At 42.9% G+C, this 69,624-nt stretch overlaps 5 protein-coding genes across 10 annotated transcripts in view; 4 read left to right on the forward strand and 1 right to left on the reverse strand.

Annotated features, from left to right (window-relative positions):
* The first annotated feature begins 298 nt into the window (after positions 1-298).
* On the forward strand, positions 299-780 carry LOC143693477 (mid1-interacting protein 1A-like). The gene has a single exon (XM_077174706.1). It carries the CDS (start codon positions 391-393, stop codon positions 778-780), a length of 390 nt encoding a protein of 129 aa, XP_077030821.1. The 5' UTR covers positions 299-390.
* A 5,634-nt stretch (positions 781-6,414) lies between these two features.
* KCTD14 (potassium channel tetramerization domain containing 14) lies at positions 6,415-10,087 on the forward strand. Of its 2 annotated transcripts, none has more exons than XM_054628358.2 (2): positions 6,415-6,483; positions 9,416-10,087. In XM_054628358.2, the coding sequence occupies exons 1-2, from the start codon at positions 6,415-6,417 to the stop codon at positions 10,085-10,087; spliced, it is 741 nt and encodes a 246-aa protein (XP_054484333.2). The 2 variants fall into 2 exon arrangements, with proteins under 2 accessions (XP_054484333.2, XP_054484334.2); XM_054628359.2 differs by having other exon boundaries at positions 6,415-6,474.
* A 3,284-nt stretch (positions 10,088-13,371) lies between these two features.
* On the forward strand, positions 13,372-46,127 carry INTS4 (integrator complex subunit 4). Of its 2 annotated transcripts, none has more exons than XM_054654838.2 (23): positions 13,372-13,515; positions 14,329-14,523; positions 16,472-16,589; positions 17,272-17,378; positions 17,584-17,769; positions 19,003-19,053; positions 19,689-19,777; positions 20,038-20,158; positions 20,675-20,746; positions 21,763-21,937; positions 24,010-24,215; positions 26,499-26,641; positions 27,583-27,698; positions 29,543-29,676; positions 30,448-30,605; positions 33,887-33,980; positions 36,208-36,288; positions 38,036-38,166; positions 39,070-39,129; positions 40,771-40,930; positions 41,249-41,392; positions 42,136-42,256; positions 44,569-46,127. In XM_054654838.2, the coding sequence occupies exons 1-23, from the start codon at positions 13,462-13,464 to the stop codon at positions 44,760-44,762; spliced, it is 2,910 nt and encodes a 969-aa protein (XP_054510813.1). In that variant the 5' UTR covers positions 13,372-13,461; the 3' UTR covers positions 44,763-46,127. The 2 variants fall into 2 exon arrangements, with proteins under 2 accessions (XP_054510813.1, XP_077030211.1); XM_077174096.1 differs by having other exon boundaries at positions 13,424-13,515; positions 14,332-14,523.
* Positions 46,128-51,673: 5,546 nt separating this feature from the next.
* AAMDC (adipogenesis associated Mth938 domain containing) lies at positions 51,674-61,050 on the reverse strand. Of its 3 annotated transcripts, none has more exons than XM_054654727.2 (4): positions 60,951-61,050; positions 57,311-57,461; positions 52,788-52,883; positions 51,674-52,025 (listed from the first exon to the last, which is right to left on the reverse strand). In XM_054654727.2, exons 2-4 carry the CDS (start codon positions 57,440-57,442, stop codon positions 52,005-52,007), a joined length of 249 nt encoding a protein of 82 aa, XP_054510702.1. In that variant the 5' UTR covers positions 57,443-57,461; positions 60,951-61,050; the 3' UTR covers positions 51,674-52,004. The 3 variants fall into 3 exon arrangements, with proteins under 3 accessions (XP_054510702.1, XP_054510701.1, XP_054510703.1); XM_054654726.2 differs by having other exon boundaries at positions 51,674-52,032; positions 60,951-61,049; XM_054654728.2 differs by having other exon boundaries at positions 51,674-52,032; positions 60,961-61,047.
* A 100-nt stretch (positions 61,051-61,150) lies between these two features.
* The window catches only part of RSF1 (remodeling and spacing factor 1), a 60,443-nt gene continuing 51,969 nt past the window's right edge, over positions 61,151-69,624 (forward strand). Inside the window, exon 1 of one of the 2 annotated variants that reach the window (XM_054654725.2) lies at positions 61,151-61,522. In XM_054654725.2, coding sequence (XP_054510700.2) covers positions 61,321-61,522 — 202 coding nt within the window. In that variant the 5' untranslated portion in view covers positions 61,151-61,320. The remainder of the gene's footprint in view (positions 61,523-69,624) is intronic. The other variant, XM_054654721.2, reaches the window with a different exon arrangement.

The following is a 69,624-nucleotide window of genomic DNA, read 5'->3' on the forward strand; positions in this document are numbered from 1 at the left end:
GAAGGGGGAAGGCACCACCCTGGGCCTCCAGCAGGGGTAAGGACAGTGGTGACAGGGCAGGATTGGAAAGTACCTGGCAGACCCCAGGCACCTCCTCACCACCACACTCAGAGCACAGGGATGCAGTGGGACCCCCAGCCAGCTCGGGTGAAGGCCACGGGGTGGCTCAGAAGAGATTGCACAGAGCCAGGGACATGGTGTAGCTAAGTCCCAGCTGGGCTGGAGCCAAGCGCAGCCCTGTGGCCATCCAGCCCAAGCAGGGCTAGCAGGGGAGGACAGCAGGGGAGGGACGTGCCCCAGCACTGCATAAAAAGCCCCCGCAGGGCCAGGGAGCAGTGAGCCTGTGAGAAGAGCCCAGAGCAGCAGTGCCAGAGCTGTAGGAGAAGGGCCATGGAGCAGTACTTCTCAGCCACGCAGAAGATGGAGCAGGAGGTGATGTTCCCCAGCCTGCTGCGAGGGGTCTTCCCGCAGGAGGAGGGGGCAGCCCCGGCTGCCGAGAGCCGCACGGACCTCTACGAGCGCTACCAGCTCCTCAAGGCCATCAAGCCCATGGTGGAGAAAGGCCTGGCCTCTGTGGGTGACCAGAGCGCCAGCGGTGCCGACACAGACCCAGCCTTAGATGAGGGTGCAGACAGCAATCTGGAAGAACGCCTGTCCCATCATGTCAATGGCTTGCAGCAAGTTCTGACAGACCTCACCAAAAACACCAAGGCCCTGACCCGCAGGTACAGCCAGATCCTGGAGCAGATCAACCTTAGTGAAGATCAGTCCAGCTCTTGAGCCTGCACTTCCTGTCTCTGAGGTAAGAGCTTGGGGACATGCAGTGCCAAGGAAGAGCTGGCTGAGGGGTAACATGCTTTGTCCTCATGCCCAAACAGCTGTGTGGTGTTGTAATGTTTGCATCACACCCCCAAATCCCAGGAGTTCTGAGTCTGCACTTCATTGCTCAAGAGAAACATCCTCCCGGATTCGTCTTTCTCAATTGCCATTGGTGCAAGCTGTGTCAGCAAACAAAGGCAACTGCATGAGCTCCATGCTGTCCCCAAGGCTCCTCAGTTTGCAGCACAGGCAATGTCTTTCTGCTGCTGGCCAGACACTAATGATCCCAGGGACAAAACAGATGGGTGGTTGAAATACTGTGACTGGACTCCAGGAGCTGCTAGACACTGGTGCTCCAGTTACTTATCTTTTGTCTCTGGTGGAAAATGCAACAGTCATTTTTAGGCAGGAGTTTGGCACTTTCAGGTTTCCAAATATCTAACTTTGGCACACCACCTGCAAACAGCTCAGACACTTCAGTCTTCCCCTAGCCTGAAAAGCAAAACCATTCTCCATGCTGGTGGGCCTTTCATCCCCTGAGACCCCTTGGGGAGACATCCTCATGATCCATTAAAGATGGGGCTCATGGCCAAGGTCATTGTAGTGAAATGGAGAGTGTAGAAAAATAATGACAACAACAGAGGGCATTAACAGGACTTTACCCTTATTTAGGAAGACAGCCAGACAGGAATGAGGACATCCTGACCATGTGTGTTATCCCCACAGGGTCTGTTCTCCAAGTCCAGTGGCACTTCTCCTGAGTCAAGTCCCACTGAGGAGCGTCCTTTGTGGGCAGCACAGAGCTTGGCTGTCTGCCTGCTGGGTGCTGTCTGTACCATCTGACTTGTCCCGTGGCCGATCCTGCTGGCAAACTTCCTGCTTCGTGTCTCTCCTGTCCTAGGGGGATTTCTGCGGGGCAGAAATGAGTGGTTTGTGTTCTTGCTATGTAGAAGGCATCTGTAACTTTGAAGGGATGCTTTTTTCTGTGTGTGCCTAAACCCCTCCAAACCATTCTCTTTGGAAATGTAAATAAAATGCAAAGCCTTGTGCAGATGTGTTCTGTGTTTCCTACAAGCTGTCACTTCTGTTGAACTACCGTCCCCCGGTACATGATGGTGAAGGACCTTGGCCACCAAGGCCATGCTTCAGTGCAGGGAGATGAGCTGGGTTTCTTTGGCAGGGTTTTGAGATGAATGCTCCCCCAGCTCTCTGTCTCTCCCACCTTACAAAACCTCAGTGTAATCCTGCCATCATTCTGTGCTTGGAGCCGAATCCCAACCTGCTCCCCAGCATCCTTCTTTCCCTCCCACAACATCCCCTTCTCTCCTGCATTCCCAGCACCGTGTCCTCTCCTGCGAACAACCTGTTGGAATCCTCAGAAGCTCCAGCAAAACAGGTGAGGCAGTTCTGCTCCTCCTTGCTTTGTCATGACATACTCCAGAGCTGAGGACAGAGGAGGAGGTGGGGATGCTCAGCTGGAGTAGGAAGGCAGGACCTTGCTCACTTCTGATCCCTGTGAACTGTGGGGAAACCAGGACAAAGCCCTCACTGAGTGGGTGGACAGGAGCTACAAGCTCTTCACAGGACAGGTTGGGTCCCACCTCCAAGTGACTCATTCCCTCCCAGACACACCACCCTTAGGAAATCCTGCTGAGCTGGGCAGTAAAGTGCCCCCTTGCCTGTTCAGGACATTTTAAAAAAATCTCAGCTGTTGAAATAGTGCTCCTTTGGCTGAACAGTGGTTCTCCATCAACTTTCCACTTTTGATTATAAAACTGGAGATCTCTGAGCATCTATGGTGAGAGGAGGATTGCCACCAAGCCCTGTGGTGCAGGCTCTGGTTGTATTGTTCGTGTTGCTACAGGTGCTCTCTGAATCTGCCGTATCACAAAAGTGAAATAACATCCTTCAGGCTGAAATCAGAGACTCATCAACTCCAAAAGCCTCCAGCTAAAATGAGCAGATATTCTGCAGATGGTATGCCTGTTTCCTCCCTCACCTCCAGGCAGCTCCATGCCTTGCTCATATATTCATGTTGACCCCTTTAGCGGGGTCCTGATTGCTCAGCAGCAAGTGAAGATCCACAGCACTCTAAAAGGAAGACAAGAGCAGGACCTTCCTGCCTTGCTTTTATTTTAGTGAATCTCTAATTACACAGAAAATAAAAGAGAAAAATTGTTGTGCTGTTTAACAGTGGAATGTACTGTGGCAGCTGAGATCTCAGATACAAGCCTTCAGCCGTGCATCCTGAGAAGGTGGGTGGAGCTGATAAATGGCTGGAAGGCACCAGTTAGGAATGCTGACAGTGTTTGCACAGCACATGGTGTTTGATTTAGGAGTGGTTCTTGAATCGCTGAGTCTCTTAAACAGAGGCTGACAATTCAACATATTAAAGAATAAAAACTTGATAAATACTTTTCTGGATAGTACTATTTTCCAAACTGATGCACAGTCACAGAATCACAGAGTGGTTTAGGTTGGAAGGGACCTTAAAGATCTCCCAGTTCCAAACCCCCCTGCCATGGGCAGGGATGTAACCTACTGGGTCAGTTTCATCAAGGCCCCATCCAACCTAACCTTGAACACTTCAAGGGGTGGGGCAGCCATAACTTCTCTGGGCAATCTGTGCCAGTGCCTCATCACTCTCTGAGTAAATGTATGTATCACCACAGAGATGTTCCAGCTCATGTTATATAAATATTTATACAATTTTCAAAAAGCACATATTTATTCCCCACAAAGTCACTGTCAAGTTATTTTTCTTTGGTAGAACCAAATTTCTAAGCACTAATATGATTATTTTTATGATTCATATTGTAGTTGCTCATCCAAGGTCCAGGCATAGGCTAATTCTTTCATGAAAATACAGGGAAAGGATGGTCCCTGCCTGAAAGAGCTTACAGGCTTGGAAATATCCCTTTTACATAAAATAAAAACTGTGGGCAGAGGAACCAGACCAGTATGTTCATCACACTGATGACAAGCCATGGTTGGTGTGGCAGTAGAAGAGAGTTGTGGACTCTCTGAGCTGGCAACTATTCCTTTTGCTAAAGTGGTAAGGATTTCTGTTGTGGAATTGAATGCCATTAGCCACCCTTGATTCTGATTTGGGGGAATCTCTCAGCTGGGCAAGGTAAACTCATCTACTGCCCTTCACCCTGCCTGAGTGAAAAGCTTGTGTGAGCAGAGAGGCGATGGTCCACCCATCTTTTCAGCTCTGCAGCTGCAGAAGGAAAGGTTACCACATCCAGCATTGAAGACATGGTGGATGTGAACTCTGTCAGCTATATCCAGGATATGATCTGAAACATCTACATAAGCCAGCCCAAAGAATGGGATTTGCAGCCCTTAGAGGTCTGGGACACACAGATCTTCCAGGTCTCCTTGTTTTTCAGTAAGCATTAATCTTTTAAAATTTATTGCAAGTCACAAAACCTGGGGTCCCAAGCAGACCTCACTGGTGCATCCAGCACTACCAGTTCTGCTGGTCTGGTAAAGGGAAAATTCAAGCATTTCTATTCAAAGCAGCAGAGATAACTCAGACAGAGGTTATCATTGAGGATCCCTGAGGACGCTTAAGAGAACCAAAAGCAAAATGTAAGATGAGTTCAATGATAGGTTTACCCAAATGCACAAAGCATTCAAGAGTCTGGGCCCAGCTTGAGGGAGCCTTTCATGGGAACAGGCTTCAAGGGAAGTGAATCAATCTAAATTCTAACTGGTTTTCCCTCTGTGCCTCAAGCTCCTGTTCAGATCAATGCTGTCTTCTGAGAGGATACAGATCCAGCAAAACTCCTGGGGTATTCAAAAGCAAGAAAGCTGGTGTCCATGAGCACAATGCAGATTTTGTGCAAATTATTTCCTTATATACCATACTGACAATTTTCATAATTAACATCTCCCCCAGGAAGATTTTTAGGAAGTGTTGTATTTGTCTGAGCTTTTTCTTTTGGTTGCTGGCAAAAGGAAGCATCTTGAAACAAAAGAGAGTGAGGCAATGTTGGTAGAGGGGATAACACCTTTTATTTAGACCAACAGAAACTGGAAAAAAAATGGGAAAAAAAAACCCCAGGCAAGCTGAAGCAGAATCTGACAGACATGGGAATGCCTCATGAGCCCTAAAACATGGATAGTTTTATCCATCTGTATCAGCTGATTTAGTAAAAGATATTGTCTCTCATTACAAACTTTATGTTACATCTCTGGACAATCATGCCCATGGCAATTTTGCCACCAGAATGAAATGAAGACACAGAAGTGATGAGTGCCCTGAAGACAAATTTGGAAGCAACAGTGCACTTAGAATGACCTGGAATGAAATAAAGGAGATCCTGAAGGGCTGTGATCTGGTTCTGGAGAGGTTATTTAGGCTAGCTCTGATGTAATACTCTGTGTTTAATAAATTAACACAGACAGAGAATCATCATAGAATCACAGAGTGGTTTGGATTGGGAAGGAACCTCAAAGACTATCTAGTTCCAACTCCAACCCCTCAGCCCCGACCCTGTCATAAGTAGGGACACCTTCCACTAGAACAGGTTGCTCAAACCCCCATTTAACCAGGCCTTCAACATTTCCAGGAATGGGGCATCTACAGCTTTCTCAACCTGTGCCATTGTCTCATCACTCTCACAGTAAAGAATGTCTTATATCTAATCTAAATATCTCCTCTTTTATCTTCAAGATGCTCCCCCTTGTGCTGTCATGATGTGCTCAGGCAAAAATTCACTCTCCTTTTTTTTATAAATCCCCCTTTAAGTACTTTCAAGTTCACCTTCACTACATCCTTGTGAGTGTTTTGATTTTGTGATAGTCTTACAACCACTAAATCTGTGGTGCTGCCCACATTCTATATTTGGTGGATACAGGATATTAGAAAACAATGTCATGCAAAGATAATAATCAAATATTTATGGTCAATTTAAGAGTTTATGTTCAAGCAGAGATTCAGGTTTGGTTTTATTTACCTTGCACAAATTACTCAGTGCCCAGAGATTGTATGGGTGAGGAAGAAAATGCCATCACCTTGGACAGATTGTAGACACCCTGTAGATCTGTCATCAGTGTGAGTGAAAAATGGGATCAGTGAAATTGTTTGGGATCAACTGTGCTTTAAAACAGCAGTGCACTTAGGCCAAAGAGCTGTGAAAATGTTTACTGGTTTTGATACAATCAGTTGTCAAGGCAGAGGTGGACGCACCTCATGGGGCTCATTGGAGGTGCCTCCCTTGGAAGGGATTATTCAGCCCTCAGTCACCACTCACATAGCAGCACACGAGGTGTGTGCTGGCAGCCAGCCTGAGTCCACCCTGCACCTTGCTGGTTGCCAGAAAACTAATGAGCAAATACTTCCGCTTTCAGGCTGTCCCCTCCCCTCTCCCTACACCTGCAGCTAGAACCAGGACTCCGCCTGGGACAAACTGGAACCTCCGTGGCAGCAGCTGGGCTGGGAGCAGGGAAAAAGCTGACCCAAGGAAGAAAGACCAAGTGAAAGAGGATTGGAGCACAGCTGGGAGCCATCCTGCGTGTGGGGTAGGACGCCAGCACCGAGCAGCAGGTTTTCCCAAACAGCTGAGTCCTCAGCTCCTGGGGAAGATGAGCATTTCGTCAGAGCACAAGCCCCTTGGGAAGCAGGTCACCAGCAGCCTGCATATGGTGAGTAAGGTATGTCCTCAAGGGCACAATTTCCTCATGCGGGATCAAAGCACCCCTGATGGGCGACATTCGAGTGGGTTTTTTCCCCCCATATGCTAATCTGAAGACACCAGGCCTTGCCAAATATATCCCTAAGAAGAAGATTCTAGTTAAAAAGCTGTGCCTGTGTGCACCTGTTGTGTTATGGGAGGGCCAGGTCTCTCACAGGCATGCAAGATCTGACAACAGCAAATTACCAGAGTGGTTCTTCTCCTTTGGCAAGAAATGGAATTCAATTAATATAAACTTTAATTGGTCAGTTCCCTAAATAAAAGCCTGTCGTAGGTTTTGGGGTTTTCAGCAAGTCTTATGAGTCTCCAGTGATGCCAAAGCTGCCCTGTGTTGTTGGCATGCAGGATCATCAGGTGGGAGCAGCAGTTTTTCTAGCTATAAGGAAAATTAATGGCAGTCTCAGACAAGCAGCATGTTACTAGGTGGAAATCAGTGATGAGATTATTTCTTTTTAGTCTCCTCTGCCCTCAGTGTATTGCTAACCAGTTTGTCTTCTTGGTTAAAGCTGAACAATCTCTTCTCCAGACCTCTCTGTATTAAGAAAACCAACCTTCCTACATTGCACTTTTCAGATGTAAGTTGCAAAATGCTTCCCTATGGAAGAAACTGTTTTACAGATTAGTAAACTAGGGCACAAATAGATGGAATGACTTTCCTGAGTGTCATCTTGCTTGCTTACAGAACTGGGAATCAGCTGGTGCCAGTACTTCCAGTCCACTGGGAACCTTTTTGATGCCAGGCTAAAACCATTAATCAAGATGCAAGAACATGAAGCTTGGCTACTGTATAAAGGAATAAATATTATCCATTTGTATTAGTGACAAACAGCATGAAACATCTGACCTGCCATCTGAAAAAGGAGCAAAGGCTCAAAAGCCTGAGACTCTCCTGTCAAATAGTCCCGGGTGGGGAGTGCTGTTGGTAGCTCTTGGACTAATAGCATATCTCCTAGGGAGAGACTTGACTACAGAAACAGCTTTGGGCTGTGTTTTTCAGTAGGTGGAAATCACAAGATAGTCTCAGACAGAATAGTACTTGTCTTCTTGACCCAAGTGTAAATGACTGCTCTTGAAATGAAACTGCCCACACTAGTGCAAAGCAATATTCCAGCAGGGTCTTTGGCCTGAATCTCCTGCTGCTTCCGTGGCTTGCTGAGGGTGTGAGCAAATTTCTGCTAAATCTGATAGTTTAAAGGGAAGGTCTCCCATTGCACCAGGCTGTCTGCTCCTAGTCCCATCCTTTTGTCAGCTCTGCAGTCATTAAATCCTCTGTCAGCCAATCCAGTTCACTAAGATGAAAGAGAAGCAGAGCTGGCATGAGGTGAGCAAGAGAGCACACAGAGAGGTACAAGAACAGGACAGGGAGAGGGCACAGGAGCCTCCCCCTTCTCTTGGCGTGTGCTGTGAGATCAGCTCACGTCATCCCGTGGCTCTGTACCCATGTGATCCAGCTAAGTACTTAAGCACACACTTCACCTGAGGCATGTGACCAGCAGCACTGAGGCAGCTCCTTTCGTGATCAGATCCAAGAAAGTGCAGGTGAGCTCCTGGAAAATAGGGTTGTTTATTGACTGACGCCTTCCCAATGGCAGGTGTGGCCCCGGCCTGGCTTGTGACTTACGTTACAGTAGTGCTGGCAGGAGGAAAAGAACTCTTTCTTTCTTCCCTTTTCTTCTCATCTGCTGACTACTACCTAAAATGACTAAGTGCAAAAGGAAGCTAGTAAAATTTTTCAGAACTGAACATACAAGAAGGTCAATTTTAAAAGTCCAGCTTTCCAGGTAATCAGGCCTCCTTCAATTCAAACAATGGTGTTAATACAGAGGGTTAAAAAATGCGAACAAACACACAATCTTTACATTTTTCCATTTTAAGTCCATGTCAGTTGCATGAAATATTTCCTTTACTTCCTAACTAAAGCCATCATACATTTTTAGGTGCTATGCTAAACAGCTTTTGTCTTGCACCTCTGACATGATGGATTTTTGTCTTACTTCAGTGTTTGCAGCTGAACCCCCAGATGAGTGGAAGCCAATTCCATCTATTTATAAAGTTTTAAAGGCTTTAGTTTCTCCTTTAAAGAGGAAAGAACAGTTCAGATTATAAACATGAAATAGCACAGCTTTGGGCTCTATCTTTGTCCCTCTGCACATGGGGTGGGTGAGAGCTCACCTACTGCTCCTGCTGTAGGTGGCCCACAGGGACAATGCTTGTGAGCTACTTAGGAGATCAGTGTTGGTTCCTGTAGTCACTCCCAGCTTTCCTGGGCAGGGTACTTATTTTCCCTCTTTCCCACCCCGAAAATGACACTTTCCTACGTTCCAAAGATGAGGTGAGGACTTAGCCATTTAGAAATGTCCAAGTCTTTGCTGCTCTGGTGGTGAGAGCTGTATAAGCATCCTGCATCTGCTTTTTGCAATAAATCAGGTGGAGGTTCCCATCTGACACCCACAAAATGGGAGCTCATATTGCTCTTCAAATCATCATTCCATCCTCCAGCTGTAGTAATTATATATCCTCTGAACAGAGAGAGACATAGTTCTCCCAGGATTTTAGAAGCTGTGGGAAATTTAGAGGAAAGAATCCAAACAATTATTATCTCTTTTTCTGTAAGCGTTGTTTATAGATATGGTTCTCCAGAGTGTGCTATTCATAGTTCATCAATAGTGTGAGAGAAGATTCCTAAAGGCCAATCAGGTCTTAGGTCCACCATTGTTTTTATAAGAACTGCAGATTTCTAAATATAGTGTCTTTTCATGCATTCTGATGATGGAGTCTCTGTATAGCCTTTGGCTGTCCCCAGTACAATCATCTATCTTTTCCTTGACACTTCCATGTTGATGACCTCAGAGTGATAATGCACATGGCTTTTTGTCACTGTTTTTTTTCAGTTGTCACCAATTGTGGAGTTAAATGTTGGCGGGGAGATGTACACGACAACACTGAGCACCTTGAAGAAACACCCTGGCTCCAAGCTGGCAGAGATGTTCACCGGCCAGCCCAAACTCAGGACTGACTCCGAAGGGAGGTTCTTCATCGACAGGCCAGGCACCCACTTCAAATACATTTTGGAGTACCTGCGCAGTAACCAAGTGCCCACCCAGTGCATCCAGGACGTCTACAAGGAGGCGTTGTTCTATGACATAGAGCCTTTGATCAAGCAGCTTGAGGACTCCCCACAGATCTTTGGGGAGCTCGTGGCGAGGAGGCAGTTTCTGGCTCGTGTGCCCAACTACAGTGAGAACATCGAGCTGATGATCCGCATCGCGAGGGCGGAAGCGGTTGCGTCCCGACAGTCCAGCGTCATCGTATGCGTGGTCAGAACCGAGGAGGATGCAGCCAGGTGTCAGGATGCCTTGAACAGTTTGGACATGGATAAAAAATCTGTGGTGAAGTTTGGCCCCTGGAAGGCTGTGCCCAGTATTTCTGATCTGCTGGACTGCATTCAAATGGACATTGAAGCCAAAGGGTATAAAATATCCTTTCAGCCCCATGTTGCTGAAAAAGGTTTTCGCTTCAAGTCGCATGACTTCTTCTACAAGTTCCTGTTCACCTGGTGGTAACAAAGTGCCACCATTGATAGGGAACATCAGAAAGCAATGACTGGAACAAATTAACCTGGACTGTGGAGAATAAACCACGAGCTGCCAGAGGGACAGGAAGAAATGCACAGGCCAACAAAAGGATCTCCTTTGGCTGTTTTCCATATCAAAGAGCACTTAAGAGCCACTTTACTTGGGGTTTAGGGGATAACTTTTTAGGGGTTTTAAAAAGCTCCAGAGGAAGGAGGAATTTTACTCTTCAGTGTTGCTTACTATTCATTCAGTTCAAAGAGATGGATCTGTGAATTGAGCCAACCTCACTTAACCTAAGGGAAATGAATAATCCCAAATATGTCTGGTGGACATGTAGAGGTGCTCTCTCAGTGCAAATGGGAACAGGCCGCATATGTGGACATCCTGACTGAAACAATGATATTACCACATACTCAAATTAAATTTGGTTTCTAAATGGGAAGGCAAAAGCTATTCTTCTCCTGCCTTTCTACACTAGAACCTGGGTTAAAAGGAAGGATTCAGTGTCCTACGATCGCTTCTTATTTCTCCAGCAGACAGCCTACTCTCTAGTCAATGTATTTATTACCATTATTTATTATTTGTCCTGAAGGAAAGACAGAGAACCTCAGCTACGGTCCAGGATCAACAAAAGGCAAAAATACCATCACTGATGTGAGGAGTTTATAATCTAAGGATACACACTCCTTTTTCAGACCACACAATCTTAATCTTTTTCTTATGACACTCATTATTAAGATGATGCTATTTCTAACTACATAAGCTCCTGGAAGAATTGGGAAAACCTGCCATGATTTGGTGGGAAGGAAGTGGTACTGAAGCAACAGCTTGCAAATTCTCTTCTACCAAAAACAAGTTGCATTGTACAAGGCGTTTTAAAAAAATCTTAGAATTTGAAAGTTTATTTTTATACTGGAAACAGCTTGGGTTTAATCACTCTGAGAATCATAATGGCTGATTTGATAAAGACCATATTTCCTTTACTTCTTGGAAGATGGATTTCTTCCAGGCAAGGACAATAAACATAGAATCATAGAATGGTCCCTGGGATTTCAAATAAATAAAATTTAAAAATTTTTTAAATTATGCAGAAGTGCTTTATTTACTGACATTTTCCCCTCAAGATCCCAGAATTCTTAAGATCCGAAGTTTTGTCTTTAGGATACCAGATTTGAGGCACTCCTAATTAAACTGTGTTTCAGATGTGCTTATCCTAGCATGGACCTCCCCCCGAGTGACAGCCATGAATCACTCCAGGCTGCAGGGCAGTTCTGCTCTAGGTGTGAAGGGACTCTGAGATCTCTCACATTCACAGCCTTGGTAAGAATGGACACAGTCAGTGTCAGAGAGGACAAAAAGGTTTAGGAAAGAGGCTCTTTTGATCCTAACCAAGTGGTTGGTGGTGCTCAGCCTGGAAGAAGAGAGATTGAGGAGGCCTCCCAGTAGACAAAAGGTTGCTTTAAAGAGATCTATTTCACTTTGCCCCTACTAAGGGTGGGGAAACTGGCTTAAGTCACAACAACAGAGATGAAAATTATGTATTAGGAGAAAAAAAATCTCAGTATAGAATAGTTAAAGCCTGACACCAGCCAACCTCTTAAGTCTAAAGGACTGCTGCCATGAGAAACTTTATTTGGCACACACTCAAATCCTGGGTTCAGTTTGGGGCCCCTCACTCCAAGAAGGACATTGAGACCCTGGAATGTCCTGGAGAAGGGCAGTGGAGCTGGGGAAGGGTCTGGAGCACAAGTCTGATGAGGAGTGGCTGAGGGAGCTGGGGGTGTTCAGCTTGGAAAGAAGGAGGCTCAGGGGGGGACCTTACTGCTCCCTACAAGTGCCTGAAAGGAAGCTGTGGCCAGGTGAGGGACAGGTCAAGAGAAATGGCCTCAAGTTGTGCCAGGAAAATCATCAGGAAAAATGTATTCACTGAAAGGGTTGTCAGACATTGGAACAGGCTGCCCAAGGAACTGGTCAAGTCACCATCCCTGAAGTGCTCAAAAAATGTGTGGATGTGGCACTCAGGGACAGAGTTTAGTGGTGGGCTTGGCAGTGCTGGATTAATGGCTGAACTTGATGATCTTAGACATTTTTTCTGACTTTAGTGATTCCACGATTCTGATGGAAAGAATTTTTCTAATTATTTTCAATTAATTGTTTTAATTAATCATAAGCAGTATATTATTTATTAGCATTGTATCAGTCTTAAGTCACTTTTAGCCAACACATAGATAGTTTCTTCACACAAATCATTATTGTTAGAGTTTAATTGGGAAAATCATTGAAACTTTAAGCTTTGCTAAACTAGCCCTGATATGCTTTGGTGAAGCGAGAGAGAGATGTATTTCTGAAAGTGGACACAAAAAATGCAGAATTTATAGACTACAAGGGCATTTGCAGAAACCAGAAGATAACAAAGACTCTTCAGTATGTGCTGCAAACCTCCCTACCGGGGAGAAACATAGCAAAAATACTGAGAAATGGGGACTAATTAACATGAGAAGCAAGAATAAATAACCAGTAGAGGACAGAATACTAATTAATGAAGATAATTATGTCATTTAGAACCAATGAGCATTCATTTCTTTGTTTGCTAAAAAAAGTAGAAAAAGGTGGGAAAGTCAGCTTAAAATCGAATACTAGTGTTAGGAAAATTTATCCACAAACATCAGAGGTTTATGCCCAAAAAGGAGACAGAGGAGTCCTTTTACTTTATTTGAATAAAGGGAGAGGCCATGGGGCATACCCCTGGGATCTCTTAAATTTTTGGAGGACGAAGCCTCCTTTTTATCCTAATTTCCTGGGCACATTTCCCTTCTCCCTTTCCCCATTGGCTGAGGTACTTGAGATGTACAGACTGCCCAATACACCTGATACCAAAGATTTCCCTCTAATGTATAACCCTCCCTTTTAATTTTTAATTCTTATGGAATTTAGGGGTTTTTCTTCCCCATTGTTTCTTTCATCTTTCAATGTCTAATTTCATTTATCAGCCAACCTAAAGTTTATTTGTAAAAGCAGATATCTTTTTCCAATCATCAATCAGCGGAATCCTTCCCACCGTTTCTTTTATCTCCCAGTGCTAGTTTTATCTACCAGCAGACCCATAGCTTGTTTGTAAAGACAAATCCGCTATTTCTCTTACTAGTGAAACCTGGGTGTACTTTGCGGCGAAAGAGCGCGGGGCAGCCGCCCTGGGGCGGGGCGGGCGAGCCGAGCCGCGGCCGCCATGTTGGTCCCGCGTCCCCATGGCAACGGGAGGCCGCCGGACCATCGAGTGCGGCCTCCGGGCGGAAAGAGAGGCCGCGCCTGGGCCCCTCCCCGCCGCAGCTCGACGGCTCCTCTTCCGGGCTGCGCGGGGCGTCATGGCGGCGCACCTGAAGAAGCGGGTGTACGAGGAGTTCACCAAGGTGGTCCAGGTAACACCTACCCCCTGGGCCAGGATGGACGGCTCCGAACTCTGCCGTGTGGCGGGAGGTGCCGGCGGGTGAGGCGGAGCTGTGGGGAAGCCCGCCGGCCGAGCCCGGCGCCGAGCCTGGGAGCGCCTCCCGCTCGCCAGGCGTCGGGGCTGGGGCGGCCCCTGAGGGGTTGGGGAGCAGCGGGACAGGTCGGCCCCGAGTTTAGGAAGGCTGGAGCTGCTGGAGGGGAGAGCTCTGAGGGAAGGTGTTCCCCTCAGGGTGAAGAGGGAGAGAGGTTGTGGAGTCTCCCTCACTAGAGATACTCAAGAAGCGTCCAGGCGCAGTCCTGTGCAGTGTGCTCTGGGATGACCCTGCTTGAGAGGGAGGTTGGACGAGATGACCCACTGTGATCCCTTCCAACCGGGCCCGTTTTGTTGATTCTCTGACCTGAGCAGAGCCGGGACTGCTGCGGGGAAGAGGAAGCATCCCCCAGCCAGCGACTGGGGAAGGAACTACAGCGGCTTTCTGGGCTGCTCCAGGCCGGTGGGAGTGGGAGAAGCCGGTGTTTGCCCTGGATTCGTTGTTTGGTGTTGGAAGCAGCTGAATTTGACCCAGCCTAGGGTGGGGAGAAGCCGTATTTTGCAGGGACGGGGACTACCTGGGCAGGACAGTAACAGCCACAGCGGTCTGATCATGGGTGTCTCCTTGAGACAGATGAAGGAGGGGCTAGCGACTGCCCTGGGACATGGGAGCTTCCTTAGGCCTCCCCATGTTCAGTCTGGGGAGGAGTGGGTCTGGATGTGCTGTTTCTGAGCCGTGTCCCTCTGCCCACAGCAGCAGCATGAGGACCTGTCCACCAAGAAGCTGCGGCTGACCAAGCCCAGCAAGTCAGCAGCGCTGCATGTGGACCTGTGCAAAGCCACCTCACCTGCAGATGCCTTGCAGTACCTGCTCCAGTTTGCCAGGAAGCCTGTGGAAGTGGAGAGCGTGGAAGGGGTTGTCAGGATCCTGCTGGAGCATTATTACAAGGTGGTGAAGCTGGGAGTCAAACATGCTTGCTCCTTCTACTCCTGTTTGCTTGGTGTGGGATGTTGAACAGGGGCTCACAGGCTCCTGTGTTGCTGACTCAGCCTGGGCTGAGAGTGAGCAGCTGTAGCCCTTGACCCAAGTGATTTCTGATTGTGTTACTTTGTCCCTGTGCTGATGGTTTCAGCGGCCTGTGACAAGTTATCCCTGCTCATGGCCTGTGTGGAAGTTAACTTGGCAAGGGACAAAAGACCTGTCAAGTTTTTCAGGGAACTGGAACTTTTCCAGCTGGGAGCCCAGCTGTCTACAACTGTTTCAGCTTTATCTAACACTTTCCTGACTGATGTGTCCTTACCTTGTTCTTCATTTTCTCTAGCAGTGGAGAAACCTTTTAGCTATTGCTTATGTGGTAAAAAACAGCACTTTTAAAAACACAGAATCATGGAATGGTTTGGGTTGGAAGGGACATTAAAGATCATCCACTTCTGACCCCTCTGCTAGGGCAGGGACACCTTCTGTTAGACCAGGTTGTCCAAAGTTCCATCCACCCTGGGCTTGAGCACTTCCAGGCATGAGGCAGCTTCCCTGGGCAACCTTCTCTGGGCCAATACCTTACTGCCCTCTCACTAAAGAATTTCTGCTTAATATCAAATCTATGAAAAAAACTGTCAGGGATCAGTCTCTTCTCCAATTAACAAGCAGTAGAACAAGGAAATGGCCTCAAGCTGCTCCAAGGAGATTTGGATTGGATATTTGGAAAACTTTCCAAAAAGTTTTGAAAAGATTATCAAACACTGGAACAGGCTGTCCAGGGCAGTGGTTGAGTCACCATCCCTGAAGGTGTTTCAGAGATGGGTAGATATGGCACTTGGGGACACAGTTTAGTGGTAGATTTGTCAGTGCTGGGTTAGGGGTTGGGCTTGATGGTCTTGAAGGTCTTTTCCAACATAAATGATTCTCTGATTCTATGAAATACAGAGTTCCTGGTCAAATAACACAGATTATTTGTGCTTGGAGTTTGTTTTGTAGCCTGTATTAGAAGAGAGACTCATGAACCTGCAGATGAGATCACACTGGCAAGAACACAGCCTGTTACAGAATCCAGCTTTTAAAAATATTGCTTTCAAAACTAACATAGCTGATAATATTTTACTTATAGACAAAATTTTCAAAAGAACTTGTTTCTTAGTACTCCATAACACTTACACTTTCCCTGATCATCCTGAAAGCTGACCCTGAAAGCTGTAACTGCAGTGGAAGTTATGTGATGATTTATTTGTTTGAAGTGTCATTGTTTTGTTTAAGATGGTCCTGTAGCCTTCTGCTCCTTCATGCCTATAGATTTTGGTAGGGCAGTCCCCATACAGTCCTCACGACAGTATCCATTGTTCGAATGCATAACTTCAACCCTAAAATAAAAAACGCTTCTCAGTTCAGTTGAGAAAGGGACTGCTACCTTGGGTGTCACATTTGTCACTTGGAGGCTGTGTGTGGCACTGAAGTCTCCCTTAAACACTTGACAGATATAAATAACAGTTATAACTGTAAAATTTCTTGTTGAAAGATGGGATATTTGTTACTGTAATTTTTCTGCAACTCTGTGTTCAGTGTTGCACAAATGCATGGTAAGATCCATGTATGACATGCAGATGACTTTCTGCCTTTCTATTCTGCATTGGATATCCTTGGCAATACAATGAGAGACCATCCACTTATGACCAGAAGTCATGTGTGCATGAGTCTGTAGAAGCCTCAAAATAAATCTTTAAAATGCATGAACTTTTGAAATTAATTTTAAAGGAATATTTATTGATGAGGCATACTTATGTAGTTATCACCTGTGACAGCATTTGCTGTTTCTTAAATGATAGATGTATGTAGGTAATATATGCTGTTCTCTTTGTTTAACTTGCTGTATTGGGGTTTTTTTTGGGGTGTTGTTTCCTTCCAGGAGAATGATGCCTCTGTAAGGCTGAAGATTGCATCCTTGCTGGGATTGTTGTCAAAGACTGCAGGATTTTCCCCAGACTGCATTATGGATGATGCCATTAACACCCTTCAGAATGAGAGTAAGTCTCACTTTTGATGTGGTGCTTGAGGTCAAGGTGGAATCATGCTGTCAAAGCATTTGGGACAGTGGTCTTACATCTCAAGTGTATGATTGAGAATTTCTGCTTAGAGTATTAATTTTCTGGTTTTGTGAGTGATGACAGATAACACTATGTTCTGAGGAGGAGAAGAATGTTCCTCTGACCTGCCTGCTCTAAATCTTTGTTCTAAAGGAGTGCAAAATTTGCTTTTGCATCTCCATCTGAGAGCTGTTGCTTCTGAGGTTCTCTGTTCTACAGGACAGTTTTGCTTAAAATGGAAATGTGTTTGAGGAGGAGATTTTTTTATATTATGCTAGAGGCCAGCTCATCAAGCTGTGTCAAGAGGAGTGTAGCCAGCAGGTCAAGGGAGGAGGGTATTCTACCCTTTTACTCAGCATTGATTAGGCCACATCTGGAATACTTCATCCAGTTTTGGTTCCCCAGTGCCAGGTTGGTGCTGGTAAGGTTGGGTGAGTTCAGCAGAGCCCCTGAGGTGGTAGAGGACTGGAGTATGTGATGTACAAGGCATAGCTGAGAGAGCTGGGCTAGTTCAGGCCTTGAAAGGTTTCAGGATGGCCTTCAATGTGGATCACTCTGTGATCCTGTAGCTGGTAAGAGTTCAGCAGAGTAGTGCATAGCCTTTCACTCTTCTGTTTTGCAGAGTCCCACCAAGTCCTTGCTCAGCTGCTGGACACCCTGTTAGTGATTGGCACAAAACTCCCAGACAATCCATCTGTCAGGATGAGGCTGGTAGAGGTAGCCTGCAAGGTAAGGAGGCCTCCCTGGGCCAGGAAACTTTTGTCACTGCCACAAGAAAAAAAGAAAGGTAGTCAGTATTTAAATTATTTTAATTTTTCTCAACAAACTGTTACAATACTAAAATTAATAACTGCTAGGAAACATAGCATGATGTTTCAAAGGGCTAAAAGAACCATAAGAATCCAGCTACATCTGCTCATCTCTTCTTCCACAGCATCTGACAGATTCTTCTCATGGTGTAAGGAATAAGTGTCTTCAGCTAATTGGCTGTCTTGGCCCAGTGGAAAAAGGTGTTGCAAAAGAGGCTGAAAGCCAGGCAGCCAAAGATGTCCAGAAGATAATAGGAGATCATTTTAATGATCAGGACCCTCGAGTTAGGACTGCAGCTATAAAAGCCATGGTAAGTGTAGCTGGTATGGTGGAAGAAATGTTTTGGAGTTGTATCAGGGAGCTGAGAGAGGGCTGCAAACTAACACAAAGAGGTTTGTTTTAGAGATTATTTTAATTAACTTAGTAAAAGCCTGTTCAGTGTATCAAAATTACCTGAAAAAATAAGCTAGGTCTTGAAATACCAGAGTAGCATGAGATCTTAAAGGACATTTGAGTGATTCATAACTTCTGTTTCAGGTATAGCTGAAGAGGCTTTTTCAACTTGTTCATTCTTTTGAGTATGTGTAGGCTCTTTCTTTTAGATACAAATTTATTTCTTGGTTTAGTATTGGTTACCAGAACTACAAGAAACCACTAGTGCTCCAAAATGCAGTAGGTATCTGCTTATGATAGGAAACGTGTGTGATAAGTCCAGAAAGAATTTAGTTTGTTTGTTTTAAAGCAAACATTTATGTATTGCCTCATAGTTGCATTCATTAGCATTAGCATTCTCTAATTGTTCATGAGATATACTATATACTGGGTTTTTTTGTGTGGGGACCCTTCAGAAGCTTTTCGCTTTGAAGAAATGCAAGCAAAGACCATGCTTTTCAAAATACTGCTTAATGTGAGTTGCCTGTGAGTGTATGGGGATACAGAAGTTTCTCTATTACCTCTAAGTTTATAATAATGTTCCATCTAATGTGATGGTCAACGAGGATCTTTGAATTAATGTTATTAAACTCCAGAGAAAGAAGGAAGATGCATTTGAGGAGGTCAGATTGCACTTGAGTCTCTCTGAAATCTCCCTCTCCTAGATGTTGTACTTACTCATCCTTCTAAAAAGAAACAATGTAGGACACTTTGCTGTCCCTGTGGTTCAGTAACAGAAGGATTGCCAATGCGTTTTCATGCCATGTAAATGCTACTTTTGGATCCATGTTTCAGGAATGGTAATAAAGTAATTCATTATCTGTTTTAATTGTGAATTAATATGGCTAACACTAAAAAATTATTTGAAGGCTGGGAGAATGAACAGGCAATGTATTTGTATAAGTTGTTTTTCCATAATCTAAGTATGAATGATTATGAAGCTAAAAAACTATACTGAAGTCAAGAATATTATTTAAAATCCTTATGGTCAAGGTAATGCAGTATTTTAATTATAGCAGCTCAAACAGAAAAGCTGTGGTGAAAACTTAGTCTGTGTCCCTTAAACATGTATTTACACTTTCTTACATTGTTTTGTTTTTTTCCCCTGTAGCTACAGCTTCATGAAAGAGGACTAAAGTTACAGCAAGCTATTTATAGTCAGGTAAAACCTTGTATTTGTTTTGTACTTGTCTGCACATCTTTCTCTTTGAGTTCTTTGGCAGTGTGTTTTGTGAGGAGGAGGGCACTGAGCAGAGGAGGAGTATTTTACACTTAGGTAGCAGATATTCCTTGTTGTTGTATAACAGTGGAAATAAAAAGTTATTTTGCATCCATTGTGCTTAAATGCACTAAAGCATGTGCTTTGTTGTATATTGTTTGGGGAGGTGATCATGGGAAGTGCAAGGCATGATGAAGTCATTCCTGTCATCTGGCAGTCGTAGTCTGCAAGTCTTAAACCCTTGTTCATTGGAGAGTACTCATGAAGCTTGTGTTTGTTATATCAGTAAAGCTGTGCAGCTGCAGCCTGTATCAAATCAGCTCTATTGCAGACTCTCATTTCATCCTTCTTGCATAGTACAGGCAATTCTGGAGTTCATAACATGTGCCTGGTTGACTTTATTAGATCTAGTCTGCCTGATCAAACTTGGAAATACTAGAGAGTAGCAGGGAAGACTAGATTCATTTTGATTTTTAATCTGTCCTAACTGTGGTGAGGCTGTTGCTGACATTGTGGGAAGGGAATGGCAGCTCAGGTGGAGATGTTTCAGGTATATTGGACTATGAATGTTCTTTCAGGCCTGCAAGCTGTTGGCAGATGATTATGAGCAAGTGCGCAGTGCTGCAGTTCAGCTGATCTGGGTCCTCAGTCAGCTTTACCCTGAAAGGTATGTCCTGCATGCACTGTCCTCAAAGTACTGGCCAAGTAACCTCCTAATCCTGAGAGTTTTGTGCTGGTAGGTCTGAGGAGGAGCTGTTAGGAAACTGATGTGTACAAATGGTTGATCCCTGATGAGAATGCACTGATGCAGTGAAGTTTTGGTTCCTGGTATTTGTTGAACATTGATGATAGGAAATCAGCATGGTTGTTTCTTATTGATGCCATCTAGTATGGAATACAATCAACAAACTGATTTCTCTATGTCAGCATCGTCCCGATTCCTTCTTCTAATGAAGAAATTCGCTTGGTTGATGATGCCTTTGGAAAAATTTGCCATATGGTTAGTGATGGTTCCTGGGTTGTAAGAGTACAAGCTGCAAAGTTATTGGTAAGTTGCATTATTTTCTTCTCTACAGAGAGTAGTTTCTCTTAAGGTACTTTACTTTTCATATATATTTGAAAAAAAAAAAAAGAATGGGAGGATGTTTAAAACCATATAAGTAAATTTCTCCCAAAATTCTGAGGTGAAATACATGAGGGAGGTTGAGGAAACCCAACAGTTTTTCAGCTCAACTGTGCAGTGAGTTCTTCCCTTGAGAGCAGATGGTTGAACATTAAAGAAAAAAACAAATCCTTGTCATAATTTCCTGCTCCTACTTCTCTACCACAGGACATGTGAACCAATTGAACTCAAGAAAAGCCACATTAACCTCAGTGGGAAAATTAGATATTCTGATTCTTAAGTTCACTTTTTTAGACTCTGACGTACAATGGTGTCAGGTATTGCATAAAGCTGTTAGAATGAGTGGATAAGATTGAATGCCATATTGGGATAAGTCAGGAAATTATATGGTGCAGTTTAGAATAATCCTGTTTTTTCCTTTTGATATTTTTTTCTCTTTAGGGTTCTATGCAACAAGTTAGCTCCCATTTCTTGGAACAGACCCTTGACAAGAAGCTCATGTCAGATCTGAGGGTATGTAAGGGTTTGAGTTTGTTTTCCTGTGTGTAGGTGCTAAAATCACACAAGAGGTGTATTAATATTGAGTGTGCTTGTTCATCTTGTCCTTGCCTGAGGGTTGCTGAGAATTAATTGATGATGACAGGTTTTGTTTTAGATTAAAGTCAATGAAACAATTGCTAGTTTTAGATTTCATTAACCAAGCATGTAAGAAACAGCTCTAGGTTATTCGAGTTTTGCAACAACTGAGAGGTAAATGTTTGTGGTGTTCTGATAGTTTTTTGGCTAAAAACTTTGCCTATTATGTATGGAAAGATTGCGTCCTAGTTCTAGGAGCAAGCTCTTGGAAACATCCTGCAACATCTGATCAAAAAACATCAAAATTTCAAGCAACATGAGTAGCTAAAGGCTACTCAACCCTGTAAGCAAAATTTTTCAGTAACATTCCTTCCTTAAGCAACATGCTCAAGGTTAGGTTAATTTTTTTCTGTCTACAAAAGAATGATGAAGAGCTGCTGTTTTTTGTGTGCTGCTTTGTAAACACTGTTAAAGAAAGTGCTGTGCAGCTTTATTTAGAGTGTGTGGGAACAGGAGGCAGACTAGCAAGCACACTGAATGAATATCCCATTTTACACATTGCTGAACTCTGGATAGTATTGCTAGCATTAAAGTATTTAATTGCAGTTTAACAAGTTGAACTGCAAACTTATAGCATTTTTGCAGATCACTTATTGGCTTCTTAACTAGATGGGCCTTTGTTCTGACCCAGTTGGGCTGTTTTTGCAATGGATGTCTAAGAATATGTTAATTAAAATGTGTTTGTTGTTATCTTTTCCCTACATCAAAACTACAAGAGTTAGTGGCAGTTAGAAATAGCCATAGAAGAGTAGGTACTGTTTGCTTTTCTTAGCACTTGTATGTGTGCCAGTGTCTAAGCCTCCAGCTATATCTGTTTTCAGATCCAGTTTAATATTTTGTTCAGTCATCTTTTGAAGTTGACGTGGTTGTAACTGAAATGTTTTTTTGGACAGAGGAAGCGCACTGCACATGAACGAGCCAAAGAGCTCTACAGCTCTGGGGAGTTTTCAAGTGGCAGAAAGTGGGGAGACGATGCTCCCAAAGAGGAAATAGATACTGGTGCTGTGAACTTGATTGAATCAGGAGCTTGTGGGGCTTTTGTTCATGGCTTGGAAGATGAGATGTATGGTAAGTGTTACCTGGGCATGGAATACCTAAAGGGGGGAGATCTGTGTTGGCTGATGGGCATTTCTGTGATCTCTGACATGGCAGTTGTTTCAAAGGTGCTGTAGTGTTGCACAGAATTTTTGATAGAAGTGTTCAGTTGGATAGAAAAAGCAAATTGCTTCCTATAAATGGTAAAGTTTTAGTAACATATATGGTAATAAGTGGCTTGCTTCTGGAGTGCAAAAACCCACTGGGATTATTTTTTGTTGTTGACTTAAATTTAACAGTTGGATGTGGTCAGAAATTGGCAGTTAGTTACTGCTGTTTGAAAATGGTGTTTTGTCAGCAGGAAGGAAATTGATAGAATCATTTAGGTTGGAAGATACCTCTAAGACTATTGACTCCAAATGTTAACCCAACACTACCAAGTCCACTACTAAACCATGCCCCCAGGTGCCACATCCAGATGATTTCTGAACACTTCCAAGGATAACAATTCCTCCACTACCCTGTGTAGTCTGTTCCAATGATTGACAACCCAAATGTTTTCCATCTAAACCTCTCCTGGTACAGTGCGAGGCTGGTATTTGCATAAGCCATGAAAATTCCAAGCTCTGAATGTAATTTTTGAATTTGCTTTTAATGTTATTGGAAGGATGAGGTTAAGTTAAAACATACAAAACCACCACAACAAAAATATTGTAGATTGTGTTGTAAAAGTGGGTTTATTGCTCCATGAGTCCTGCAAATAAATACATGTTTTCCCAGTAGCTGAACTCTCCCTAAAGCTTGAAAGTGCACCTTCTTTTTTTCCTGACTAACAATAAAAAATGTTTCACTGGTTCAGCCCCTTGGCCCAATGAAACATGTTCTACAGTTTCTTGTGCCACAGGTCTTGAGTCAGTATGCTGCTGTCGAGGAATGTGGATAAAAGGAACGAATGTGAAATATACACAGATCTCTCTCTCCACTGCAGCATTTTTAAATACTGCTGAGCTCCCCCTGACTGGTAACCCTGCTTGAATTCCATGTTGTAGCTTAAATCTGAATTAGTGTGTCAGCTTATGAAAGCAGTATCAGCAAAATGTTTCTCTTCACTTAATACCTGGGTCTTAATGACCATGGAGACTCAGAGCTGTGACAAAAGCATCATTATTGAGCGAGCAGGGTCTTGCTGTCTGTGCATTTTTGTACTTGATCAGAATCCTGAGGAGTCAGATGTCTTCTTTAAGAGCAATAGGCCTAAAAGCTCCACACAAGTTCAAGTAAATGTTTTCAAGATGAGCTAATTTGAGTGAAAACTAGAAGTATGTTTAAAACAGCAATGTTTTTAAGACATCAGATTAATTACCATTTTTCTGATCCTAGCACATAAATGTTAGGGAAGCTAATGAGGATGATTATAGGGAAGAGAATATCATCTCTGCCTAACCTTGTTATATTTGGGTATTCTTCAAATTCCTGCAAAGTTTTACAGTGTAAGTAGACTCAGGATACTTTCTGATGTGTCTTTTTACTTTAATTCAAATAACTTTAACATTTAGGTGGTACCTTTTCCCTTTGTCTTGAGGAATATGAAGTCAGAAAGCGAAGACTTTCATTCTGTTAACTGCCAAAACTGTTGATTCTCTGGGGCTTTTCAGCAATTCATAAAGTGCTGCATAGCAAGGTAAAAATGCAGTGAAAGCTCCAAGCAATTAAAATGTCAGGAAGAATAAAACAACCACAGTTTAATTAACTAAATTAGTTTGCTTAAGATACCAGTGTTAATGCTATGCTTGCAAAACACACTATGAAATATGCAGTATTTATTGATGGATTAGAGACCTGTTTTTCATCTGCAGGTCCCTTTTGCAGATGCTTATGGCAGCAGCAGGGCCTGTGTCAGAAGTGAGACTTGATTTGAAGATTTGTCTGTGAAGAGGTACTCAGTGGGTCCCTGCTGAGGCTCTGTTGTCCTCAGCATTTCCTTAACATCTCCTGTCCTTAGCCCAGCCCTCGAAGAGTACAAGACCTCACTGTTGGGTGAATGTCCTTTTAAACTAGACAGTTTTAATTAATTTTCGGTGAATTCCCTGCTCCTCTTTTAACAGAGGTTCGAATTGCTGCGGTTGAAGCTCTGTGTATGTTGGCTCAGTCCTCGCCTTCTTTTGCGGAGAAATGCCTGGATTTTCTGGTTGACATGTTTAATGATGAAATTGAGGAGGTCAGGTTGCAGTCAATACACACAATGAGAAAAATCTCCAACAACATCACTCTGCGGGAAGACCAGCTGGATACTGTGTTGGCTGTCTTAGAGGTAAGAAATTCTTGAGGGCAAGAATTGCTTTCCTGCTTGCTTTGGGGTGCTTAATTATGTACTGCTAATCAGTCCCTTCCTCTGAGAGCAAACCCACCCTTTTTTGGGGTTTTTTGACTCTTTGAACTCTGCCAAAGTTTCCTAGAATCTGGTCATTTGTAAGCACCAGGACAGCAGAATACTTCTGAAAGAGACAACTTTTTGATAAAAACTCTTCCTTTGATCACCGTGCTGTTCCCTCATGTGTTTCCTTCTGTCTTGTGTTGAGGTCCAGCACTCCATGCACTTCATGTTGCATGCAGCTTCATTTTCTTTGTGTGTCCTTGGTTCAGCTGCTTTGGCTACACCTTTGCTCACCAAGCAGAGCTGGCCACCTACATCTTTGCTCACCAAGCAAAACTGGCCTGAGATCTTTTTCTGTTGAGGGTGTTTGTCGGTGTGCTCTGCCATATAATTCTGAGTTTTCCTAACCACTATCCTCCCAGTCAGTGTTAAGCCAGGATTCAGGGAATAGCATGAGTCAGATGCTCTTCCTTGATGAGGTTGATCCAGGAAGAGATTTTGGCTGTATGAATGGTACTGTGTAAAACTGTCCTCTCAGACCTGATTTATTTGCTGAGTTATAGCCCCTGGGGCATTTTTTTTAATCTACTGCTTGTGGTAGGCAAGTTCCTGCTTCTTTTGGAAAGTGCCTTGGGAGGTCCTGCAAATCCACTGTTTCAGTCTCTTCACCTTTTATTTCCTTGACCCAGGGCAGCAGTTGCTGCTTTCAGTTGTGCCTCAGGAAGTAGCAAACTAATTAAACTTATTTTATCAGTCTGTAACAAATGCTTTGGAGTATGATCTGACTTTGCAAATGCAGCAATGAGCTTTAGGTGCTTCACATTTTTGTCATTATTTACATTTGTTTATGCTGGGAAACCTGTGCATTGAAGTATGAAAATGTCCTGCTTAGGCTGGGCTCTTCTCTGCTGACTTATCATGTATGATAAACTCTACATGTATTGTGGTTTATATTATCATAATTATCATCAGGCAGTGGGATAGCTTAAGTGTAGAATTATTAACATTTTAATGGATTTATCTGATTCTGAAAGATGCTTGGTGCTTTTCTGTAAAATCCATCTTCCAGTACAAAAATAAAGGATGTAAAAAAATACCATTAACTTCGGTGTCTAAATTGGTTCTAGCAGCGTAAATATGGAACACCAGGGTGTTGAGGGTAACTTCTGTTTTCACCCCACTGCTTTCACTTTATCAGAATAATTGTACCAGGTACTCCTTGCTTTCTGACCAGACTTTGGAATTTGCTTTCCCTGTTGTCCTTGATCTCAGTTTCTGTTTCTCATCTGTGTCCCTTCATGGTCTTCTGCCTTGCTTGTCTCTGTACCACATTTCTGGTGGGTTTTATCAGTGGTCTGGAGTAGTTTATGACTGTGGTCATTCCAGTCCTTAGAGTTTGTCTTCTCTGTGGTCATAGTCTGTCTTTGACCAACAAAAGCCCTTTGATCATTCAAGTGTGTTGGCTGTCATTTAAGAGCCTTTACAAGAGGATTGCTCTTTCTTCTTTTGTGTAAGACAGTGATGAATCAGCTGTTGATACTTAGCAAATTATAATTTAGAAAAGGTAAAATCCACCACTGAAAAGCATCCAGTTCTTGTATCCTATCAAATTTTCACAATGTGTCCATTAGCACCAGGCAAATGCTGATAGCAAGGAACATGATGATGCATGGATGTGTACTGTTAAGGTGGTTTTTGGCAGAAGGAATGTAATTAATTCAGCTGAATATTCTAGTCTGTCCAGCCATTGACATGTCCTCAGTGCTTACTCAGACCCTCTGGAGGCTGCTGACAGGGCTGAAATCCTGTGGAATTGAGCTTCCTGGGTTAAAAATGATAAAAGGCTGCTGTGAAAATGCTAAAACAATCTTTGGTGATTGTTTTACTGAATTGCCCAACACCTGCCTTTTCTGTAACTGCAAAGATACAACATCACCCAACCAAGTAGTGATTTTTGCTCTGCTTGAGCAGGTCAGCAGTGAAGCAGTTCCCATTCATTCCAGTAAAGGAAGCACGTAGGAGGAGGAGACCTGGAGTCCCTGCAGCACTTGCCTGGTCTGTCACTTCATCTGTGCTTAGCTCTGGTGACTAGAAACAGGCACTGCTGTTCACAGACCTCTTTTACTAACTCAGCCAAGGAACAGAGGCTGCCACCTTTAAAGTAAATGTTTGTGCAGGCATGTTTCACTCAGCAGTGTCTGGGTTGGGTTTTTATTTTAGGATTCTTCAAGGGACATTCGGGAAGCACTTCATGAACTGTTGTGTTGCACCAATGTTTCAACTAAAGAAGGCATACATCTTGCACTGGTGGAGCTGCTGAAAAACCTGACCAAGTATCCCACTGACAGAGAATCCATATGGAAGTGAGTGTGTTCAGTGTCCTTGTGTGTCCACTCACTTTCCTCTTCTTTTTAGTAAGTGAGGTGCTAGGAAATACTGAGCTTGCTAAGGAGGTAACAGGTATTGCAGGTGTACAATCCTGTTACTCTTTAAATATGTACTTATTCATGACTGGTGTAGAAACTCTGTGTTGTTCTTGCTTGTCAATACTTGCGCTGGGAATCCAGATCTGATGACCACTTCTGGAAATATGCCCCTATTCCAGGCACTCAGTGCATTCACAGGAAAGATTAATTCTGTTTGAAACCTCATTTCTTCTATGCAAGTGTTTTTGCTAACTTGACATTGTATTAAATACTAATATTTACCAGCAGTTGACTGTATCAGTTGTGATAAGTGGATTGGCCATGTGGTATTGTGTTGTCAGAGGAATTTTTCTGTCTAAGTAAAAAGAAGGAACTTTTGCAGCAGATTTTTTGGTTGTTTAATGGAAGCAATAGGGGGAATGGTGCTCTACACACATGGTTTGAGATGGAATTCTTAGATATTACTAGAAACACTTGTTTTAGCCTGCTTTGACTTCCAGTGTACTTTTACATTGTTTTTGGAGTTTGTGGGTTTTGAGATTTTACCTCCTATCTTCCCTATTTCTGAAGAAAAAAAATGCACTCATTCATTATTCTTTAGTATAAAAGCTTCCTGGATTGTATAACTCCAAGTGTTAACTATTTTGTACACACTTTAAATTAAAAAAAAAAATTACTGCATGTCCTTTCAGTTTTTTCAGATCCTATAAAATATTAATGCAAATGGTCAGTTGTAAAGAAACAGTGAGCTTGGACAGTAGGATTTTCTTGCTGACTGTCTAAAAGTGTTGCTGCAATATAAAGTAGTAATGCTTTAGAATGTTATATTTTGAAAAGTGCCTGTTTACTAGTATATATTTCAATCTGTATATTTCCAGATGCTTGAAGTTCCTGGGAAGCAGGCATCCCACTTTGGTGCTTCCATTAGTCCCAGAGCTGCTGAGCACACATCCGTTCTTCGACACTCCGGAACCAGACATGGATGACCCAGCCTGTATCTTTATTCATGAAGCCAGTTGATAATTTTGACTGCAGTAGATTTTATTCATGATTTCCTGACTCTCACATTTCTTCAACCATTTCTCCCTGTAGCAGACAAGCAATCCTGTGCTTGTTTCTGAATCCCTTTGCACTTAGTTTGTTACTCAGCAAGTGATGAAAAAGCTGTTAGCTGGAACCATCTTCATAAATATCAGTGGACTATAATTGGTCTTCTTTTTATGCTGTGATGAATAATCAAGCAATTTGTCAAGGTTTAGGCTTTGCAGATGAGCCCTTTGATGTGAAAACATTTGTCTAGTTGCATTAGTTTTGAGGATGCTTTAGCTTTTAAATAAGAAGAATGTTTTTTCATATCTGTTTTCTTTTTACGTAGAAGTTTTTCTGTGCTCACTGCTGTGCAGTTTATAAAATAGCACCATCTCTAAGTACAGCAGTGCCTGAATCCCCATAATGCTTTGAATTTTTCATCTTTCTGAAATAATTCAATATCAGAAATCCTTATTTTATTGTTAGCTCTTCCAGTGCTTTAGAATACAAACGATTATTGATACACCATTCTCCTCAACAACAGGAGATGCCTTGGAAATGCATTTTTCCATTGTTATTCCCCTTGCTTCCCTTCTGCGTGTTGGCAGACCATAATGTTATTTCTGATGCATGCTGAGACACGTTGGACTGGAACCTTCTTCTAGAAGCCTCTCCTTATTTTTCTCTCCAGTCACAGGCCATCGACCAGAAATTCTATACAGATTAAATGAATGCCTTGTGAGAATTGAAATGAGTTGGAATCAGGTGGAGAGAAATGAATCTGTAATTACATGGTTTAGTAATAATTTGAGTAAAGTTGTCCTGTGAATTGAGAATTAAAGGAACATTGCAGGGAGAAGAATGCTGTTCTTTAACTCAGTGCACTGTCCTGCCAGGAACCAAAGAATATTATGTTAGAGAGTGTTTTGGAGGTAACTTTCCACCAAACTTTACAGAGGCATATTATGTGAAGATAGGCATGTGAGCCAGAAGCTGGGGTAAACCTGAATAGCATGTTTCCAGTGTAAACTGATATTTAAAACGTGGTTTTGTTTGCTTCAAAGCACTTAGGAAATTTGAATCAGAGCTTATGCTTGGGATCAGCCCTGTTGCAGGTGTCAGCCTTTGGGCTAACTTTTAAAGCCTTTGGCTGCTCTCTATTTCTGCAGGTCTCAGACTGTGAAAATGTGTTTTCTAGTTTGGAATTTTCTTTCCATGTTTGATTCTTTGGGTTGCTTAAACCCTGTGCAGAGTGATGTTTTTCAGGGCATCATAGGTAATGCATCAATTTTCAAAAATTTGACAGTAAATGTGTAATTTTGGACACTGTTAGGGCACCAAAAAACTTGAGCAACCTGGTCTAGTGGGAGGTGTTCCTGCCCATGGCAGTGTGGGGTTGGAACTAGTGGTCTTTAAGATCCCTTCCAACCAAACCACTCTGTGGTTCTGTGGTGCAAACTGGTGAGCACAGTGTAAGCTGTGAGGAAGGGTGAAACTCCACCTAATGCGCATGGTCTGTATTTGGGATCCCTGGCTCCTTTCCTTTGTGTTGCTTCTGAGCCATCCCATGTTGGCAGTAACATCCTTTTTCCAGTATGGCTCACCCTGTAATGTTTGCACTTTGTACTTGATTTTAATCTGCTCAGACAGCTGTTTCTTCGGGTTTTGCTCAGTATTTTCCAACTATAAAGAACTTCCTAGACAAATCCTGGCAAAAGAAAGGGTTGTTGATGGCTTCTTTTAACTTCCCATCCCCAAGGAGCTCTTCTTGCTGTTTTTCATTTTTCTTTAACAAACCATTTGCAATAGACATTGCTGTTCTGGTTCTGATTTTTAATGCTGCGAAAAGTTGCCCAACAATGCCTGCCCTGTTCTCTGACCATACATTCAGACATTATGCGTATCTTCGGGACAGTCTCTCTCACCTGGTCCCTCCACTAAGAGTAAGTTGAAATAACTAAGTTTGGTTTGGACTTTGACACCTGTTAGAAATATTGCTAGTCTCTTTCATGTCTGTCTTTGTGCAACACTTAGATTCTGAAAGGTTTTTCTCCTGTCTGCCACAGGAATTAATATTGAAATGTGCATTAAGGCAGGAGAGACAAATGTTAAATTGTTACAATATGGAATTTGTAACATTTTAGGGACAACAGTAATATCATTGCTCTCAAATGAGAATAGTACATGGTTTGCTGGTTTGCTAAGAATACTGGGAAGGCAGTATTCCTGGGAGTTTTCTATAGCTCTGACTGTGTGTGGGAAAGGCCTTTGCAGATCTTCCAACATTTCACTTGTGCCCTACCTGAACTGCTTATTCGTGGGTGAAATGTGTTCCATTCTGCTTTGCAACATGTTTTTCCTGCATGGAAGTATGGGTGGGGTTGAATTTGGCTGTATCACAGCTCATAAAATGATTGGTGGATTGTGTAGTCTCGGACTTCCCTTGGCTTCACAGTGTTAAATGTAAGATGGGGAAGATTTTTCCCTCAAAGGGATGTTGAAGTTTAGCCTGAGGAGTGCAAGTGGATTGTAAAGTGGGGAGGATTGACTAACAAAGATGCAGATTTGAAAGCCTTGGTATAAATTTTGTATTTGAGAAATGAATTGAAGCTCTCAGTTTCTTGTTAAATAGATGCCAGCATTTTGCAGTGTTGTTCCTTGTGTTAGACTTTCCTCTTATTTTTTTTTCTTTGTGTGTGTTCCTTCTCACTTAGTTGCCGGGTAGAAAGCTGGTGTCCTCTGCTGTCTCTCCCAGTATTACCCCACATGAAGATCCTTCCCAGCAGTTCCTGCATCAGAGCCTGGAGAGGGTTTACAGCTTTCAGCACCTCGACCCACGGGGCATACAGGAGCTGCTGGAATTTACCATCCGGTAAAGCCTCAAGCTGCCCTCTTATGGAAAGATGTGTTAGGGTGCTCAATTACTCTGATGCAGGTGCTTTGCTTCTGAATATCAGTGTTGTAATTTGCTGTCCAGCACTTAACTTGAGCCTTCCTTTAGAGACTCTTGTGACAAAAGAGTGTTCATGGCCTGTTTTCAAATCAAATGAATGGTCTCAGGTCTGGCACAGCCCCCCAGAATAACCAGTGTGCATTTTGGGTGGAGGGCATCTTTTCAGCACATGGTAAAAGTTAGGTAAGGGTGTTCTTTTTTGGACTGTTCACTTATGCTAAAATACACTCTCAGTTTTTATGGTTTATGGGTGACAGCCTTGCATCTCATTCTCAGTTTTGTGTACTTTTAATTTTGATCATATTATTTGTGATGTACATGCACAAGATTTTCTTGGGTATTTTTTTTTCGGGGGGGGGGGGGAAGTATTGTCCCCTTTGCTCTTGCATTTTCTGGGTTCTGTGGGCTTTCATTCAGCAGGAAAGGACCTGCTTCTGGAATTTTTGGTTCTTATTGCCAGTCCCACTTACGAAGGACTTGGGCATTCCTCATCAGTTTTCAAATCAGAGAGCTTTTCCAGGAATAGAAAACATTCTTGCATGCTGCTGTCTGCTGCTGTATAGATAAGGGTGTGTGGTATTGCTTCTCAGTGTGGTTTTAAGCTGCCTCTTCCATTTCATCTCTAGACTGATTTACACAAACAAAACACTTGAAAAGGATCCTTTCAATGTGATTCCTCTGCTTGGAAAGAGCAAAAGAGCCTTATTTTAGGAATTAGGAAAACAATCCAAAAAGCTTTGTTTGGAATATGGAATTTTAAAAAAGCTTAATTATTTGAATTCCTTCAAAATAGCTGCCTTCTGTTGTGTGTATGTTGCTGTGAATCACTGTCACACCCATCTGCAGCAGAGAGTAAACAGTGTGCTCCTCACTGAAAACCCAGCTGTGGGAACTGTGAGGTTTGTCCTCAGCTGTTTTGCAGCTGCTGTGTGCCAGCCTAAAATATAGTGTCAAAGCATTTAATGCACTAAACACTTGAAACAGGTAATCTCTAGGCCAAGCATCCAGAACCTCTCAGGCAGGAGGGTCTGGGAACCTTCCAGGCCATGATTGTTTTCAGTTTTTGAGTTGATGGAAATTACTGCCTTGGCTTTTTTCCTGATGGGATTGCCCCCCAGGAAATCATACTAAACCAACTGCTCTTTTCCATCCTTAAGACAAAGGGAGGATTTTGGCAAAGCCAAAAAAAGTGTTAAAGGTTATTTTGCAGAGGGCAAGATATCCCTGCACCAGCAATTTGGTTGCTGAGAGCGGAAGGATAGAGGCAGTTCACAGCAGTGGATGTTGTCATGGAACATAACTCTCTCCTCCTTTATCATTGTCATCCACTAAAATAACAGACCTTGTGGAATGTGTGTCTACTTGGGACTCAGAGTTTGGCTGCAGAGCCTGAGGGGGGGAGATCAGTCTGCAGTGTGGTTAGAAATGTTAAGACAGGCCGTTTAGCAAATCTATCTGTGGTTTAGTTTCTCCATCTATACAAGAATATTTTTTTTTCTTACAGGGATGTTGAAATCTGTTTAAGATTTGTAGGGAAATATAATTAGTGGAATTGGGAACTGTGTAAGACTGGGAAATTGAATATCTGTCTAGTTGTTAGCTGAGAGATGACATCCTGTTCTGCATTAGTGTGTTGTGATGGGTTGTGGCATGGGAATTGAGCACCCAGGAGCCTCCTCTTCACTCTGCTCTCTGGAAAGAGATGAAATGGAACCTCTGTGTAAGGTTGAGGCTGGCTTGGCTGTTGGTCCATTGCTGTTGAAGGAAAGCACAACCCCTCTCTATGAGAGGAGCTGGAGTGTGTCCAGGGAAGGGCAACAGAGCTGGGAAGGGCTGGAGCACAAGTCTGGTGAGGAGCAGCTGAGGGAGCTGGGGGTCTTTATCGTGGAGAAAAGGAGGCTCAGGGGGACCTTAACACTCTCCAACTGCCTGAAAGGAGGGTGTGGCCAGGTGGGGACTGGTCCCTTCTCCTGAGTGACAAGAGGATAGGTGGAAGCAGCCTCAAGCTGTGCCAGGCGAGGGTCAGATTGGATTGTAGGAAAATGTCTTCATGGAAAGGGCTGTCAAGCACTGGAAAGGGCTGCCCAAGGCAGTGGTGTATTCACCGTTCCAGGAGGGATTTGAAAGACGTGTAGATGTGGCACTTTTGGTGCACTTGGCAGTGCTAGCTTAATGGTGGAACTGCTTGATCTTAGAGGTCTTTTCCAACATAAATGATTCTATGATTCTCTGCTTAGGAAAGATTTTCTTTGACTGCATATTATACAGATAACCTCATGGATTTTTATTAATGTCTCAGGGCTCAGCAACTCTCTGATTTGGCAGAGCCAAAGATTCAGAATTGCATCCTAAATGCAAAGATAAATCTAAAATAAACAAAAGAAAATGATCAGCTGAAAAATAAAATTGTTAAATTAAGTAGGAAATGTGGAAGTGACAATTTTAATAGACTTTGGATCAAAGTAAAATGTAGAGAAGAAAAGGCACATGTTGAAACCACATCATCCAATCTATTTTCAGTTCTGTAAAAAAAACCTAATTTTGTCTTTTTTAATGCACACTTTAAGAAGACTTGGCTAGCAGTAGAGAACTAAAGCCTTTTGGGTTCCATTAACTGACATTTTTTTAATATCATATTAAAAGCTGCTTATATTGCTGTATGATTTACAAGAATTACCATGCCTGGTAATGGTAACACACCATCTAGTTGGGCAAATATCAGTACATCAGATTCTAGCTTGGCTTAAAAGGGCAGCTCTATTTCAGATACACTCGGTTGCATGAGCCTAACACGGTCCAAACAACCTTTCTTAGCCAACATGAATAGTTTGATTTCCCAGCAGTGTAACACAAATGGGTCGTTTGCTGCTGTAGAGGGCTGGACTGTTTTAAGTTAAATCTGGAGCTGCCACTCTGTGTGGTTCCCATGGGGCTGCAGAGTTATGTGGGTTGACAGGCTTAATGCTTCCACTGCTGTGCTGGTGTCAGCTTCCCAGAAGAAGGGACATGCCAAGTCCCAAGGTGCAAACTGCTTTGTAGTGTGTGTTTTGCTGCTGTTTCTGGTGCTTGCTCTAATAAAAGCAGACAGCAGGAATAGCTGGCTTTATTGTCACTGCCTTCTGAGTGTGTTTGGATTAAACTGTTCTCTGTCTCAACATTATTTTCTCTTTTTTATTTTTTTTTTTCTCCACATGCTTCAGTGATCTTCAGAGGCTTGGAGAGCTGCAGTCAGAACTGGCAGGGATGGCAGATTTCACTGCAACTTACCTTCAGTGTCAGCTGCTCCTCATCAAGGTTTGACTTCATCTGGGTTTTTTTTTGAGCTGTTCTTCAGAAATGCCCCCAGTCCATCACAGTGGCATGCTTTCATGTTTTGATGCTCATGCTGAAAAGTGATGTGTGATGAAAGAGCAGGTTCTGTGGATTTCTGATAATCCTGCTTCCCTCCTGTGGCAAATAATTTATGCAGTAACTTTGCCAGTGCAGACCTCTGCTGCTGTACCTACGGCTTATGTTGGTTCGTGAGCATTTTGTCAATGCAGAGTTTATTTTCTGACAGAAATCATGCTGAGGGCAACTGTGTTAGGAGAGTAACTTTTCCCTGCTGGTGGCTACTGGAATAGTTTTTGTTAAACTGCTGCCATGAGTGCCATTTTTATAGACGGTGATTTGCAGAGATAGCTTTATTGGCACCAGTGCCAGAGGAGTTCTTAGGACTTGATATCAGTCATGCTTTCTTTTATAGTGCTGAAATGATCTATTTAGTTAGCAGGTCAAGTGGCTACTTAGACATCATTGCAGCAGCCCTCTGCAAAAGTCCCTTTTCAAAGTCAGCTTCTTGCTGTAAACAGGAACTAATTTTTTACTTCATAGGAAATCTTGAGCTGGAAAGGCCACTCTAGTTCCAACACCCTTGCTGTGGTCAGGGATTCCACTGGACCAGATTGCTCAGGGCTGTAAGCTGGCAGTAGTATTTAAGTTAGTCTCTTGGCATTCTTTGGTGTTTGAGTGTGACTTACACACATATAAAAAAAAAAAAGCTTGTTTGTAAAGCAAGCAACAAACAGGTTTCCAGAAGGAGCTCAATGAAAGCTTTGTTATGTAAAACCAAGGACGGATTTCAGTTGCTTTGCTAATGCATAGTTGCCAGTTGGCATATCTCATGGCAGGTCTCAAATCCTTGGAATGTATTTATCACCCAAAGGTATTTCAGATGAGCAGTGGTACAGTTCAGTACAATCCAGCTAAATCCAAAGTGAAATGTGCTGTGCAGACAGAGGACTAGCATTTGGAGATAGCTTTGTTGCCCTTCTCTAGGGTTTGACTGGAATGAACCAGATGGTTTTTGCATCTGGCAGAGGTGTGCTCTGTTTGGAAGAAGGGTAAAAGCTACATCAGCCATTCTTGGCTTGAGGTGTAGAACAGTCAATAGATCAGTGATGCAGAGGAGTCACTAATGTGCACAGAATGAAAAGTAACTGATTATATCAGGAATCACAGAATATCCTGAGTTAGAAGGAATTTTGAGAATCATCTAATTCCAGACCCCTTCTTACAGGCAGGGACACCCTCCACTCACACAATAAAATTAGAAATTCTGACAGCTTGAATGTCCAAGTAGCCCTTTTCAGTAGATTTCTTTCCAGTTGCTTCTTTTCCCAACAGGAAAAAGGCTGCTGGGGGAAAAAGTATCTTCATTTCCCAGTCTCTCAAGGCTTAAAAGGTTCCATACCTTAAAAGGCTCTACATACCCTGTGATTTTAGGGGTAGTTAACTGGGATTTGTGGGCCAGCCTGAGTGAAGGATACAGCCTGTATGTTCTTGAGCTTTGGCTACAGCCAGCCTTGTGCACAGCTGTGTCTAAGGACAGGCAGCTTCAAAAAGGAGGCAGTAATAGAAATCATCCACTCAAGCTTTCTGCATTTTTTTAAACATAAAGCAAAAAGCAGATCAGGTGTGGTAGGCATTTGAGTTTTTCTCGGGTTTTGTTGTTTCTGGAGTGTTTTTTTGTTTTGTTTTGGTTTTTGTTGTTGTGTTTTTATTGTTGTTTTGTTTTGGTTTTAATACCAATATCAGCAGCTGAATTAGACACAATATTTGTAATAACTCCAGGATTTTGGTGGGGCAGAGGAAAATTCAGAAATGTGGCTGTGGAAGTAAGTGTGTTTCTGGGGACAGTTGTTTTTATTCCCACTTATTGCCTTCTCTGTGAGATTGCCATGATCTTGGTCTCAGGGGGGTGATGACAAGTGGCCTGTTAGTTTTCTTTATGAAGTGCAAGTAGTTTGGCTTGACGAGTCTCTCATTCACAGCTTTGTTAATATTATTCTCAACTTCCTTTATATTTTCTAGTTGTATAGGTGTCTCTGTTTCTTTATAGAACAATGTATATTTTGGAGGCCTTCATTCCCTGTGTTGTATTTACGTTTAAAAACACAAGAGAAAGCTTTGGCATGTTTTTTCAACCAACTGTTTAGACTGAATTGGATATTTATCATCATTTCATGTTTTTTTCTTGTAGGCCTTGCAGGAGAAGTTGTGGAATGTGGCAGCTCCCCTGTACCTGAAACAGAATGCGTTGGCATCTGCTGCAGCAAAACAGGTGAGGTGGAAGCAGCTGAGGGAGTCTCCTTGGGTAGGAGTCTTTGGTTGGCCATGGAACAGTTACACACTTCTGACCTTCCACTACCATGGTCTGTCCAAGTAAATCCTAGTCCCCCAAACTGGGGTCATTTCTCTTCTCTTCAAAAGATGAGTGGGGAGGGAGGGAAGTTCATGACTGCTGTAAAAAGGCAAATATCACACTCATCTTCCAGAAGGGTAAGAAAGAAGATCCAGAAAATTGTGGGCTGCTTGTCCTTGCCTCGTTCCTGGGGAAGGTTGTGCACCAAATACTTTAAAAAGCTGTTCCTAAACAAGATCAACAAAGCTTGGAACAGCCAGAATGCATTTCTCAAGAATAAATTATGGCTGACCACCACCACAGCTCTCTATGGTGAGGGGACTGATGCTATGATAAAGGGGAGGACAGTGGAAGTTGCAGAGCTTGGATACAGTCTTTTTAATTTCTTTTGAAAGAAATAATTTCTTTTCACATAATTTCTTTTTCACCAGACTTGCAGGATTGTGGCTGAATAATTAGGTGGTAAGGGTCCTGCAAAATGAAGAACCAGTTGATATGCTGGAGGGCATGGCTGCTGGTCTGGACAGACTGGGGCACTAGGATGACAGGAACCTCATCATGTTCAGTACATTGAATATGAGACACTGCAGGAGGCCAGCTGCAAATGACTTGGTTTGGGAAATGATCCAGCTCTGGGGAGATGCCATCTGGAGAGCTGTGTTGTGTGTTGGCCTCCCCAGTAGAAGGAAGAGGCTGACAAACTGGGGCAAATTCAGCAGAGGGCCACCAGTGTGCTCAGGGGTTGGAGCACATTACCTGCAAGGAAAGGCTGAGGGAGCTGGAATTGTCCAGCCTGCAAAGAGCAGGCTTCAGGATGGATTTACTTCTGTCTAGCACTGCATCATTACAGGATATAAATGAGACAGAGCCAGACTACTCTGGATAGGAGGCAGTTGGCAAATGATGAGAAATTTTGATCAGCTATAAAGGGAAAATTTCCTGTAAGGATGGTTAAGTACTGTTGCCCAGAGAGGTGGGGGGGAATCTCTGTTGTTGGAAGTGTTTGCAATTTGATGTGGCCCCGAGTTACTGGATCTAATGAGACCTGCTCTGGGCAGGTAACCAGGCTAGATGGTTTCTGGAGGTCCCATCCAATCTGAGTTATTCTGATTCTGTAATGTATAAATTATCCTCAAAAAACTGAAGCTGAGCCCTAAGAAAAGGTAAAGAAGCAAGCAAGGTCTGGTAAAAAATAGTCTGGTAACAAATCTAGGGTCAAAGCAAGTTCATGGATCTTTTGGGAAACCCTGCTGATACCGAGTCTTCAGATAATTAAGATGTAATAGACAGGTACTGCTGTGCATCAAAGCCTTCTCTGCTGCTGATGAGTAGAAACAAAAGCCATTCAGCTTTTGAAATCTTCTCTGATTGAAATGTTTGTCTTGGGTGCCCTCTTGAGTAGTGTGTGAACCTCCTGGAAAGTGTTTTCTGTTGTGATGGTGAATGTAGGTCACTTGCTATCAATGCAAGATGAGTGTTCCCTGTTAAATAACTTGAAAGTTCTTTGGCATCTGCACAGTCATACTGAACTCAGCTGTATTAATTTGAGCACTTCCTCTTGCTTCATATGTTGGTGTGAGATAAAAATACCAGAATCTGGTGATGATGGTTCTACCAGGGCTTAACAGTCTGGTGGTGTTTTATCCCTGTGGTGTCTGTCTGGCAGATCCTGGAAGAAACTTACAAAATGGAGTTCATGTACAGCGGAGTGGAAAGCAGACAAGTGGTCATTATTCACCACATGAGACTGCAAGCCAAGGCCTTGCAGCTGATAGTGACTGCCCGCACCACCAGAGGGTAAGCATGACCTGGCCTAAGGATCTTCTTAGGGTTAGCTCTAAGATTGCTGTCCCTAAGCTTTGTTTAAAAAAGCAGCGAGGATAAATTAGACACATAACAGGGCAGTGTGCCAATAACCATTTGTTAGAGTAATTCAGAACAAAGAACCTTCTTTTGCCTTTGATACAGCTGTATAGGGACACAATCCTGAATTAGATGGCAAAACTATTGGGAAGATGCGTTTTGGGGGTTGAGTTCTCTCATTTATGAGCATAAAAATAGGTCAAAAACATTGCAGAGTTGATATTTGGGACCTGTTTAAATGGGGAAAAGTCATGTATCAAAAGAATGGACCAAACATGTTTGCTTCATTAAGTATTCATTGCTGAATTTTTAGCATCAAGAAAGTATTGTCCTCCTGACTGATCTGCAACTGCTGTGTGTGACTCAGACAGAAACTGCTCCTGTGCAGGCTTAGGTACATGAGAGGCTCTGAGTGGTTTGTTTTGGCTGCTGAAGTTAAAGAAGTGACACATGGTTGTAGAATGAGAACTCCAGCTGGTGGAATTAGAGCAAGTTAATTACTGTCCTAGTTTACTTCTGTTTCAGGTTTGCTGCCATCAATTTACTGTGTTACCATGGAGGTCCATAATATATTTGCTTTTAACCTCTTGTTTTATAGGTGGAAAATGAGCATTTTTAACAGTCACTTTGGGAGCTTTATTAGTACCTTGTGCAGATGGGGGGTTTTATGTAAGAGGGGGACATAGATAAGTGAGGAATACTTTCTTCTTTCAAAAACTGTAAGATCTTCCCATTTTTAGGAGGTCTAATGGGTTTCCAAACCACCTAAATGTGTATAGCCATAGAGACAGTCTTCTTTCTTTAAAAGTAAACCAAGGAATATTATTTTCATTACAGAGTGGAACCTCTTTTTGGGATGTGTGAAAAATTCCTTCAAGAAGTGGATTCCTTTCAGAGGTGACAAACTTTATTGCTTTTTCATTTTGTATTAGAAAGTCCCACCACCATTGTCATCAGGGGATATTCACTTTGTTTTTCATCTCTTCACATCTCCCTTCCCTGCTGTCCTACATTGGGAACTGTCATGGGATAATAATAAAGCAAGAAGAACCTTTGTAGTTCAAGTCCTTAACAAGTCCTTAACATCAGGATATTATGCTGGTACTTCAGAAACATGTGCTCTGAATTAATTTTTTATAGAATAGCTGTTTGTTTTTTTTTTTTCTTGTATTTATAAAGATTTATCTACTTCAAGTAGATGCTGTTTTGATAAATACTTTTTTTTTTTATTTGTTATTTTGTCTCCTGGAGTCCTGAGAGTATTTTGACCTTTCAAAGATTAATAAAAAAGTAGATTACCCTTGATGTACTCAATGTGTAGCAAAAAGTCAGACAAGAATTCTGCAGTATCCTTCCTGGCCCTGTCTACTGCTTTTGCCTCCTCTCAGTAGTCACCTTTACTTCCAGGGAGAGTAGATGAATGAAGTGTCAATTTGATGATAAGATTGATTCTAGTGAAAGGTGTCCCTGCCCCTGGCAGGGGTGTGGGACTAGGTAATCTTTGAGATCCCTTCCAACCCAAAGCATTCTATGGTTCTGATTCTGTGAAACAGTGATGAATTCTGCTGATCCTGAGACTCAGTGCAAGGGAAAAATACACACAAAATGAAGAGTTCTATCCTCCAGCTCCAGCTGGGCATTAGGGTAGGACAGATTTGGTCCTGTTTTCTTATCAGTTAACCAGCCACGGCTGCCAAGCTTATAATAAATGTGAATTTAGTCAGAACTAGAAATAAAATTCTGCTCAGCCAACTAAAGATACTTGTATCTCTGGACTAGCTATCCAATTCCCTGCTGAGTCATAAAATCATGGAATCACGAAATCATAGAATGGTTTACATAGGAAGGGACCTTAAAGACCATCTTGTTCCAACTCCCCTCCCACGGGCAGAGACCAGAACTCCATCCAGCCTGGCCTTAAACACTTCCAGGGATGAGGCTTCCACAGCTTCTCTGGGCAACCTGTGCCAGTGCCTCACCACCCTCACAGTGAAAGATTTCCTTCTAAAATAGAATCTAAATCTTTCCTCTGATAGTTTAAAACAATTCTCATTTGTCCTGTCATGATCTGCCTGGTAAAGTCTTCTTCACAAGCCCCCCTCTAAGTACTGAAAATTTGTCATGAGGTCTCCCTGGAGCCTTCCCTTCTCCAGGCTGAACACTCCCAACTCTCTCAGCCTGTCTTCAGAACAGAGGTGCTCCAGCCCTCTGAGCATTTTCATGGCCTCCTCTGTTCTTCTTACACTCTGAACTCCAGAACTGGGCACAGTACTCCAGGTGGGATCTCATGAGGGCAAAGAAGAGGGGGAGAATCCCCTCCTTTGACCTGCTGCCCACACCACATAGCCCTTGATGGTGTCAGTTTGAGCACAAGTAGCCAAAGTCATCTCTTATGGATGAGACACACCAGAAGAGGAAGGCAGGTATCTAATTCTGTCATTATAACTAAATATAAGGATTAAGTAGCTTGACTAAAAATAACAATACTGTGGGAAAAGTTGGAAAAAATATTTGATTTTTAATCTACTATTGACACAGGTGTTTCATCTCTGAGCTTCCACATATGCAAGGCAGTTTTGTAGATAAATTGCTGGACTTAATGCCCAGACTTGTGACATCCAAGCCTTCAGAAGTGGTCAAGATTCTTCAGGCAACACTGCGACAAAGTACCTTCCTCCACCTTCCTCTTCCAGAGCAGGTTGGTTTAACTGAAAATTAAAAAGCAATATCCTTGTGGACTGTCTTGGCATCTGACTACTTTCTAATATACCAAGAGGCTTTTAGAATTCAGGGTCTTGTCAGACACAACTCCTATTTATTTCTTGTTTGTCTTCTTATCTAGCATCCTCACGACTACTGCTGAAAAACATTAAAAGCTTAGTAATTCCTGGCAATAAAAAAAAAAACCCAAAGTTTATGCAGATCTCTGTTAAGAACAGTGGTAATTAAGATTTTTTTTTTTTCTTTCCTCTTTCCCCCACCTTCTGAATTTTGCCAATCACTTTGTCCCTAACAGCTCCATAGAGCCACTGCAAACATCATTGAGCCTACTGGTGAATCTGATAATCCCCTGAGGTTTACATCAGGATTGGTTGTGGCACTGGATGTTGATGCAACTCTGGAACATGTTCAGGATCCCCAAGGAACTGTTAAAGTTCAGGTAAGAAGTCATTTGACATAAATGCAAACAAGATTATGTCTTGGGGCAGTTTCTTTAAGGATGTCAATACTTCTAGATTGTAAATAATGATACATTTTATTAGTAACAATGCTGGATTTCTGTGTTTTGACCAGTCATTCAGAAACTGGTTTGTCTGGAGTGTGCTGAGAGTTGATGTGGGTGCAGTTCTGAGAGTTTGCTTTGAGCACTTGGATGTCATTCTGTGCACATTCCTTGTGCACTGTGCATGTTATGGACATGAACACCAGTAAATGCTGGTGAGCTTCCAGCAGGTCTGGTGGGAGGAGAAGCAGCAAATGAAGTTGTTCTGAGTGGCACAAAAATACATAGGCTCTTGGCTCTCTGTATTTCCAGCTTTTCTTCCTGCTGCTGAATCATTAGTTTTTGATGCAGCTGAGGAGGTAGGAGTGGTGTGATCCAAGTAAAATATGCAGCATCACTGCTTAACAAAGAAACAAGAACCTCAGTTACAATGCAGAGGAAGAAGCTGATGTCATTGTGGCCTGTTTTCCACCTGTGCTGTGGGTTTGAAAGGCAGCATGTGGCTGTTATATCCAGGGCAGCTGAACTCCTGGCTCCAAGCTAAAGCCCACTTGTCTTGCCTTCCTAACCCAGGCAGTAAACAGCCAAGTAATGCACTGTTCCACTGTGCAGATCGCCCATGCAGTTGTCATTCCTTTGTTGGTTTGTTTTTTGTTTTATTTTTCCTTGTTCCCCTCTAGGTGTTGTATCCAGATGGACAAGCACAGCTAATCCATCCTAAACCAGCTGACTTCCGAAATCCTGGCCCTGGGAGGCACAGGCTGATAACTCAGGTTTACCTCTCTCACACAGCCTGGACAGGTAATGTTAATGATACAAGTTAATGTGGCTGTGTGGCTGCACTTCCATTAGACACAAGTTACATCCCATAATCTGGGGGCTCTGAGGATCCTGGAGCTGTTGTTGGTGCTGTCCTTGGTGTTGATCAGGCCTTTGAGTAGTTACAGCTCCCTGTTTACCAGGCACTGCTGCTCTGTAAGGAAATAGAGAGGCTGTTGTTTTGGGAGAGTCCTGGGAGCCTTCACATGAGAGCTGTGTTCAAGGTGGGGTCACCCCTCATGTGTAGAGCAAAGTCAGCTCTCAGAGCCAGGTCTGCATCCTCAGGTAGAGGCAAAGGATCATGGTAAACTGACTCCTTGTAAGTCATTGTTTCAGTCTCACAGGTATCTGAGCATGGCAGGGAACAGTACAGCAGTACCATTTCATTGCTGATTCAACTTTCACCCTTTTAATGCTCTAAAATTTCCCGCTTTAGTTCTGATGATGATGTGACTCCAACATTCGCCTCCAGTCTCAGCTGCTGTTCACACTTCCCCATGGAAGCACTTCAGTAATTGGCTTATGGACTTCAAAAAACAAAAGCAAAGTGTATTTCATTCACAGCTCCTTTTGTCCCGTTTTCTTTTAATCCCTTCTACTTCATTCAAATGTGTGGGTTTCCTCTGAGAGGTTTTTTTCCTAAGCAATTTTTCATTGGATTTGTTGATCATTTTTTTTAAACCAACAGAATTTGGTTTATTGCTGTGTTCCTTCACATACCCTTTTTTTTATATAGTACTCTCATGGTGTAATCACTCATCCTGCTGTCTTTGTTTTGTTTTGGAGAAGAAAACATGGTACTGTTTCTAGGACTAGAAGTATCTGTGTTTAAGGGTTGATCCTGTTACTTCACCACAGAGAGCTGAAGTTCTTATTTCTACTTCTTCAGTGTTCACTGGAAGGGCATTTTAAGCATGGCCCTGAGGGATTCTGTTCTGGTGTCTCCTCGAGGCATTATTTTAATCATTAACTTTGACACTGGCACTTAGGCATATAAAACAGGGGGAAGATACTGAGCTGGGAGGGGCTCAGGAAACGGTCAGAATTGCCTTGAAATTCAAGTGGAGAAATTGCTTTGAATTTAAGACAATAAAACTTGTTACAGGCCAGTAGAAAGAGTGTGCTTGGGAAGGAGAATGCCCAAGTGCAAAGCACTGATTAACTGCCAGGTGTAGAGCAGAATGAAAGAGGTGACTGCAGGCTGCAAATAAGAGTTGGTGGACTGACAAAAAGGTGAGCTCAGGGAGCTGTTGGCTGAAGTGTGGAGTAACTGTGCAAAAGAGTTATTTCTTGTGTTCTGTGTGGTGCTGATGATGTCTCAGCTGGAGACCCCATGCAGTTCTAGATGTGGCATCTTAAAATCCTGTGGGTTTCAGCAGGTTTCATTTAGGTTTCATTAATGTGGTCCTGTTATGGCTTATCCCTGGTATACAGTTAAGTCCCACACACCACCTGGTGCTCCCTCCCCAGTGGGACGGGTAGAGGATCAGAAGGGCAATGTGAGAAAACTCATGGGTATTACACTGTACAGCAATAGCTACAACATCCCTATGTTATTGACACTATTTTGGTCACAAATCCAAAACAAGGCATCGTGCAAGCTACTATGAAGGAAAATTAACTTTATCCCAGCCCAAACCAGTGAAGTCCATACAGAAAACCTAAACAAATCCGGTTTTCAGTCTAGAAAGGAGAACTTTATTGTGTATGTGAGTCCAGCAGTAAGTCCAGGGTAATGCTGTGTATACTGAAACCCCTGTACTGTTCTGACCACTGTGAGAAGAGTAAATTGAAATTATCCTATAGACAGTATTAGGGACCTTGCTCTGCCCAGGTGCATAGTTGGTGAAAGAGAGGAAGAGGCTGTCTGGCATGCGAAAACTTCCAAAAAAAGAGAATCTTCAAGTAATCTCCTGTGCCACAAGTGTTGCCAGATGTCATGTGGACTGATCCTGACATAAATACAGTGAGCAGAGCCTGCTAGTTCTGTGTGGGTTTTAATGATTGTTATTATTTCATTGAAGTTACCTTCCAACAGTTATTTTAGAAGGTTGCAAGTTAGTGGTAAGATTTAAGTGATGACAGAGAGGAGGATAAACTTCGAACAGTCCTTAGTTCTGCTGTGCTGAATGTAATGCTAAAAGCTTATTTTCACACACTAGACTGGATTCTGATCGCTCCAGAACAGCTCTGTACATACCCACCGTACATGAAATTAAAATTCATTTGATGTTGGTTGTTCACTGTGCAAATGACAATCACATTTGGATTGTTCTATTTTTTTTTCTCTGCAGAGCCATGTCAGATTGAAGTGCGATTGCTGCTGGCTTACAACTCCAACAGGAGCAAGGCATCTACCAGAGTTCCTAAATCTACCTGGAGTGAGAGCTTGGAGGCTCTCCCACCCCCTGAAAATGGCATAGAGGGGACCATCCCCTTCAGCAAACCTGTCAAGGTGTATATAATGCCCAAACCTGCCAGGCGGTGAAGGCTGGTGCTGAAAAACCTATTTATGGGCTTTGTTGTGTCCAAATGCAGTGTCCGAGACAGCAAGCCAAAACAGCCTTCACATGCCTAAAGGGAGTCAAAATAAAGCTACTGAAGAACAGGTCTCTTAGGCAGCAGGCAAATACAGGAATTACTCAGCTAGTTAGGAGTGGTTTCAAGAAAATGCAGGTTTTTCTGTAATTGACTCAACAGAAACACAACAGTTCACCATCAGCATTCCAGTAGTAATTTCACTGGGCTGTACCTTCAGTTTTTACCTATCAAAAGTCTTTCTCCAAGGCCTCTAGGTTTTCTGCTATGTATTTACTATGTAAATGCTTGGGCACATAAATCAATGTTATTTTTATAGTACTCTGAAGTGAAGCTGAGGAGTTCAGCATTTTGTGTGGAGCTTTTGGTTTGTTTCTGGGGTTTTCTGGGTTTGGTTGTTTTGGGGTTTTGTTTTGTTTTTAATGTCTAAAACTTGCATTTGTACACCGGTACCTAATTTCTTAACAGAAAAAATAATATTCTAAAAAGTACTGTTGTTCTTGTGTGGGAACAAGCACTTAGGAAGGAAATTGCCAGTTGCTGTTCTACATCCTCTACAGCTGTACTGAAGCTGGTCCAGCTCTGGGGAGGGCACAGGTTGTTCATGGTGCAGGGGCAGGAGGAAGCTCTTTGTGCAGGTGGCAGAAATTCAGTCAGCAGGAGGTGGAGTTTAACTAACTTACAGCAACAAAGCAGTTTGTCTCCTGTTGCACCTTTGTACAGCTTGAGGAGCAATGTGATTAAGTACCAGTTGGAAAATTCCTAACCACAACCCACTAAGTTTTACAGGATCTGTTTCTGTGTGATGATCCTGGCTTGAACCAGTCTTAGTGGGATGTGAAAATCTATGATTTTCAATTTGGCAGCACTTTTGGCTCTCAAAGTCTTTCTTGTCAGTTGAAGTAGCCACACACCCTCTGTTCAGCAGCAGTTGGGCAGCTTGTCAGTGTTCCCCTCTGGAGGTGAGCTGGGAGTACAGAGGGACAAGAATTTAGTTAAAACATGATCCATCTGGCATTCCTGTCAGGAAGTGTGTCTGTGCATTGCTTCTGTGTGCCAGGCTTAGTGGACTGAGTAGCCTCCTGTGATTTGTAGCAATCCTTTGGTAGGATTTTTTAGGAGGGCCTAATGTGTGAAACATTCTAGTGCAGCAGCCCAAATGTTGCCTGTGTTCATGAGTCAGTTGGGGTTTTTTTCTTTTTTAAAAAGAGGTGTATTTTTAGCAAGTAAACAAAACAGTGAAGAAATACTTTCCACTTGTATTTAGTGTAAATAACCCCTTACATGCTTTCCTACAATAAAATTGGAAAACTTATGCTATTCTGTTTCTTTTCTTATAATATGAGTGAACATGGATGCCTGCATGGTTCTTGGCTAGTAAGATCATTGCATGTTTTTTGTGATTTAAATTTTTTAGCACTGGTGAGTTGTAGCCCAAAGGCTCATAACCATAAAACTTTGCTGCTGCTTTAGGTATTCTTGAATTAAATTTACTTTCTTAGTGCTTCTGCTCTTACAAACTGCTTTTTGGTGTTTCACCTTTGGGGCACTGCTTTGAAAATTGCCTGCCCATCTGACAGCTGAGTTGTTACTGTCTGACTTGTCTTTTGCATCCTCAGTTCAGTTCCCAGCAGACAGGGTTGATGTATCTCTCATTAGGAGGCTGTGTCTGGGCAGATATTTGACAAGTTGAGTGAGCTCATTACAGACTTTTTCCTTTTTCTTCCCCTCATTCTGCACTTCACCAGTATTTTGTGCAGTTTGTCATCTCAGTAGTGTTTCTAATTTAGATGGTGTCCATAGGCTCCAGACCACAATGGATGCTGTGGTAGGCACAGCAGATATTTTCAATATCAAAATTTAGGCATCTTTCTCTCTTTTGCTAAGTACTGGATCAAATTTCTACTATTTTGTTCCCCTCATGCTGTCCTTGATCCCCTTCCATGTAACATAGCAGGCAAAGAGTGAGTGCCTTCTGTATTGCTGCCGAGAATCAGATACTGCAGGGCTGTGGAAAAGTTCTTCCATCTGTAATTTCAAGATGCCTAAAACAAGCTGAAAATGTAAGGCTGCTATGAACATTTCCAGTCTGCTAATGAGAGCATTCTGCAGTTGGCTTCTCCTCTGTAGGTTTTTCTCTGATTTCTGATTTGGATCATGGAAGAAATCACAGCTTTTCCTTTCCTCCTTCAGTTTCACCTGTGCAAGCAGATGACTAATTCATCATCCAATCTAAGCCTTCCCTCTTTCGGGTTAAAGCCCCCCTGCCTTGTCCTATCACTTCATGCCCTTGTCAAAAGTCCCTCTCCAGCTCTTTTGTAGCCCCTTCAGGTACTGGAAGGAGTCTCAGGTTTCCCCAGAGCCGTCTCTTCTCCAGGCTGAACAACCCCAACTCTCTCAGCCTGTTCCCACAGCAGAGGCCCTTTCAGCATTTTCATGGTCTCCTCTGGACTTACTCCACATGTCAACATCCTCATGTTGGGGCCCCAGAGCTGGATGCAGCACTACAGGTGGGGTAGATGCAGCACACCAGGGTGGAGCAGAAGGGGAGAATGCCCTCCCTTGGCCTGCTGCCCACATGCAGCCCAGAAAGGCAGATGAGTCCTTTGAGCTGCCAGGGCACGTTGTTGAGTCATGCTGAGCTGCTCACCCACCAATACCCCCAAGGTGCTGCCCCTTAGAGCTGCTCTAAATCCATTCTCCACCCAGCCTGTGTATGGGACTGCTCATTTCACACCATGGTGCAACATATGGGCAATTGGAAATGAAATTTGCATTAAAAGCGAGGGTTATTGTAGTTGCTGAAATCAAGATGTTGACTTTTTGTTCCCATCCCCAGGTTTGAGACATTAAGGTTTTTCTGCTCTCAAAAATACCAGAGTTCATGCTCTGTGTTATCTCAGAGGCACTCATGCCATTCACCCGTTGTCCTTTAATTCTGGATAATTGTTGGGCTTCTGCACTGCAATAGCCTATAAGATGATTGATCTCAGAATGAAAAGAAAAACAAAGGGCTCTAGTCATGCACAAAGATAATTTGCATCTTTCTTCTCTGTTGAAGGGGGAACAGAGGACTTCAGATGACAGTCACCCAAGTATGGGGAGTTTCTGTTCTCTCAGGTGGTTCCAAGTCTAGGAACAGTGTGCCAGTACAGCTGCAGCCACAGGGAGATTAAGCAATCTACAGAGGAAGGGCAAATAATTTGCTAAGAATCAACGATGTTCAAACACCCCTCACCTCTGTGTTGTACCTGCTAGTTAGATGGAAGCAAGAGGGAAAAGAATTTGGCAGAGCAAGGAGAATGCTGACCTCATGTGAAAGAGAGGTAGGCTAGTGGTTTGAAAATGTGTTGTCCTATTTACCATTAAATTTCTGGATTTAATTTAAATAAGGCATCTGTGGGAAACCCAGCTTTGAATGTTTTCAGTGGGAGATTCATATCCAGATTGCTGAAGTCCAGTGAAATTCATTACACAAATTTGGAAGTAAATAATTCAATTACTGAGTCAAGATCTCAAAAAACAATGCATAAGTGTATTGGGAGCAAATTTGAAGCTTATGAGACATTAACTCAGACCTGGCGTGGCTTTCACCTATCTTATTTTAGAAAGGACCAAAAAAAAGTAAATGGGCAGGGACATTCACTGCAAAAAGTTCAAAGCGAGTTCCTGGGAAGATGAATGAACAGGGTATGCATTTAAATCAGGACTGCATGACATCACTGAATCATTTAGGTTGGAAAAAACCTCTAACACCATGGAGTCCAACCATAAGCCTAGCACTACCATACCCACACTAGGCCGTGGCCCCAGGTGCCACATCCACACACCTTTTGAACACTGCCAGGAATGATGACTCCACCACTTGCCTGGGTAGCCTGTTCCAAAGCCTGGCAACACTTTTGGGAAAGATATTTTTCCCTAATACCCAATTTAAATCTCCTCTGGTGCAACTTAAGGCTGTTTCTTCTTCTCCTGTCACTTGTTACTGACACCCCACTGACAACAATCTCCTCTCAGGCAGTTGTAGAGAGCAATAAGGTCCCTCCTGAGCCTCCTTTTCTTCAGGTTAAACACCCCCAGCTCCCTCAGCTGCTCCTCATCAGACTTGCACTCTCCACCATGCTGTACTGGTCATCATCTTGGGATCAAGCTCATAGAGATGATTTCCTCTGGAATCCTGTCTTGTCTAAGTTAGAATCACTTTTTTAATCTTATTTCACTGGCATCTTCCATTTTATTCTTAGTAACAGGCAGTGGGAATGCAGAAAAGGCTGTCTTTTTACTTCACAGCTTGCTAATGCAGCATCAGTGGGACCTCAAAATATAAAGTTTTAAGGCTTGCGGATGCCAGGCTTTGCACAAATGCTGCCCAATGTCCCTTAAAAATGCTGCTCGTGTTGCATTTGGTGTCTGTGAGCCTTTTATGGCCTGTTCCTGCGGGCTGCCAGCTCACACATGCTGCTTCACAAAGATAAAGGCTGGGGACTGACCCACTCGGCGGCAGAGCAGCTGGGGTGGAATCTTCCTGGCTCCCAGCCCAGCCGCAGCTCGGCTTTAATTTCAGTGGCAGGGTGGGAGTTCACTGCCTACTGGGAGATCATTTTCCTGGTGGGAGGCAGAGCAGTGGTGTATGTGAGAAATCCTGCCCTACAAAAGTGCATTCCCATGATTTGGGCTATGAGCCCATAATTTTAACAAATTATTTATGGCTTTTGCTGAAAGCAGCAATTTAACAAAGATACCAGTTTGAGCTCTGCTGGAATTTTTTGATGAATCAATCCCAGCTGCTTCTACCATCTAGCAAAGCAATTTCAGGCACCAAGAAGGAAATCGGGCTTTCAGTGACTGGAGCAGCCCAAGTGGAACAGATGCTATTGTGGGAACTGACAGTGCTGACTCAGGAAGCTGTGACGAGAGCAGCAAGAGAAGACATGGATGGAAAAACTTGCAACAAATTATCTCCTTGTTGACACCAAAATTTTGTACTGGTGGTGGGGAAACTTAGCAGTTTACCTTTAAAAAAATAAATCCATTTCTTTGCACACTGCAGCTCCCTGTTTTGGAAGTGGAATCTTCTGCATCCTACCAGTTGCCAAATGAAGAATTAACAGGCTGCAGCACAAAGCTGGGTAGGGTACACCTCAGTCAGCTGGCAATGCAAAATGGGCTCTGCTCCCTGCGCCTTTTGGGAGGACAGATCGTGTGGCAGCAGCAGGGTGAAGAGCCCACAGTATTTGTCTCAAATGCAGGACCTCAGCTCGGCAGCTTTGGTGAATGTGGCATCACCAATAATGTGCCACGTTAACATGAAAATATGTTACAAAAAAAAAAAAGTAAAAAACAGACCTGGAAGAGAAAGATAAGGTGTTTGCTCAACTTCTAACGGTGTAATGCGCATGGTTCCATTTTTTTAAGTACTGCAGTGTTTTCTCAGCCAAAGCATTACAAAGCCTCTTCCCATTTGAGGCTGCCTTAAGGCCCAGAAGCTCCTAAAATAAAACAAATACATGACCATGATCAAGAGAGTCAAACCACCTTCACTATCAGATAACATTTAGTGCAAAAAGTCTCCACACTCTGTGGGCTGGTAGGAACTCTGTTCTGCTGGCATTCCCTCGGGGTGACCACAGTCTTCTGGGTCAGTAGTTCACCTTCTCCTTCACACCAGGCAAGTTGTGCAGAAAAATGTCACAGCAGCTACAATGAGCATTATACCAGCTGCTGTGTCAGACAACACAGATGCAGCTGGAAAGGCAGTTCCTGCTGGGTTATGTAAGATTTTGCCTCAAATGTAGCTACACTAACAGAAAACATTGCTGTCATTAGGAGACTGCAAGATAAAACTTTCACTTTCCCTTTGCTTTTACATCACTTTGTATTTTATCAGATAAAAGGTTCTAAATGATTACTAGAGCAAATAGCAGAAAAAGAACATAGAATTTTGTGTGTCTTGGGAAAGTTACTGTGCTCTCCTATCAATCTAAGCCTCTCTACTACTGCTTGGGTAGCTCCAAGTGCCTCAGGGCTTTTACAGCTTTGTCTTGGTACTTTCATTAATACACACAGAATTAATATGCACAGAACAAGAAATGGTGAGCCTGGTGGGAAAAAAAATCTACAGTAGGTAGAACTTGTGACTGGCAATATTGATAGAAGCCCACCAGGAACAGCAACCAAGAGAACTGTTTGAATCTTCAGTGTAATAATGTTTGTTGGCACAACATTTAAATCATCAGATAATGATGGCCAGTAACAAGTCTCACATGCATCCCCAGCTTGCCAGCAGTACCTTGCTAGCAGCAATTCAGACTGACTTCCTACATATCAATGTTTTATGCTGCAAACTCTAGCTTTGTAATTCATGTTTCTGATTATTTTAAGCGTGTAAGAACTTCTGAATAGATATGTATTAGACAGCTCAATCCTCAAAACTGGCAGTTAATAAGAAAATTCTTTAAGGCCCAGGTTTTATGCTTATACCCTGCTGACATTTTTTCCCCTTTTTCAGGCTCAATGAAAAATTTAAAAGTGCTCTATTATGTGATGCTCATAAATTGGCAAATACCCTGACTGAGGTCACCTGCAGGAGGTAAAGTTCTATGTTATGGGTTTGCTTTTAAATTTATTTTATTTTTACTTATTTATCCAGTGGTGGTAAAGTGCTTCTTTATCACCACTTCATATCTACCATTTGATTGTGCTCATCTGCTATTTTATGGCTGCATTCCAGTAGCCAGTAATGTAATAAAAGTATTCAAAATATAATTTCCTGATTTAGTGAACAGGTGATATGTTAAGTAACAAGACTATGGACGGCCTTCAGAGGAAAATTAGGTCAATCTCAACAATACATGGAAATTATTCTGTAGTTAAACGATTTAATTACATTAACAGCCCCGCCTTTTGTGAGCCCTCGATTTGTTTAAATCCTGAACTAATAAACTGTCTTTGCATTTTCGATGGTCAGTGCACAAATGCCTTGGCACGCAAGTTCACACTCCGCCGAGTGCAATTTGATCCAGCAGAGATGTGTCCGTGATTTGGCCGCGGGCCGGGCAGGCGGAATGAGCTGCGATTCAGCAGGTGGAATGGAAGACCCCGCCCACTCTGACACCCTGAGCAGCCAGGGCATTGTACTCCGCCACAGCCTTCTCCGTTTGCAGCACCAGCACCTCAATCCCGTTCTTCTTCAGATAGTCCACAGTGGATGCTGGAACCTCGGAAGAGAAAAGAAATCACAAAAGCAAGAATCAGATTATTTTCCCCTTAAACTATAAGACTTGTAGAAAACCAGACACTGATACCATTTGTTAAACATGACTTAAGTAACTGCCAGTAGCCAAAATGACAATGCTCAGATAGGTCTAAGATTGATTTAATTTTTTTTCTCTTCAAAAAAGCTACTTTTATACACATGGATCCCCTACCTCCTTAGCACACTTTAAAATGCGGTCCTCTCTTACAAAAATAAATAGAATTGGAGCTAAAGGAATTTAAACTAAAGAAGGTGTTATTCATCCCACCAGAAAGCTAAAGACTCGCTTCTCATCGAGTAAAGCTCAGCACTTCTGATCTGAGCTTTCTGTAGCTAGTTTATCTGCTGAAATGACACCCTGGCAACAATGGTGACAAGAATGCCTAATTACCAAAGTATTTACAGCAAGCTAGAGAGCCAGTTATAACCTATTGCAAGAGGAGGGGACTAATGACATTCTGAAAAATTCTTCTTGTTTCATTTGCTCCTGTAGCAGAACATAAACCTGTTTACTGCTTGGCATGGACACTAATACAGAGGAGCTCAAATGATGTTTCTTTCAGTACCTGAGGGACCCCTGACAGGAGCTCATTCACACTGATCCTCAATTTTTTCCCCTCTCAGTGAAGCATCATCGATTTTATTTTTTTCCTCCTAATCAGAGGGAGAGGGAAAACAAACAGTTCCCTTTATGCTTGTCACAGAACAAAAACCTACCTGCAAAGCCTCACTCATGCCACGACCAATCACCACAGTTTTAACACCCTTCTTGACGACTTCTTCAAGGTCAGCTGGCTGCACTCCTGGAGAATGCTAAGTGTCAGGGAAGGAAAATAATAGTCTGTGTACTGACAGCATCAGGCAGGAAAGCTGTGTCTGTGTGCCCTGAACACAGAGCAGCAGGGTAAATTAGCAGAACCAGAATGTAACACAACCCTCTTCTGTACATATACACAGTAGATAACGTTAGAAACTGAAAAAGGTACTTAATATGCAGATGAAGGATGATAATTAATTGATTGATGGCAAGATTATAATTCCTTATTAAACAGTCAAAACCAAAAAGATGCATTACAAATTTCTTAAACATTTATGTCTTAACTTCTGGCATATAAATAAATATTTTATAAATTAAAATAAATTAAATAAAATAAATAATATTTTATAAATATTAACAGTTAAGGTGAAATCAATAAATTGCAACAATACTGGTGTTTGATTTCAAAACAACAAAATCTACTTGAAAGAAAGATGACTGCAAGCCAAAGTTTACTCACTTTAAATACAAAGAACTCCTCAGATAATTAAAATTATTAAATAATTTTCTTGTTTACTTTGCAAATCTCACCAAAGAGGACTGAAATTCATTGGGTAGCTTCATTTCAGTTAACAGCTTGGATTTCTGCAATATTCTTTATTTTGAGAAAAGAATATTTGAATCCAAACGCCTCAGAGAAAGAAGGAACTTACACAGCACATTAACAGATGTTTTAAAAAGTACACCCACTTGCTGCTATTATGCTTTAAACATATGAATGCATAAACACACCTATAATGTTAATATTAAACATTATTATGTTACCCTAATTCTCCTCCTGGATTCAGTTTTTATCTGTCTCCATGTAAGAGTAAGATACTGGACATCCTGTGGCTATAATTTAGCCCCTCTTTGGTGTGTATTTTTAAAACATAAATATTATTTATGTTTTAAATAAATATTTAAATATTACTATAATAAATAATATTACTATTCATTATTTTATGTAATAATATTATATTAGAATTATATATAATTATATAAAATATTATAATTAATACTTTATATAATAATATTCAAGAATATTTATTATAATAATATTATTATAAATAATATAAATATTAATTATGCTTTAAATAGTAACCTCCCCTTTTTTTTTAAGTAGAATTCTGAAGTTCAGAAGTTTTTGAGAGGTCTGAGTTTCTCACTTGAAGTAGATAATGCCATGGTGGACTCATGGAGAATGGGGCAAGTAAGACTTTCCCAGCTGAAACAAACACATGGGCTCCTAAAGTTGCAATTGAAAAAAGCCTTCCATGTTACAGTGCCACTTCCAATGCATAAAATAAACTTATCCCACAAGGAAGTCTTTAGCATGGCTGATGTCTGAAATTTCATTAAAGAGATGATTCACCTTTATGGTTCTCCAAGTTCACAGAACCATAGAACACCTCAAGTTGGAAGGGATCCATGAGAATCATTCACAGGACTATCTTAAGCTAAACCACAACTTAGGAGCACCATCCAGATGCTTCTGGAACTCTGACAAGCATGCTCTGTGACTACTTCCCTGGAGAGCCTGTTCCAGAGCCCGAGCATCCTCTGGGTGGAAAGCCTTCTCCTAACACCCCATGTGAATGTCCCCTTGCAGCTTGACTCCATTTCCATGGGTCCTACTGCTGGTCACCAGAGAGATCAGCACCTTGCCTGCACTGCCCTGCCTCTGGAAAGTGTAGACTGTGATGAGGTCACCCCTCAGCCTGCTCCAAGATGAACAAGCCAAATGCCCTCAGCTGCTCCTCATAAGCCTTGCCCTCAAGGCCTTTTAGCATCTTCATCACCCTCCTTGGAACACAGTCTAGCAGTCTGATGTCCTCCTTATGCTGAGGAGGTGCCCAAAACTGCACACAGAACTCGAGGTGGGGCTGCTCCAGTGCAGAGCAGAGTGGGACAAGCACCTCCCTCAGCTGTGCTGTGCTTGACACACTCCAGGACATGTCTGGCCCTTTGGGCTGGCAGGACCAAAGGCTGTGCTCACCCTTAGTCCATTTGCATTCCCTACCCACACCTGGAATGCAGAACTCACTTGAATAGGCAGAGCTTTCTCAGACCAAATCACTCTAAGTACTTGGTTATGACAGAATAGGCAATGCTTTTCCTTTGGGGTTTTTAAAGTAGACTCAAAACTTAGACAAGAAGAATCGGTGTGTTGTACTGCAATTACAATAATTAGAATTCTGGAGAAGGTTTGCTGTCACGTGAGAAGCACTCCTGAGACATTAAAGACACGGAACAAAAGGATTTTCTTTGGTTACACAGGACACTTTGATGCTAGTAAGAAACTACTGTTGCTACAGGAAACATGTAACATGATGAAATAACTGTATCATTGTTGATTTGACAGCAGATTTTCTTGCCTGCTCTGTTCTCTGGCCTTCATTTCAGCAATACCTATGTCTTCTGCCATTAGCAGGTGGCACTGAAATGCAGCCAGCTAGGGAGAGAGGGTGCCATTCATCCCCAAGGGTTAAGGCCACAATAACTTAGTGCTCAGTTACAGAACCTTGCAGGGCCAGTCATACAATTTTCCTGATGAAAAAATGCTTCACTAGACAGCAGTGTGACAGCAGAGGAGGAAAGGAAGCAATTTATTTCCAGCTAGAGTGTAGGACATGACTGGCACTGCTTGTTTGCCACACTTCAGTTCCAGCTACCTCCAGGAAAAACATGCTTAAGGAAAGTAGGCAAACAACTCCATCTTTAAAAAACTGGGCAGAAAATGCAGCTGATGGATCTTACTGTTTCCAGTGCTGACAAAATTAAATTTTTGACAGTTCTTCTCAACATTGGAGATGCAGTCTAGAAAAAGCTTAGTTCTATTCTTAATATTTGTTTTTTGCTATTTCTTTTAAAAGAAAATCACCTCACTCCTCAGCTACAAGGATAGAACTGACCTAAAGCAGGAGCTTTACAAGTGATTTACATAAGATCTTACTTTAGATATGTACTTTTTACTTCCTGATTAAATAAAAAGGATGCCAGAAAACCTACTTCTCCAAAGAACTCAACTATTCTTTTTCTCCTCCAATTTTAATTTAACATTGACTTGTTTTTCAGGTCCTCTAAAAACTTATGGATTTAAACTTTTTACTTGTGACAAGAAGATATTCCTTGTTAGAAATTTTCAGAAGAAAGCACAGCCTTTTAAATGTTAGTAAGTGCCTATAATTTGAAACCAAAGTTTTCCAGTGGTTGGAATAAATATAAAAATGTGATTGGGATGAGAACTGGTTGGGAACTTTTTGGCTATTGTTACCTGTTCTGCTTCTCCAGCCATGTGCATATAAAGCACAAAAATGATATTGTCAAACAAGCAGACAGCAACTCTCACCACAAAACCCAGCCCTTTGAACAGCCAGTGAAAACTTTTCTCTGCAAGGTGCAGGTATCTTTGCATGACAGCAGCACTTTTTTCTTGGTGTTATATATCCTGCATAAACTGAACTATGACAGGTTAAAAAAGTTCTATTCTCCCAAAGATTACAGATGAAGTTGCAAACTCAAATGCTTTGTGTTTCAGTTGTGTCAAAGTGAATCCAAGAGAGCTGCATCCTCTGCATTGATACGGCTGCAGGTGCTGGGCCTGGTCACTACACTGTTATTTTGTGCTTTAACTTTTGCTTTGGAAGTGTGGAACTTCTTTTTTCCTAGCCAATCATCTATCCCAGTGCAAGTCATAATATGGGGAAAATTATCAACATCAAGTTTCCTATAGCAATATTTGCTGTACTGCTTCTAAATCAGAAACATCAATACTGCTCCATGTTGTTCCATCCAATTCTGATTGCATTTACAGATAAACTTTAAGGGCAAGCACTTAGTATATGGCTACCAAGAGAAGTCACTGTGTGATTAGCCAGACCATGAGCTTTTCACAGAGAAAATGGTGCATGAGACACTGTATCTGCATATTTCTCTTCTGAAATATGTGCAATGGACCCCAAGGAAAAGGATATAAACTAAACCACATGCAACGTTGTCTTCCAAACATGCAAGGTCAGTTACTGTCTATATTTTTTTAACTTTTCATAATTTCTTTTCTATGTCACTCAAGTAAAGTTCTGTTTATACAGTCTGAAGAGAGGTTTTTACTGTTATCTTATGACAATTTCCCTCTTAAACAGATGAGGAATATTGTTTGAGAGCTCTAAGATGTGTGAGAGTTGTCAGGTGAGGGTGGCTATCAGAACTCAGGGCAACAATTGCTATATCCTGTTGTGTGTAGGACATAGTGGGAATGCAGCCCTCTGACCCCTCCACGAAGTCACCTCCAAAACATACACTCAGTTCTTACCAGGAAAATCTAATGGTTAGATGAAAGAAAAAGGCAGCTCACTGAATTTCTGTCTGGAGCTTTAACACTGTTCTCTGGACCATTCTCAGAGTCCTGTTTTAAATGCAAGGTACTAACCAGCAAACTTACATTAGTCCCGGTTTCTCGCCAATCCCATGTCCGGCTTCCTCCTGGCCATACTTTGCAGTCCTTATATGTTGTAGAGCAGCCTTTCACCTTCATCTGACCCCAAGAAAGGGAAGCAATTTCAGGGGAAGACATCACAAAGTGGAAACGAAGTCTGGAAAAAGGATATTTAATACTTAACATCAGGCCAACATATGCAGCAGTTAATAAAAATGGAAAATTCTGTCCTCGCCCCAAGGAGCTAGGAAGGAAATGCTGTTACAGACTTTATCCACGTGGTTTTGTGACAACAGACTTGAACTGAGGATCAGCAGATTTGTTGAATTACCAGTCCTCTTGGGGATTTTGTGCAGGATTTTGGGCAAATCATTTTACGTGCTAAATCTGTTCAAGTATTGGATGTTCAACTTTTAAAACTATCAACAGGGATCAGGTCCCAGAATATCCTCTCACATCTGGGTTTTAATCTTCTCCCTAAAATGAACAATGAGGAAATAATAATTTCCTAAAATATCAGAAATCTGCACTATTTCATTGGCCACTTTCTTCTTTTAACATTAAAGTGGTAAATGAGGTTAAGAGGAAATGCCAAACAAACCCAAACCCAACAGTAAAGCCATGAACCAAAGAGTGTCACTGCCACATTGCTACAGAAAACAAGACTTTCAGGGATGTAAAGGGGTCGAGCCTTTCCCCAGACACTGCTGACAGAGACCAAGTATCCCAGGATTATACATCCAAACAAGAACTTGTCTAATTGTTTGACCTCCATCTTCATTGTTTCAACTTAAATCCATTATTTCTAATCCTTTCTGTTGGGGAAAAGTAGAACAGCTTAATCTTTGTATTTTTCAGCTTTTTTTTGTTTGTTTTCTTGAGGATTTCACACAGTATTTTTCTTTTATTTCATTTAGATTATATAAACATCCATTCAGTCATGTTTTCTAAGCCTCTGCTTATTTTCTCCCTTTCTCCTTTAGCAGCCAACCACTGGTTCACATCTTCCTTTGATGTCTGTTGCCTAGAACTTGACAGAGCCTTATCAGTGCCCCTGTATCCCAACTGCTTTTTGGTGAGTGCTGCAGCGATGTTGGGATCTGCTTCCACAATCACTGCTGGGCACCCGCAGGGCAGGGACTCTGCCTCACAAACTCCCTGTCAGCTCATCACAGAATCTTTCCCCTCCTCACAGTCCCTCAGGTACTGCAGTCTGATTGCTGTGGTGATTCTGGCAGTGGATGGAAAGAGAGGAATCATAGGGTGATGATCCCCTGGAAATGCTTTGGACTAGCGTGGCAGTCGACTGACACCTATCCAGGGCAGAGTCACCTTTCTGCCCTTCCAATTCACATGGTTAAAATCCACATTTTGAAGAAAACTTGATGTTTCTCCAGTAAAGAGGTCCACCTCTGCCTAATCCAGAACATCTCTGTGGCAGATCCTTCCAGATACACAGATTCTCACCCTTTCTTGTTTAATTGTTTACATTCACCAGGAATTGAATAGTTTAAATTAATTACATGAACCCTGGCAGCACAGATTAAAGGCACTGCCCTTGCAAAAGATAAATCTTTGGATGACCACACTTCCAGTCCTCCTGGAAGCCTCCCTTCCTGTCTTGCATGTGCTACAAAAGATGCAGCACTGCCAGACAGGACATGCTCTCCTTGGATTGCCAGACGCAGATCTCAGCATCCCACCTAAAACACTGCATGAAGGAAAAAGTGCATTACTTTGGATTCAGCACAGGACTGGGTTTGCCAGAGGTGCTTCTCACACAGGACAGTGGGGCAATTCTTTTCCTTCTCACTCCTGTGTGAAGTTAGTGTCACATGTGTCCTGTCAAACAGGAAGCAAGGCAAGCACCAACAGGGGACTAAAACTTGCTTGGATTAATTCAGTCTAGATTCTCTCGTCGCACATCCATGATGCAATGGATTCAAGCAAAAATTTGTAAGATTATTTTTCCAAAGGTCTGCCTGAAGGGATATTCTAGCTGAAGAAATAACCAGCAGTAGTTCCAACAGAATGAAATGAAAGAGTAAAGGCTGAATAAAACAGCCAGAACCTGGCTCTGAAGAAAAAAAATAATTTTTGCCTGTGCTACTTTTCAGATGAAATGGTAGAATTAAACCTGGAGGTTAGACAGAGGTGAATGAACAATAAGATGATTGGGAATATCATGTTCCCCAGTCCAAACAGTATCGCAAGGCTGGAACTGTGCAATCAAAAAGGCACAACTGCAAATGGGAGAGCAAGGATTCCATGCTATCTTTTCCAAACAGCATAAAAACAAGTAAATAGCAGAAATAAAGCAAGAAAACTTATAAGGCACCAATAAAAATTTATCCTCTAAAACCATTTCCCATAATACTGCCAGAGATTATCAGTAAAGTCAGGCCACTAGAATAAATAAGAATATCTTAGAGTGAGAATGAACTCATTGATAGAAACTTTGGGCATCCTTGGATGTAGAGCATGGTCCAATCACTGAGGAGCAGGAAAATAATTCTCAACCAAATTATTTCTTTAATGATTCACTTTGAGAAATGTAAAGTATCAAAATATACATTAACACTTAAGATCAAAAGAGACCTTGAATTAAATGACTTGCAAGTACAACCTAAAATTCCAATTTCTGCAAACTGCAGTAGTCAAAACACAAAGAGATGAGGAGCAGAAATGGCTAAGGACTCTACAAGCAAAGTTATGAGAGTTTAAAAACATCAGAAATAAAGGAAGTAGAACTTAAAAGGAGGCAAAATGCACGTTTATGCCAGGAGGCTATACTGAAAGAGAGAAATGAAGCGGTGGATAAGGATGGCAGAAGACAAAAGCAGCTGAGAAGGAAGCGGAAGCAAGCTGAGATTGAATTGCAGTTGGCTGAACTGGTGGACTTTAAGATTGCCAGTGCACCTTTCTTCTGTGGAGGTAACCAGCAACAAATGGAACAAAAAGTTGAACGAGAGCAGTGCACCAGATAACATTTTATTGAGACGCTGCAGAAAGAAAGGAAGTTTTGTAAAATCCAATGGGCAACCTGAGACTGAAGAGGATACAAGGGGAAGAGTAAATCGGTGTGCGTGAAGTTTTGGGCAGAACAAATTCCTGTAAGGTGTCAGAAGACAACGTGGCTCTCCAGCGCTGTCTGGGAGCAGGGTCAGGAGGAGGGCGATTTCCCATTCCAGGGGATTCAGCAGCCAGAGGAAGGTCAGGATTAAAAACTGACAGGAAGGAGGCAAACAGAAAGGACGGGAGAAGTTTAGATCAACTGTGTAGGGAGGGGGAAGGTGTCAAGTTCACGAAGGAGGAAAATACACTTTGGGAATTCGGCAATTCCTTTTCGCTCGGGAGCCCAGCGACGGCAGTTAACCGGGGAGGTCACGGGGAGCTGGTAGCAAGATATGAGGGGGAACAGCAGTTGGTGAATACAGCGGAGAGAAGCAAGGAGACAAGGACAGAGACCGCTGAGAAGCAACGCGGGAGGGGTTGAGGGAGGGAGTTGGGAAGGGAAGGCGCAGTTCAGGACCGCCCGAAGCACGGCCTGGCGTGACGGGGCACAGGGACCGAGACAGGACCGGGACAGCCCCAGCGCCGGCCGCGCGCTCCCGCCCGCTCCCCTCACGGAGGCTCCATCACGCACCCGCACTCACCGCCCCGCGCGCGCGACCCCACGGCCCCGCCAGGCTCCGCCTCCGCCCGGCCCCGCGGGGAGGGGGCGGGGCCTTCAGGCTGCCACGCTCTCATTGGACAGCATTTCCTGCCGGCCCCGCCCTCCGCCCGTTCCGATTGGTCGGTCCGTGGATCTACCCACGCCCCTGCCCCGCCTTGTTTTCATTCCCCCTCGCCGCGCGCGGCGGAGGGGAGCCGGCTCGCGCCGCTCTGGCCGCCGCCCCCTGCCCTCCCCTGCCTTCATCGTCCCCCCGGTGCATTGTGGGATAGTGGCGGCCCGGCCCGGCAGCGCCCCCTCCTCCCTCCCCCTCCCCAGCTCCTTCTCCATCCCCAGGTCCAAGATGGCGGCGGCGGCGGCGGCTCCTCCGGCCCCATCCCCGCCGCCCCCTGCCCCGGCGGGCCCACGCTGCCCGGGCTCCTGGCCCAACTTCGCCGTTGTCTGCTCCTTCCTCGAGCGCTACGGGGCCCTGCTGGACCTGCCCGAGCTGCCCTTCCCCGAACTGGAGCGCGTCCTGCAACCGCCGCAGGAGCCCGGAGACCAGGGTAAGCGACTCCTATAGCTCTCCCGCCCGCCTGCTCCGGGGCGGCCGGCTGAGGGGGGCCCGGGGGGCGGAGGGGGGGCCGGGGCTGTCCCCCCCCCGCCTCCTCCCGGCCCCGGGGGTGGAGCGCGCCGAGGGAGAGGAGGGGCCTGGGATTCCCGGGGGGAGGGGAGCCCTCTCTCCCTGTTTTTTTTGGGGGGAGCAGCTATTTGTGTGTGTATATTGGGGGGAGAGCTGCCTGCCCCCGCGGCGGGCTCGGGAAAGAGGTGGGGGACTTCCCCTTCCTCTCTCCTCCTTCTCAGTGCCGCCTGTGACCCCCCTCCGTCCCTCCCTCCCCCCCCCCCCGTTTCCCTGGGTTCGTTCCCGAGCTCTGTGCGGGTGGGACTCCGTGCAGAAAACAGGCATAAGACGAAATAACTATTTTCGTTCAGCTTGGCGCTGGTAGCCGGTCTCTCTTCCACCTCCTCCCTTCCCCACAGCCTGGGGGGGTGCTTCACAGCCTCTCCCCCCTCCCCCCAGTATCTCTGCCCGTTTTTACCTCTCCCCCGAAGCAAGGAGGGCACGCACGCACACACATGTACAAACACATGGGAATGTCCCGATCCCCAGTCACCCCCCTCCCCCTTCACCTCGGTGTATCTGGGATGAGGAATGGGGGTCACGGAGAAGCCCTGAGCCCCCCCACGGCTGCTGTTGTGGGCCGTCTCCTCCCCACAAACACAGACAGCCATTGTGTGCCACCTCCATCCCTCTTTTCTCCCCCCTCCTCCTCCCCCATCCCCTCTTCCAGTTGCGGGGGGGGACAAGCTGTGTGCTCGCTGCCGCTCCCCCGCCGCCACCTGAGACGTGCGAGGTGGAGGCACAGGTTATGCACTCCGCTGTTTGCTTTCGAGCTGCTCTCGCTCTCCTCTCCTCCCTCTCCAGTAGCAGCTTTGGCTGCCAGACTCTCTAATCCCAGCTGCCCGCGATGGATGCGGGAGGGCCCGGGCCAAGAGAGCAGCCTGGGCAAGGAGGGCTGTGTGGAGGCGGCCGCAGGAATACAGAGGGGAGGGAGCTTGTTGCTCTTGATCTCTTGTCTCTGTTATTCGTTTGGTTGTTGCCTCTGCACTCTTGCCACATAGGGAGCCCGTGCAGCTCACGGCGCATGCTCGGCAAGGCCCCTTGGAAACTTCCTGCTGCTGGAGAAGCCCGGCTCGGGGCTGCTCTGCTCCGGCAGCCCCTGCTTTTCCCCCAAAACGCGCTCGCTCTCGCCTCCTTCCCCACCGAGCCCACCCTGCCTGGGGCGGGGAAGGGGGGGTTATGTGATTAAATCGGCGTGTAGGCGTTTCCTCATATAAAGGAAGTTGTATTTTGCTAAGTGCAGGTGTCCTGTCTGTGAATTCACAGCAGCCACTGTTGAAACAGAATGAAATATAATTAATATGTTTCCTCCTCCTGTTGTCTGTCAATATGAAAGATTGAGCTGAAATCTACAAAATTCTTAAAACAGAGTTAGCTTTGTGGAAAACTTACGTTTTGATTCAATTCCCCACCACTCCTGTACCTCTTAGGTTTTATAAAGGACTGTCTCGTTTTTGGGAAACCGTTTAGAAAAAATGTTGTTTTGTTAAACTGATGCAAAACTTACTAATAAAAACTACCAACGCATTGAAAAGTTTGAATTTTTAATGAAAACAGTAATTTTAAAGTGGTGTTTTCAAAGAAACAATGCTCTTACTGTGTGGCACGAAGTGAGTGGATATGTAAGAGTAATTTAGCTGTGTGAACTGCAAAATAAATTAAACTGTAAGGGTGAGATAGTGGCCTGTGTTTTAAAAATATGCATTTTCTTAAAACTCAAACACCATAATTTCTGATGACTTTTCATTGCATGATGGGGGTTGTCAGCATGGTGGTGTTTACTGTATGACTCTTTTCTAAAAAGAGGTTGATTTGATACTTGTCAAATGTTTAAACTTTTCTTTGTATTACCCTTCCTGTTTGGCAAGGGACAGGTTGTTTTCCCTGCTTTAGAATAGTCCCCCCAAATTGGAGCAGATGCAGCTTCTGAAAATGTAATGTCTGAAGTACTGGGGTTCTTTGCTTGTGCCTGGTGTAGCTGGTGTAATTGTAGAGATAATTCTCATCTCTACAAAAGAGAGTGTGGAGGTGTGAAAAACAGACTTGGATAATTCTTGATGTTTTGTCTGATAGTTGGTGGGTGTCTTGATATCTTTTCCTTTGATAAAACCAACTTATTTGGCTTGGGCTGTGGTCTTGGGCTGTGGTGCACATTATTGCTGGTGTGTTTTACATTTTTGGGAAAATGGCTGCAGTGACTAGGTTTCTCTACATGATTTTTACTTCAAGGTGGTGTTTTTAAGGGTACAAGCAGCCCTCAAGGTGGTGTTTTTAAGGGTACAAGTCATAAAGTTGCTAAACACTGATGGAAAACTGAAGGGGTTCTTTTATTGCTGAATGTCTGTAATTTACAACTGTATGTAGCTTTCCTTGGAATGCAAAAGGATTTTGATTTCAGTTTGCAATGTACAGTTAGTTTCACTTTTGATGCCAGCATTGCTTGACAGTGGATTTGCAGTGACATAATAAAATCGAAAGAAATATCTATGGCACCTCAAAGTTCCATAGTTAGGTTCTTTCTCCTGAATTTTTTAGAAACTGGAGCAAGTTTTAAATCTCAGCCATGACATAAAACCTATTTGTAACTCCTTTTCCTATTACTTTTGCAATCAAGTAAGGGGTTTCCTTAATTATCTTTGAAAATGTTTTGATGCTCAGCAGTTTAAAAATGTGGGGGTTTTGTTTGGTTTTTTGTTTTGATTTGGTTTTTTTTTTAAGCATGGCCTATATTGTCTTGTCTGAAGAGTTACTCTTGGGAGATGCCAGCAGAAGTTACTTCCCTTATATTAGGATCCCCAAGGAGAACAAGGAGCTTAAGTTTGGATGTTGTTCAGTAGTTGTATAACAGTCATATTTTCTTTCCTGCTAACAATTAGAACAAAGTACTTGCTCATTATTAAGGAAGCAAGGTATAACCTTTCCATACAGGAAGGGATGCTGAGCAGATGCTGACAGCTAGGAAGCTATCAGTTATTCAAATTAACCTGTATTAGTAGCACATTAGATGCTTTAACCAACTGTACACAGGTTGGGATTTAATGGGTAATGTAAAACATACTTGATTGGGAAGGTAAGAATGTATAGTGTTGATTTCACCCCTCAGTATTGAATAGTGGGATAAACTGATAGATCCAGAATTAGTCTGCTACTTATAAAAGCTCTGTGATAAAATAGTTTCATTTTTCTGGCTGGTGGTTCATTTAAAAGTTGCAACCATTCAGGAAAAGTAATATGAACTATAGTTATCTGGTGAAGAATTTATTTTATGAAGAATAATTATCTTGCCTTTATGGGTGCTTATTCTTGCTTTAAGTACAATGTTGTGACTTAACAACAGTTTTGACATCTTGAATGTCTTAGGAAGAAGTAAAGTTGAGTGTCTGTCAAGATGGTGACAGTGTTAACTCACAGAATTTGCTAGTTGCTAGGCCTGCAGAAGTAAGTTGTTTTTTGTAGGGTTTATTAAAAAGCAACTGCTGTGATTTAACCCCCGCTGGGAGCTCAGCCCTGTGTGGCCACTCACTCACTGTCCCCTGGTGGGATGGGAGAGAGAATTGGAAGGATAAAAGTGACCAAACCAGTGGGCTGAGACAGGCAGTTTATTAAGGAAAGCAAAATGAGGAATTTGTTCACCACTTGCCATGGGCAAGTGCTCAGCTCCAGGACAGCAGGGCTCCATCATGTGTAGGGGTGGCTTAGGAGGACAAATGCCATGGTTACCAATGTTCTAGTCTTTCTTCTAGCCCCAACTTTACATGCTGATAATGACACCCTATGGGCTCGATATCCCTTGGGTCATTTGGGGTCAGCTGTCCTGCCTGTGTCCCTTCCCAACTCCTTGTACACCTCCAGCCCCCTCACTGCTGGGGTCTGTGAGGAGCAGCAAAAGCTTTGGCTCCATGTGAGCACTGCTCAGCAATAACAAAAGCAACTCAGTGTTCTCAGGCACAGGTTGCCCAGAGAAGCTGTGGCTGCTGCATTCCCTGGAAGTGTTCTAGGCCAGGTTGGATGGGGCTCTGAATAAGCTGGCCTAGTGGGAAGTGTCCCTGCCCATGGCAGGGGTTGGAACTAGATGATCCTTAAGGTCCCTTTCAACCCAAACCATTCTAGGATGATCAACACCGTTTTGAGGTACAAATCCAAAACAAAGCCCCATACCAGCTACTATGAAGAATATAAACTCCAAGTTCACGACAGGAACCCAATATATGATTTCAGGTGGAACTTCTGGTGGCTGAGAGCTGTCATTACAACCTCATTGCTGTACTTTTAGATGCAAAACTAAGGTAATGCTACAGATCATTCTGCATTATGCTGTGGTACTGCATCTTCTTTGCCTCTGCTTGCTTCCAAAGGCAAAACTGCAAACTGGAACAAATTATCACAGGAAAGCAATACTTGTTCTCCTTGTTCTTACAAACGTGTGCTGTAGTGGCTTTTTTGTTTGCTCGGGATTTTTTTGTTTAGTTGGTTTTTTTCCCTTGGCTTGTTTTTTGTTGTTGTTGGGGGTTTTTTGGGATAGTTATTACTTGCAATAGAAGAAAAATTGCAAATTTAAATAGTAAAAAATGTGGTAGAGGGGAGCAAAACCTATATTTGTATTTAGGGCTGTGTTTAAGGAACCATGCTATCAAGTCACCACCTCCTTTGTGTCAGTAAATAGCATGAGAATTGGTATAAATGTTAATTAAGCACTTGGTCTCTTGTGAATGAAAATATTAGTAGAATGTTAGCTTGCACAACAGAAATCTAATTTTACACATGACTACGCAAAACACTCGCTGGTTTGCCAGGTTCCCTGGTGAGTGAATGGGAGAACCTCTCCCAGAGGTGAATGGCATCTTCCAAAGTGTGCTAGGATGCATTAGCTCATCGATTTTTGCAGGCTTTTCTTAGCTGTGTGGTGTTTGATTTGTTCTTCATTGAAATGGTCACAAGTACACATGCTTTGTATGTGCTTTCCAGTAAAATTGCATCACAATCTTGTTGGTGAAGACCATACTAAAGGTGGTCTTAAAAATAGCAAGTGAGTTTTATGTGGATTTCCAGTCTGAAGCAGTCTTCCATACTCTCACTGCAGCTCAGACTTCTTTATCACCTTTGACTCTTGGCAGTCACCCTGACAGACTGACCTAGCCTGGAAGATTGTTGCTTAATTGCAGCATGAATGTGTTATGTTTGTTTGGAGTGTTGTAATAAAACCACTCTGCACATATTGACAGGGGTTTAAATGATTTAAAGAAAGACATGGTGAGGTGCAAATGCCTGGTGGGAGGTTCATTTTTCTGGATATTTTCTCCCCTTTTCTGTCTTTATAATGACTGCTTAGGTTAAGGGCAGGCAGCTTATGGAAAATCTGTGCAAACCATTTATAGACAGTACATGTTACTACATCATAGACCTGAAAAAAAAGTCTTTGGGGATATCAGAACTTACTACTAAAGCAGCAAGTTCTCTTTTATAAGGTGCTGTGTTTTTCTTGATTCTTCTATAGATCTAAAACATTTTTTTCAAATTAATTTGGATATTGAAATAATTTGTTTTCAGTAGGTTATGTCTGTGTTTTTTTATTGTCATTGCAATACATCTGGAAAGCAATACAGTATTAAGCTTAAGGGTTCTTAACCATTCTCTGAAGAAGTTAACTATTAACATTGACTTAAACTGCTATTGAATATATATATATAGGAGAAAGATACCTGAAACTTTGTAGCTGTTTAATATAACTAGCAAAGGCAGCTCTATCTAATGATAAGGAGCTTGACAGACTCTCAAGCTCAAGATGAGCTGTGTTCCCAGTGATAAAGGTAGTGAAATGGTGTTCTGTTAATGTGATTGATTTTTTTTTTCTTGTATTTAATGTTTGATAATCAAGTGTGTTTGTGTACTATCGATCAGAAGTTACAGGGTTTGATGTGACTCTTAGGTAAAGTTGTGATACATTGCAATAACCCGTAATATCCACAGAAGATTGATTAGTATTAAAAGTAGGTGATAAATGTGATATGGAAGTACTGTCAAACATTGCTTCACTTTAAATTTAATAATTGATATTGTACATAAGATTTATTACCTGGTTTCAGTGAAGGATTAATTCATTTGATGTCCTGTTATATAAATGGCCAAGTTCTGACATAAAATGTTGGTAGTGTCTGTAGCGCTGGGTGGGTGGAGTTTATTCTCACTTTATATCTTGCTGCATCTTCCTCATTAACATATTAGGTGTGTGGCTATATTGATATTAGAAGCTTTCTGCCCTGAAACTGTATCAGGAGATAATGCTTTTCATCTGCTCTCCAGGCCTGAGTGTTCATGTCTTTTCACACCCAGTGAATAAGAAATTTTAACTGCTGTTCTGAATCAGTCAAGTAGTTACCACCTTTATGCAGGCTGACCTGACTGTGTTTGTGGAATGTAAGTGTATAATAGTGCCTTCCTGCTGAATCTAGGGACTGAACCAAAACATTTATGTCAAAGCCATTAATCCACCACCTGTTAGTAAAATGCTGCATTTTTAACTTAGCAGCTAACTACTGGAGAATAAAAACATAACTAGTGAACTTCAGAACTCGGTATATCTCTTCTGTGCTTGTTTCATGTTTTACTGTGATGGAGGCTCTACACTTATGTTTCTAGACACCAAATTAAATCATTTGTTGAAGATAGACTCCAGTGGCTTGGAGATGATATCCTCAAACAGCATAAGAGGGTTAAATCTGGAGAAAGTAAGTATAAGTAGCACATCATTATTGCACCAACTTCATGGCAAATAAGTCTCTAATGCAGAATAAACTCATCTGGGCTACACTTCAGTCAGTGTAGATTAATCTGATGTTAAGGTCAATGTGCCACATCTACACATGCCTTTTGATCATTCATTTAAGGAGTGAAGTTTACCTTGAGAAATAATTATCTCATAACTATTCCTGTTTTGCTAATTTTTCTATGGAAAGACTTCACACCTTTATGTGTGTTGAGCTGGCATGTCAGCTCATCCAGTGTGCTTTCATATTTATGCTGTTAATGCAGTTTTAGGTAGACTCCACATCTCATGATCCAGCATAGAAGCCAGGAAAGCATTGTACTTCTGGTGAGAGAAGCAGTTCTGCCCTTCTGAAAGAGATGGCAGAATGCCATATGGAATGGAAAAGAGGAACTTGGGACACTGCTCTTCAGGCATAGATGAGCTACAGAGCATCTGAGGCCCCCTCAAAGTTCAGCCTTCCTAGGGATTATGCAGATTCTGTTGGAGCACGTGTCTCCGTCAAGGGAGAGTGATATGCTTTCAGTAGGTGGCTTTATTGAATTCCAACACAGCTTGGATGGTACAGAACTAGAGGAAAAGCTTCTGATATTACTTCCAAGCCAGAGTCTTATTCAGGACAAGTGTAAAAGACCCTGGAATATTGGTGGAAATTCTTGTGTCTGGTGTGAGATGGTGTTCAGTGAAAGAAGCCCCATGGCAGTGCTGTACTGTAGTACATTTGTATTGGAGAACTTCATAAACATTAAGGTGAGTTGTGTGTGACCCCATTATCACATGTAAGGTGGAAGTTATGTTTTAGCCAGCATTCCGTCAGCACTTTGCCTTGGCCAGCTTCAGACATTTGCAGAAGCTCTAAGAGTTTCTCAGAATATTCTCCCTCCACCCATCTTTGTAGCTCAGGGTCTTCCTAAGTTTTCAGCACTTACCGTGAACTTTTTTTCTCTTGTTTGGGATTATTTCAAGCTGTATTGTGTAGTTTAAGAGCAGTTAGCTGATAGACATGTACAATTATTAGTGCCCACTGCTTGGTACATACACTTCTGAGCTCATCCCAAAGCTGACATTTAGATTACAGAATCACAGAACAGGTCAGATTGGAAGAGAAAACAGTGGGTCATCTGGTCCAACTTCTGTGCTCAATCAGGGTCATCCTAGAGCACATTGCACAGGATTGCATCCAGACAGTTCTTGAATAACTCCAGCGGGGAAACTCTACAACC

This window comes from Agelaius phoeniceus, chromosome 2 (assembly GCF_051311805.1).
Source record: "Agelaius phoeniceus isolate bAgePho1 chromosome 2, bAgePho1.hap1, whole genome shotgun sequence".
NCBI classification, from domain to species: Eukaryota; Metazoa; Chordata; class Aves; order Passeriformes; family Icteridae; genus Agelaius; species Agelaius phoeniceus.

Coding starts and splice junctions, on each gene's coding strand:
- LOC143693477 (XM_077174706.1), top strand. CDS start 391: ATGGAGCAGTACTTCTCAGCCACGCAGAAGATGGAGCAGGAGGTGATG.
- KCTD14 (XM_054628358.2), top strand. CDS start 6,415: ATGAGCATTTCGTCAGAGCACAAGCCCCTTGGGAAGCAGGTCACCAGC. Junction 6,484..9,415: donor GCCTGCATATGGTGAGTAAG/GTATGTCCTCAA, acceptor GTTTTTTTTCAG/TTGTCACCAATTGTGGAGTT.
- AAMDC (XM_054654726.2), bottom strand. CDS start 57,442: ATGTCTTCCCCTGAAATTGCTTCCCTTTCTTGGGGTCAGATGAAGGTG. Junction 52,884..57,310: donor GGCGAGAAACCGGGACTAAT/GTAAGTTTGCTG, acceptor CCTGACACTTAG/CATTCTCCAGGAGTGCAGCC. Junction 52,033..52,787: donor GCATGAGTGAGGCTTTGCAG/GTAGGTTTTTGT, acceptor TTCTCTTCCGAG/GTTCCAGCATCCACTGTGGA.
- INTS4 (XM_054654838.2), top strand. CDS start 13,462: ATGGCGGCGCACCTGAAGAAGCGGGTGTACGAGGAGTTCACCAAGGTG. Junction 16,590..17,271: donor TAACACCCTTCAGAATGAGA/GTAAGTCTCACT, acceptor TCTGTTTTGCAG/AGTCCCACCAAGTCCTTGCT. Junction 26,642..27,582: donor GACAGAGAATCCATATGGAA/GTGAGTGTGTTC, acceptor GTATATTTCCAG/ATGCTTGAAGTTCCTGGGAA.